The following is a 71893-nucleotide window of genomic DNA, read 5'->3' as shown; positions in this document are numbered from 1 at the left end:
CCCACCTCTCTGGGGTACTTTCGTATTGATTGACCTTTTTTCCCGTCCTGTTAATGGTAACATACTTTCTTTTCACATTCACTCAGTGTCATCTGCTTTTTTACTTTCCAAATTATTGGTTTTAGCCTTTGCTGTGACCTTCTGCAAAGTGGTATCCGAAGTCTGGGGCTTGTGTTCTCATCAGGAACCAGAGGCAGGCTTCATTAATTTGGTGACAGCTTTCTATTGACTAAGGTAGGGCTGCGATCTCAATAGCCAAAGCCTGACGGCAGGGCAAGGACAAGTCTTGCAGGGGGGGAAAATGCAGCTCTGCTCGGTTCTAGGCTGCTGCTAACTGTGTGTGATACAGAGCAAGTCATATAACCTCTCTCTGCCTGTGCTTTATGAGATCCAAAGTAAAATTATACCTTTTTCCACATTAGAAAGTGATACAAGTAAAGAAAGAAATATATAAATGCTCAGTTAATGTTATTACATTCAGACTATTTGCTTCAAAGGAATTACTCTGTATAGGAAAGTTATTTTTAAACACTCCATTTCAGTTGTTGCAAATGTTCTCTTGCACATCCAATTAAAAACCATGTTTTATGTAATTTATAACTTAAAAAATTGATTTCAGCTATGAGTCTTTCATGTTTAGTATTTTAGTATTAGGTATGAGACTTTGGAAGCGAGTCATAGGTAAGCCGTAGAATTAGTAATTGTAGTTTGTGGGGGATTGTGGAGTTTTTGTGATGCACAGAGAAAGCTTCAGCAAACTTGAAGAAGAATAGCTCTGCAAGTGCATCTGTTACGAGGCAGAATATATTAAAAGTAAACAGTGGTGGTAGCACTATCTCTGCGGGAAATATCTTTGAGCTCCTAATCTCAATTATTAATTTAAATTGTGGCACAGTTTGCACTTAGAGAAAACAGATAAACAGGTAAAGTTTGAAAGAGTCTTACTCTGAGCCAAATCAGCCACGGTCCCCAGGGATGCTGGGTGGCACCCGCGGGGTCCAGCCCAGCCCCGGTCGAGTTCGTCCCTGGTTGCCGTCTGGTTGATCGGGGCGTTTGCAGGACACCCATAGGTGACAGGCGCAGGCAGGGGGTGAGTCACCTCCCAGGGCCAGTGAAGGGAATCAGAAATAGATGTGTTTCGTAGCAGAAATAAAGGGATTTACGGTGCTGCAAAGGTGGTGCGGGTTCCTGATCAGAACCAGGTTCATGGCCATTAACACTGTTCAAGTCCCTCTTCCGCGAGGCGCTGGTGTGGCTTGCGCTCACCTCCTGCTGACAGCTCCTTGAAACCTGAAGTCTCTCAGCAGCAGAAGACGGCTTCTCTTGAACGCGCCCCGCTCTGCTGCTGCCCGCGTTCCGTCGGCAGGCCGAGGAGGAGCGGGTGCGTGCCAGCGCATCGGCTGCAGGGTGCCCGTGTTCGCCATCCCTCCTCTGTCCTCGGAGGCTTTTGAAAAATGGGGAGGGCAGCTCAGGTGGAGAGTGCCTCAGGTGCCCGCCGAGTTAACCCTGCCAAGCCTGACCGATGGATAAAAATATCCAGAGAAGTGTCTAAATGTTTGATCCTGAGCTCTGAGGACAACCCCGGGGCTTTGGGCTCCGTCAAGACACCGGGTCTAAAGCCCTTCTGCAGAACCGCAGCCTTTCCTCATCGTTCCCGTGCCTCTGCTTGCACAAGCCTTAGCACACGGTGATACAGGACAATCGCTGAGTGATGTAAGTGACACAACACCGTGATAAGGCTATCTTATACTGCTTCTGAACTGTCTGAGGAGCTGAACCAGCATTACCCTGTGTTGCAAGCACAATACAACGCGCCGTTAGCCCAGGGCTCTGGAGAGGTCCCAAACTGCCAAGGAGATGGACAAACAGCTCTCTGGCACGTGACCGAAATACTGCAGGTAGAAAGCAAAAATGTAATATAGCACCATTTTGAGGCAGTAATGTTCTCATATTTCATCATTTCGAGATATCTCAAAATCTGTTGTCAGTCAAGACCAGCTTGCCAGGGTTCCTGTTTTAAACATCACACAAATATTTTTGTCACCTCTTCCATCAACTTAACAAAAAAAAAATCACAAGACTTTCAGTTTATCCTTTCCTGCCTGATCTTTTTTCCAGGCTAAACAAAGAAAATGTCTCATCTAGATGCCAGGCTGTACTTCATTTTGACTTTATCTCTCTCAGTGCAGAGCCTTCTCCTCCCTCTGCAATCCCCAGTTCAGCAGTGCAACTGAAATGACAGCTCCATCTTTCTCCTTCCCCACCTTCTATTTATTACAGAAGATGCGGAGACCTCTGCCACATGGGGGGGAAAGTGAAAAAGGTAATTGTGAGAGGAACACAGCTTATTTTTCTCCTTGGTTTGAGCACTTACTTTTTTTTCTTGTTGTTTGTATAAATTATACATCCTTGCCCATCCACTTTGCACCTCCAGCGTTGCTTGTGCATCCTGATGATAAAAATAGCTGACTAACTCTGGTTGATAAAAGATCTGAAAAAAAAGTGTCAGTGGGAGTGTGACTGCCCTATTTTTTTGGTTAATTAAAATGCGAATGTTTCCTCCATCGCCAGCCCGCCGTGATTGTGTTTCTTTTCTTCCCAGATACCGAACTTGCAGCGTTCCATGCATTTGTCTTGGAGCAGGGACCCCTACCCACGTAAGACCCAAGGTCGCTGCTTGCAGAGCCACCGAGCTGGGGCCGGGCTGGCAGGAGCGGGGGGTCCCTGTCCCACCCGGCTCCCAGCAGGCGCACGGGGACCTGTCCAGGAGGGTCTGAGCATCTCGAGGAGGGAGCTCCACCGCCTCCCCGGGCAGCACGCCCCGGTGCCCGGCCATCCTCACGGCAAAAAGGTGTTTTTTTGTGTTCGGACAGACTTCCCTGTCTTTAATTCACACTGTGCAGAGTGGTACCTTACTCACCACGTAGCCCTTTGATTTACGGGGGGTAGGATGTTTCTCAGTGCTAGTACAGCTGGCCAAAACTGCTCTATAGTTATAATACTGACACTAAAAATGAAATCTGGGGTCCGATCCCAAATCAGCTCACCTCCCTGGTCAGCAGAGCGGCTGGGGAGCCTGAGTTAAACTGATCCTAAGATAATCCAGCACTTGATGGTCTGTTGCAAAAACTATTACAGATTTGCTGTCATATTAGCTAACTCTACTTTTCATTTCCAGCATCTTGCGATGCAGATGGTCTTTCAACTCTGGTTGCATCTAAATGGGAACCCAGGTGGCTGAAAATCAGCTCAGTTCACAGAGAGGCTTTGAACCTGACAATAAGCCTGGCGTGCTGTCAATGCTCTGGGCCACCCTGGGACTACATCAGATTTGAGACCGATACACATATGCACTGTTACTGTTTCAGCAGTTTTTAATAGGTCTGGACCAATCTGGCATTTTTTGGGCCTTTTTTCCTGAAAGTAAACAAAAAAAGAAAAAGAAGGTAGGTATTGCTTAATAAGCAATAGTCCTTTTTGTAAAATAAAAAGTGAATAGTGAAAAGTAGCACTGGGAACTCAGGCAAAGCTGCGTGAAGCTGAAAGTACCCGTTCATTTAAGGCCCAGACCCAGCGTATCACAGGTCAGACTTCAGCATGTTTCAGTAATGGGATGGACGTTTACATGGACAATAAAAATGTTCAGTCACAGAGACATGAGTAATAAAGTAATAAAAAGAAATAAAGCCCAAGACTTTCAAAAGAAATTGAAAAATCTGTGTTTCAAGTGAGAAACCTGTTTCTGGGTAACAGGATTGTAAAGAGTTTTAAGGTTTTCTTAAATTATTCTCCATCTGTATCCGCGCCTTCCTCCAAAACAGCAGGTATTAGTCTTGCTGGAGGCAGCTTGGGTTAGAAAATACTCCCAGCCTCATCAGCAATGGAGTTTCTGGTATCTGCAGTCTTGGATGCGCAGAGGCACAAGTGTTTCACAGACCGTTTGGACAGAGGCAACCCTTCCCCTTGGTTTCCTCTTGGCTTGCCCATTCCCACCTTGGTACCTTACTGGTGCCTGCGGTTTCACCCCAGTTTAGCAGAAGGAGACGTAGCCTTTCTGCTCGTGTGGGGATGAGACTCTTGTCTTCTGCGTACATTCAGTCAGCAGCTTCAGATGAGTCATCTCCTTACAGCAAACTGCGACGCTATTAGCAACATTTATAAAGCCTAACAGGAATCATTGGTCTTCACAGTTCCTGGGGAGGAGGAAAATTAATCGTATTTTTGCTTGTGGGACAACAGGACAAAGCATCTTATGAGACTGAATATTATAGGACTGCAAAGTGTTGGTGTTAGGGCAATATTACAGTGCAGACTTTCACACTCAGCTTTAATGGCGGCGTCAATTGAAGCATCACTGTTAAATGATATGATCAGGTCCCTTATACAACTCGTTTTGAGGAAAATTGCAAGTTTCAACCGGGGGACTAGCAAAAATAATGAAATAGCTTAACTGGAAATCTAGAAAATGCACGTTATGAACAGGCTCGAAGAAATGCTATCAAATTTTTGAAAATGTGTAGTTTTATCAGAACGGAAAATCTTCATCTATCATTTACATCTCAGAGCAGAAGTGGGGGTTTTGTGTCTCGGGCTTTCGGGCCGGCACAGATGGGTTCAGCTGGCTGCTGGGTCCGCAGTCTGGAAGAAACGTCTCTGTGGTATAATAGTGTGAACTTCAGAGGTTTTTCCTCTCAATCTGCCGGACAGCCAGCGTAATTCTTGAATTGGCGTCAAGAGGCTGTAGCCCAGGTGACCTGCTGGAGCAATCCTTCTGGGCGTTCAGGAGATGTCTGTTTAAAAACTCTCCTTTCTTTTACTGTTAATTCCTTCATGCTTTTCTATTTCAGGTACATCTTCTGAAAAAGAGTAAGAAATTTCAATCTTGAGAAGGATTTGCAAGGTAGAGGTTTCTGTAGTTGTATGTGTTCACTACTCGTGTACATTAAGGTCTTGCTGAGATGATAAAAAGGAAGGTCCCGGGCAGGTGGTTACAGTGGGGAAGCCAAAACGCCCAGAAGATGGAAAGCAGCTGTGGTCTGCGAGTAACGGTGATCCAGAATAACACGCCAGTTATTTCTAGTTGGAAGCAGTCAGAAGAATCATTTTATGTACTGATACTTTCTTACACCTGCTGTGAAGTGCAGGTACCAGGTACCAGGTGCCCTGGCACAGTGCCTCAAATTCCTCCAAAGGAAAAGAATGAAAGGATTTCGAAGTGTGCTTGTGGCGTGGCTTAACCCCAGACGGCAGCCAAGCCCCACCCAGCCGCTCGCTCCCTCCCCGGTGGGGTGGGGGAGAGCATCGGAAGTGAGAACACTTGTGAGTTGAGGTAAGAACAAGTTAATAACTGAAATAAAATGAAATAATGATAATAATAATAACTTGTAATGAAAAGGAAGACAACAAAAGGGAGAAATAAAACCCAAGAAAGACAAGCGATGCAAATGAAAAACCATTGCTCACCACGAACTGACCGATGCCCAGCCTGTCCCCGAGCCAGGGTTCCCCCCAGTTTATATGCCAACCATGGCGTCCTGTGGTGTGGGATGTCCCTGTGGTCACTGGGGGCAGCTGTCCCGGCCGTGTCCCCTCCCAGCCCCCTGTGCCCCCAGCCTGCTCGCTGCTGGGGCGGGGGGGAGGCAGAAAAGGCCTTGACTGTGCGCAAGCACTGCTCAGCAGGAGCTGACACATCCCTGCGTTATCAACATTATTCTCATCCTAAATCCAAAGCACAGCACTGTAGCAGCTATCAGGAAGAAAATTAACTATCCCAGGTGAAACCAGGACAGCTTGGAAAACTTGAAGAAATGCTAAATTTCAACTAATTAGAAAAAACAACCTCTCTAGTGGACCTGGGTTCAGAGCCTCCTTCCTTTATGATTGTGGAGGTGGTTTGCTTTTATTTAGAGAAGTTCAGTTGATTAGACATTTTACTACACAATATAATAATTATGCAAATAAATGCGTAGTACCTATGTTTCACTTAATGTCATTTTCTTCTGCATATGTTCAATTTTTCATTTCTTTCATATTCTGAAACTAAATATTTTGAAAGAAAACAAAGACTTTATAGAAAGAAGATAACACTGAGCACCCTTCTACCAAGATGTGCTAAATCAGAATTTTAAAAGTTGTCTTTATTCTCCAGTTTGTTATATGACAAAACCTCCTCTTTGCTTCTGTCCCAGGGGAACAGACATGCATTCAACTAAGGTTTTATTCCTAGTAGCTCCAGATCCATATATTATAAGGATTCTTAGAATAATGAGGAAAGACTCTTACATCCTCAGAAAAAGACAATATAGCAGTGAAAAAATGGCCATAGAAAATTTGTCAGAAGGGCAATTTCCAGCTAAGGAGAACATATATTAATCTCTGCTCTAAAAGTTAAGTGTTTTGTTGCTGGTTGCTCATTGTTCAGTGTTTCATGTCCTTAGGTTGCCATCAATTTAAGTCCTATGCATTTGAAAAACTAAGGAGAAACCCAGTAAGTTTATAAATGTCAGGAATTTAGGGTCATGAAACAAGTAAGTCCAATTATTCCTGTTCTTAGATCTCCCCCATAGGCACATGGACATTTTTCAGAACAAGGACATGGCTTTAAAAGAGACCCAGCTAATTTACAACAGAGAAAAAAATCAGGTCTCCAGAAAGCCTCAAAGATGGCTGTGCTTCCTCTGAACGACCCATGTACAGAAGCTGGTTATTCTTAATATTTGTTTATACCTCGGTAGCACTTGTTCGGATTTTGGGACTGTCAACTTCTAGGTGCTTCACGAACACAGAAGAGAAATGGCATTTTGAACAAAATAGTTCAAAAGTTATTGTGGTTCTCTTTTGGAAGCTTGACCATTTTAATAATCTATGTATTTACCCATATGGGGTTTCTATCCGATGGAAAAAAGTAAGCCCTAACTTCAACAATGACTGCACAGGAAGAAAACTCCTCATTTCTCCTCCTCCTCTACTTAAATAATTTATCCAGTCCCTCCCTGAGTCATTGTTTCATGAGACCCAGTCTCTCAGGTACGTAACAGCAATATAATCTTATACTTATGAGGGACCAAGTCTGTTTATTCAAATTCTAAACTCATTCCTCTCATAAGCAAGGAACGTTTGGACAAAAACTCATTCCTAGAAATCATTTCCTATGAGAAAGTATTTGTTTAAACCCGGAGACTTAACCAAGCCAAGCATGGTTATGACTGATTTGGACTAATGTTAGTTTTCAAAGTTGAGAAGCATTTTGAGACTAATCCTCATAGTATTTACTCTGCATCTCTTAAGGCCGTCTACCCTGGGGAGGGCTTAACCCTGCAAGAATTTGTGGAATACTATGAGAATAATTCTCCTTTTCACACTTTCCTTAATAACCCAGGCAGTGATGCAGAAGAGCAGGATTATTCTAGACAGTTCCCAAGAAAATGCTTGTACATGCTAATGAGGAGAAAAAGCAAGCGCCAGCGTTGTTCAGGCTAGAGACAAGAATCCCAAGGAGAGACATGGGAAGTCTTTAATTATGTAAGAGCATATTGCAAAGAACAAAGCATTAAGCTGTTATCCGTGTCCACTCAGGGCAGAGCAAAAACGGATAGTCTTAAATTACAGCGAAGGAGGATTCTTTAGTTATTAATAAATGTTTTCCGCTGTATTTAAGAGTGCCAGGGCACTGGAACAGCCTGCCCTTGGAGGCTGTGGTCTGCATCCTTGCTCTGAGAGGAGGCTGGAAAACATCTGTGGGGAACGGTTCAGATCTATATGATCCCCCTGAAGGTATGGCACGATTTAAGGGATTGAGAGTCCCTTTCGGTCCCTTGTCCTGCTAATATCTGACTTTTATTTCTCTTATATTTTAGTTGTATGTTTAGTAATTAAACGTGACCTGAGATTAAAAGATCCTTAGGTCGTGTAAGTATTAATTAATGAAGATTCGGGACAATCCTGTGAGACCACTATTCCCATTTTACAGATGAGGAAACTAAATAAGGCAGACAAAGTGCTCAGTGATGCACACAGAGGCTGTGGTTGCAATCGAGCCCAGGAGTGCTGACTCCTCTGCTTTTCCCTTCCCTACAACCAGACACATTTATTTTCCTGTTACTACCTCTGCAAAATAGTCCCTTACTTGCTGTCCAGAAAGGGCTTTCTCCTCTTTAGAGTGATAGAGTGATCTGAAATCTGGGCAGTGCTCATCTCTGAAGCCAAGGAGTAAATGAATCTGGTGGGAAGGGTGAGGCTAAGCACACAGGGGAGCAATGGATAATTTCCTGTGAAACACAGCAAAAGGAAAAAACTAATGAAAAGACCAGAAAAAAGGCAGTATTACTGTTGTTAGTGGGGTGGCCTTTCGAGTGTGATCTTTTTGTGTCTTCGAAAATTTGTATGCGTTTCAGGCATGAGAACAGCCTATTAATAACAGTAATAAAATACGAACTTTTCCAGATATTGGGTTTGCATACGTCCTCTTGCCTTTAACTCATATTTTTCACTGAGTTGCCTTCTTTCTTGAAAGTATTCCCATGAGGTAAATCGGTGGTTTATATCTCCCTAGGAACAACTGCCTCAGAAGTCAACAGTCTTTGTCCACTTGATGTTTGAGCCACGCATGAAAATAACAATAAAAAAACGACTATGAAGGGAATTATTTTGTAAAATGCCTTGTTTCAGTCAGATTAAGACTAATTTTTCGTTGTTCATTGGTCTTCTGTCCAACTCCTATCACCCCGCTTCCTCACCTTCAGGAAACCTACACCAAGAGTATATGCACGGAGCTTTAAGCTCCATTTCACTAATTATCAGTTCTTTCAACACTGGAGTCAGCTTGGATTACTCTGCATGATTGTTCAGTCCTCTTAGTAAAACACTTGATTATATTTTGTTTACAGGTAAAATGGCAAGATTTAAGCCCTGAATCTTAAAAATTTGGTGAGGGCATTAGGTACTGAAATAATAACAACAACATCCAGGCATAGCAAGCGCCTGTTGACCTCTGTAGACTTAAATTGCTCCAAAAGGTGACCAGGCAGAATTTTCTGATGATGGTTCAGCTCTGCAGCGGGTGGTTTGCGTTCGTGCAGAAACGCATCCCCAGTGCCCGTCCTGGAGGAGTGACAAATCCTCGGTCTCTGAGCAAGAGGGTCGCTGCCCTGCCTGCTGGCTGCCTTCCCCTATCTTCCATCTTCACATCAGTTTATGAATCGAAGATAAGTAACAACATCTCACTAAACTGCTTTGAGAATGTAATCCCTCCACCTCCAAGGGGAAGCCCCAGCATTACGTTCCTACGTCCCCCAAAGGGGTCTGTGCCAGATCCCATCTCTGGTGCTGTTTCCAGATCCCACAGCAGGAAAATGTTCTTCCACCACACCTGAATCAAGAAAACAGCTCTTATAAATATAGCTTGTAAACATTTGGATGGTTAATTAAAAGAAAATGAAGCATTTGGGTCTAGACCCCCAAATCCCAGACAAAGCAATTTGCAGGTTGTGGAGTGGCTGAGCTTGGAAGGCATCGGGGCTCTCGCCGCTTTGCTCCGTGCTTCTTGTTTCTAATTTGCCCAGCCCCGGGATGAAAAGCCAACTAAGCAAAACTGTCTGTTCATTCTTCATAAAGGCTTTCTTCCACTTTTCACAATACAGTGATTTCCTCAGTGGATGCTAAACGGCCATCACTTCAAGTGCCCGATTTCTTACACTTTCCAGCAGAGCTGTGAGTAAGAAAGTGGAAAACCAACAGTAAAAGGCATCAGTGCACAAGGCTTACCACCAGTGCCTCATTCTGGAAGCTCAGGAGAGCAGAATCTCAGCTAATGCAGCTGGAGAACTTCTTAGAGGGAAAGAAATAACGTCAGTATGCTTTAGCTAGCTGTTGGAGGGAATGGACTTGAAAAGTGAATGGAAAAAAAGGTGGAAAAATAACTCTGCAGTTTTTACAAATATGCTATTTCAGAAGGACAAAACACAATAAGTGGGCTGAGACATGAAATGGCAGTGCATTCACAGTTTCTTATGTTCCGGTTTGGAGTACAACAAATTCAGCATTTCAAACAGTGACATCAACAAATAATGAGAGAAAAAGTTTCTTTTGGGAGAAACTGCTGAGTTCTCAGATCCGAGGACTGGTCCATCCTGTCATGGGCAAAACACATTCCTGATGCATTTGAAGAAAGCATTGAAAATCCCAGGGCAGAGGCAGCAAGAGCCTTGGCTGTATCTGACTGCCGAGATGAGCAGGGGGGCTGAGGGCTCAGCCGTCAGGCTGCGATGTGAATCTGCGGGACAGCTACATTCAGGGTCTGCTGGAGATAGGAAAGGTTTGGCCATTTATTGTTAAATTGTCTGATGGGACAGGTGATTATTTTTTATCTCAAGCATTATGAACTATTAAAACTGTGAACTGTGACCATAGATGGTCTCAGATTATCTCCTCTACCCATACGTGTATTTGCAACCCAGCATTAAGCAACTCCAGAGCCATTATTAGCACTTGTCAGTAATTGATTTTATGGCTGCACGGAGCAGGGGGATGCTCTTCAGCCATCGACAGGGTTCGTGGAGCCATGGATCACAGGCTTTCCAGGAAAAGGTTGCCAATGGCTGCTCTTTGTTAGTGCTTTGGGACTCCTGAAGGGTTTTCCAGAAAGGAGTAATAACACATTCAGCTGGTGTCACGATGGGATGAATAAGGTGCTACCCAGCATGGAAAGGAGCTACCGGCACATCTTACGGGAGAATTTACGGGACCTGAAAACCTTGTGCTCTTTGAGCGGTCTCGAAAGAGGCATTAGTGGATGCTGGTGAGTGCCAGGATGGATGAAAGGGCCATATTACACTCCCCACCAATTATTATAAATGAGAAAATAAACCAGGGAAATTGTTGAGTGGGCAAATAACGAGAAAGTCAAGTGACTAATGCGATTGCCATGTCCCTCCAGGTAATTACTTCTGATCTCTGTGAAATAAATGGTGTAATATAGAATTTCACCACCCCTTCCTCTCCAGGGAGCAGAGCTGACTGCACCGGGCTTCCCTCCCGGGCAGCTGAGAGCATTTAGGTCCCCAGCTTAGGATGTTGTTCACAAAGAAGGAAAAAAAAGAGTCATACGAGGAGATGTCAGTACCTGGCACGTGCTGACAAATGCTAAATCAATTCGTTCTCTACCTACAAAGCTGTTGTTAAGTAATTGAATGTTTTTTTACCTCTTTATGCCTAAGTTTCCATTTGTGTGAGAGGGAGAATAGCAACTTACCTGTCATGCAAATATAATATATCCCATGTGCTTCAGAAAATCTTAAATTCTTGGAAGATCAGAGCTATATAAATATATAAACATGCAAATTATGCAGGTCAGAAGGCATGCCTGATAAGTATTCCTAAGAATCCTCCATCTCTTTTCACAAATAACGTGCTCATTTTTTCCCCAACTGGAAAAGAACAAGTTTTGCTTCTTTTTTGGTCTTGCATGTGAGCTCATTACCTGGTTCCTCAACTGTCCCAAACAGCTTAGCATGTGCCATGGACGGGGGTTATGTCAGGGCCAAGGAAAATGGTATGCCATTTTTCCTAAAGGCTCTGTTATCCCATTCTCTGTAATAGCTCTAGGCTGTCACCTTGCTTCCAAGTTAAAGGTTAATCAGTAAAGAAAGGGGGTGATGTCATTGTCACCGTTGAATGGCAACACACCTAAGCAGGTCTACCTCTGAATGGCAACAGCCGCACTAAGCTGTTGTTAGCAGGAGTGCAAATTACAGTGATTTGCATTTAAACTATGCCGCATGCTTTTGCAAAGGTTTTGAAAATTACACCGATCTTTCCCTGCACTATAAATTCAAACCAATATCTTAAACAGGATTTGTTAATCCCCTGCCCCGAGCCGCCGTGTCAGTCACGCCTGTGCCCTGCCTGGAAGCCCTTGGCTTTTGGAGATGGAGACTGGGCATTTTGGGGCCCCGGTTGCTCCCCGCTGGGCAGCCTCCCGCACTGTCCCTGTCCCTGGCGGTGCCGATGTGATCGACAGCCCATCCTTTGGGAATGGCACCCACGGCTCTTCTCCCATTGAAAGCCCCGGTGCGGCAGCTGCCCACGCTCCAGTGCCTGGGAGCTCCTCCTGCCCCGGCACGTTGAACAGCAGCCAAGGCCACGAAGGGGAGCACTGGAAAATTGTCCTTTCCCAGAGCTGTCATTGCTCTCCATCTTCTTCTGAAGGAAAAAGAAAACGATTCATTCACCGTTTGACCTTGAGGGCTCAACTCTGCAACCAGAAACTCATGGCTGGGAGAGACTCCACTGCTCCCTGGTAGCTCGGCGATGTCTCTCTCTCCTGCACAGCTCTTAGCCTACCTGTCTTTTCTTCCAGTAATGCTTTCCTTCTCCTTTTAAAGCAAATCTTGAGTCTGTATTATGAGCCCAGAGCAGGGGGGTGGCCTGCCTGCAGCTCTTCCCACGAGCTCCAGGAGACAAAGAGGTTGTGGTACAAGGTGAAGGAGCTTGGCGTGCCTTCTTCCCCGGACACCTCCGCATGCATCCTTCTTTTCCTGGGCTGTAACAAACAGTTATATGGCCTCTTTCATACCCCTTAACAAAGTAAGCAAGGCAAAAGGAAGCAGTTGGCACATGTACCTCTAAACAACCTGTAAAACTGCTGAATTCAGTGGATTAATTGGACGTGCTCTAGCCATCACAGATCACAATGGAGGGAATACGCATAGCACAGTTTATGCAGAAACTGCTTTAACTAAACTCAGCAAAAGCCTTTGGTTAGTGCAGCAGAGACCTGGTTACAAAAACGGCTGCAGCCGTATCGAGCCGAACCCTGTTGCTCGTCCCCAAATAGCCTTCTTTCATGTGGCATCATACATTCATTGACTCTAAATTGAATATCCAGCTTGAGAATTAACTCATAGCTGTGTAAAATTATCTCTGAGATCCCACTGAGACCTTGATATCACGAGGGACATGGCATTGGGAGATAAATGTGAGTCAATGGGACCTCTGTTCAGTTAATCTTGTGTTCCTGTACCCAAGTAAAAGGGCCCGGACAGGCCATTCGGCTGCATTTCCCCCATCCTTGCCTCCTCTGACTTGGCCATCAACCAAACTAGAAATCAATCCACACGCTTTATCTATTAAAAGCAAAATTATAGTAGTGACACACGTCAAAGTCATAACCTCTCACAACACCTCTAGAATCTCTAACATGTGTGAGGTGATGATCTAATGTTACTGGAAGATTAATTTTATTTTATTAAAATAACAATTAATTATATCAGATCACTTTGTCAAAGTGGTTAGACTGTACTGAAGTGGCTGTCTGTACTGAAGTATTTGGATCTTAATTTGATATTTCATTCCCTACTTCAGACAGGAATATTACTAGTGGGACATGTTATGAAAAAAGATAAATTTGTACTAAACCATGGTACCTACTTAAAACCTCTTTATCCCTGTCCTGTTCTTTTCCTGAAAAGCTGAGTATGAGTTTTGCTGCTTGCAGGTAGAGAAGAAAATGCTGTTTCTCTCATCTCTTCTACCTTGTACATCCCAGCTGGTGCTCTCTAGATTTGGGGTGAGGAAGGATCAGAGAAATGCAATTTGGAAACCAAGTTAAGCACAAGCATCCAACGGAGCTTGATGATGCTCTTCACGGGCAGGAGAAGCCAAGGGCGGGAGCCCTCCGGTCAGCCTGGGCAGGGGCCAAGGGCGGCCTCTCCCGCCGTGCGTTCCTGCTTCGGGCAGGGGCTTGCGGCTCAGCCGCAGTCTTGGCACGCCGCCGTCCCTGCGCAAGCACTGGGGCGAGTACGTCCCACTGCTCACACCTTGTGAACCTTCTGCTATTTTAGACTTTTCCGCTTTTTGGCTAAGGCTTTTTTTCCCCAGATTTTAAATATAGCTTTTCCATTTCTTGCTGGCAGCGTTGTGAATCATGATTCATTGCTGGCATTGCTTTAACAGGACTAATGCTGTCGCCGCCCTCCGGAGCCCAGTTTTCTCTTCCTTTCCCTCTTTCTCGCACACACAGACGCCTGCCCACCCCAAACCCTGCCCACAAAAGCTCTGGGGAAAGCGATGCAGTTTTAGGGCTGCTGGCACAGTGCACTTTAGGGTTGTCCCGTTCTGCCTGGTCAGCAGCTGCTTTTCTGCTCCACCTCAGATTTATAAGATCCTCCTTTGACCGTCTGTGAAACAGAGCTAAGGCAAACAGGTTTGTAAAGGATCCAGGTGCTGTCTCACAGTGAGAAATGGGGAACTTTCTGGCACCTTTTAAAATCAGGCTATTCCTAGAAATTTGAAATCATAGCACACAGTGCCGTGGTGTGAAAACAAGTTTAAAACAAATAGCTGGTATGGAAAAAGTTAGCAATTTGTTTACATATACATAGAAGAGGCATCTAGATATATTGCTAGGTTCAGGTGAGGCAGTGTTTTGTCACCTAGATTTAGAGAGTGTCTGGTTACAGTTAGAAGTAATTACTGACATACTCCTTGGATTTAACATACTTTTTTGTATAGGTCTACGAACAGGTAAGAAGTTAAAAAATTCTTGATATACCCTTCATCTGTGCTGCTGATATGCTGTCAATCACATGCTATAAATCTGGTTATTCTCCCAGTATGAGATCTATTCAAGGCCTGTGAATTCCTCAGGCTAAATGTCTTGCTCCAGCTGAATTGTATTTAGAGCAAAATTTAAGGAGGGAGGGCAGAGATGTGGTTAGGCTGTAAGGAGACTTGATTGCATACAGGTGGGCTTTAATAAGGCCTGAGGTTTGGGTGCGGTCTAGAAATAAGTGAGGGTTACCCTTAGGTCAGGACTATCAGGTTGGGGTTAGGTTTGATACAATATAGTGGGATTGAGAAAGCAGCCTTAGTGATTGTGGGTTAAGTCATGAATCGGGTGGAGCTGAAGCCTGTTTGCTCTTCCAGCGGCGCTGGGCAGCGCCGAGGGCCGGGTGACCGGGGCTGCTGGCTGGCACCTGCCCGGGGAGGCTGAGCCAGGTGACGGAGAAGCCTGGTAAGAGCCCTTTCCCTCGAGCACGTCCTTGTCACTGGGAGTCACTGGATGCCGTAAGTATCCGAGTCATTTTTGCTTCTGTAAAAAAGGAGTCCGGGCTGCTGCTCCCTTTTGTTTCTTGACTGATGACTTCCAAACTGTCTGAGCTTGATGTGATGATGAATGTGGAGATACAGAAGTCTCTCTAGGGAGTGGATTTTTAACAAGGCAAGCTTTGTTTCTCTAAAACCCTCTTCCTTTTTAGCGTTCAGCAGCATTCATGTATCACAGCAGTCCACAAGTGTCTAACAACACCACGGAGCTTTAACTTATTTAAAGAGAACCTGTCTGGTAAGCCTTGCACTGAAATTGCAGTCTTTTACCTCATTGCGAGACTAGCGGCTGTTGGAGAACACGGTGCATCAGCCCGATAGGTACCTTGTCAATGGTCCCCCTCCTATGGCTGGTACCTGCTGGGGCGATGCCCGAGAGTAGCCCTTGCTGAGCCGAGCAAAGGGCACTCCGGGCTGCACTAGAGGCTGCTTGTATGTAATTGTGTTGGGATCTTTCTATTAAATAGAGCTTGAGAGGGCTTAGGAAGGCAGCAGTACGTGGGTTGTCGTTTATGTGACCTGCTTGACCCAGGATGCTCTTACAGAGCGTTATTTAAAAACTGGTAACAGATGCAGCAGAACTTCCAGTGTGGTTGGTAAACATGTGTGTCCTCCTTAACCACGCGTGGAGTTAGTGGAGATTTTGTTCTGTAAAGTATAAATCTGAAGGTAGGTTATTTTGCTTCTTTCCTAGGCAAAGGTTTTTTGAAAACTTTGCTTTTGGAGATAGAAAAATTCCAGAATAAATACGTTTCTTCATAACTTGTTTGTACTTAAAATACAGATAAAGACTTTGTGACTGAATCTGATTCTTTGTATATTGGCTTCTCAACAAGCAAATTCCTCTGTCTGTGTCTGAGCAACTGCTGCGGTTAGTTACGGGCCAGTGAGCCCGCTCCACCCGCCGCGGACACGCTCCTCGGCCTCGCTGGCTGCTTCTCAGTTTACCCTTTCAGTATTTGTGCTTTCGTTCCTCTTTCACAGCTTTGATGCTTTTTACTGTATTGAATTACACTTGCTTGCCTCTTGTAAAATGTGCTTCAAATATGTTATGTCAGGATTAAACTGCTAAAATTTTGAGTGTGAAATGTCACCATCAGCTAACAGTGGTGTAGCGCAATGTACAAAATACTTGAGATCCCTGTCTGCTACCTGAGCAGCAATTTCTGCTGGGGAACTTTTTCTATGGACACTCAGAGACTTTGTGCTTTATGGCTTCTCTGTTCCCTGCCAGTAAAACTGGGACAAGGTCTACGCAGGCTGTGGTGGGCGAGAAAGCTATTTAATTGTTCATCAAGAATGCTTTAAGCTCAGGAATGAAAGTCTTCTCTTCCTTCAGCTGTGTTTAAGGGCTTGCACTTCATCTTATCTTCAAGCCTGATTAAATCACAAAACAAGAAATCGAGCAAGCTGGTATGTATCTAACACACTTGTATCTAATGAAAAAACCTGAGCCATTGGAAGCAATCTAAAGGAAAGGTTTTGAAGAATGATTCTTTCCCTTTCCTCTCCCTGTGATGGTTATTTTAATATTGGCAGCTTAAGTGCTAAATGCAGAGTGCTGATCTAACCCTTATCCCACAGATATCTGAGACTGAAGTTCAAACAACGTTAATTTGAACAGGCTGGATTTCAGCAAGACATTGCTATTGATTGTTATCCTCTGCAAGTAATGCATTTTAGATGATGGGGAATTTTGTTCTGTGTTTGCTTTGAAAAACATGTTGAATCTTCCAGCAATTTAAATTCACTCAACTGTTATACAGAGCTTCTTTCTGTTGAGGCCCAGTGAAGTCAACTGAGAAATTCCCACTGCTGTGATCTCTCTATGTATTGCTTTCTTCTGGGTGGAAGAGGAAGGGCTAGACAGATTTGGCTGAACTGTATCACCAATACTGACCGTAGTTATAGAATAAAAGGAGAAACCCCACAATTTTCATGTAAGCTGCTGTAATTAACAGCATCAAAATCTCGAGCGGTGCCAGGAGCAGGTACACCCAGCTGACAGCCCTTTCCCTCCTGCGAGCTAGAAGGCATCGCTCTTGTTCCTCCGACTAGGAGCATGTGCTGATGGAGACAACACAAAGCGCAAGGTTTGCTCAGTGTTGGTGCTGATGAAAAGTTTGAAGTGAGAACAGTCACGTTGCTTAAGAAAACTGAAGGTAATCCTTGAAATGAGGCATTTTACACACGGAGAAATAAGCATTAGCAGCCAGTTTCTCAGGCGAGTCTGTGATTGTCGGTGAGGCTATACTGAATCAGCCAAGGATTTGGTGCTCTGTTTCTGGGGTTTCTTTCAAAAAAGAGTTTTAATTTTCAGTCTGTTCTTCCACTAATGGATTTATTTTTGTCTTGGGCAGATAAATGATCAACCTGTTAAGTCAGACAGTCTGAAACATTCTGGCATTTACCCGTGTACAGGAAATACTCCAGTTACTGAGAAGCACAGCAGTGTTTTGGTATTGCCCATCTCCTCCTCAGGCATTTTTGCCTGAAAAGCTCTGTTTTTCTCAGTAGCAGCACTGCAGTTTGTTTCAGCAGTTATAGGAGACGGGCTGAACCAGGAGTAGCAGTAGCACCTCTGGGTGCTGTTTGAACGCTGTATTGAAAATTGTTTCCTGTAGACTATGTAGAAGAACAAATTTGTTTAGCTTTTCAGACGGCAATTCAAATCTAAATAGCGTATCCCCATTCCAACCTTCCACGGCGCAGGGGCTCCGCTGTCCTCAGAGGCTGACCTGAATTACTGAGGCTGTATCTTAGTGTGATCCTCCAGAAGCACATCGGCCTTGGGAGTCCCCTTGATACCCTTCTTTCTTTAGTGTCAGGGAGGAGCACCCACACACCCCCCCAAGCAGATAAAACTGTGGTATTTTCTAAAGAAATGGTCTTGTTTGTGCTTCAAGGAGAGGCCTCGTGAAGATGAGGCTGCTATCAAGGACAAGGAGGCTTCTAAGGTCATCTCTACAGCATCCCTTCTGCCTCCCTCGTGTTCACTGGGTTTGTGCTAGGGAAACTTTTGGATGGATCGAAGCTGCTAAGTGTAATGCTTAAACTGCAGAAGCCCTTCAGGCAGCTGGGCTGCCGCGGTGGGGCAGGGACCTGGCCAGGGGCTTTGGTGCGGGTGTTTTGTGTTGATTAAACACCGGAGCATCTGATGGTGCTCTAAAGCAGTGGCTGTGCAACCTCCTTTGATTGTTGTTCTTATAATGAAGTAAGTATAAACTATCAGCTTGTAAAACTCAGAAAAAGAAAACAGATGGGTCTAATTATGCAGAACTTCTGGAAAATATTGAATAATATAGATTCTGTGGACTGGGTTATGCTGTATAGCAATTGAAATTTAGCTCAGTGTAGCTGAACCAAAAATGATTATTATAGATTGGAAAAGGGAGCAGTCTTTTATCCTGCTGGCAAAAGGAGAAAGATTAATACAAACATTTTCACAAAAGGCACTTTTAACTAGTTTTCATCCAAGATCATCCTAATTGGAATTACTAGCCAACAAATAACTTTTGAATTGTAAGTGGTGACGGGCAAATATGAATTCAGGATGTATATTAATGAGGTGACTCCTCTTACATGATTTGAAAGGACAAACCTCTTTGTTTTGGTTTTGCAAGGACAAGGATGTTCATCTCGGGGCTTTCTTTATGGCTGAGCAAGATGTGACAAACACACGACCTCTTCATCATTTTTGTGTTCTCCACAATTGCCGTAGTTTCTCCCTCATTCTCAAGGCAGTGCTTTCAGGTATCAGGAAATTAAATGGTCTGTAGTCACTCAGCAGTGCAAAGTCAGAAGCAGAATATTTATAACTTGCTTAGCCTGAAATTTACTTCATCCTTATTGAAGACTGAGCACCAGATTGAAGCAGCAAGAACTATAATACATAGTTGTATTAATGAAGGCTCCTAAGAGAATTGCAACACCTCCAAGCACTTAAGAAGAATTAGTTAGGAAAAAATTAGGAGAAAAGCTTCAAGAACAGTGAATAGAAAAGTGAGAAACTGAGACAGACTTTTGTGGAGAGGATCAGTGGGAGACTGGGCAAACTTGATCCATAGAGTGAAAAAACAACCCAAACCAAACTAATTTGAGTGTCTCTGCCATGGAACTGGGCAAAATGCCTGCTGAGATAAAATGTGGCTTGCCTAGATGAAGACCCAGGTCCTCTGGCTTTGATACCCCCTGACCTGCAGCTGCTGGCTGAGAAGCCAGCTCACCTGCTGCCTTTGTTAGTAGTTAAGGAACGAAGCGTCTGTCTGGTGGCAACGCATGCTCTTGTGGGGTCACGGCATGCAAAGGGGGTGATGCTGCTTGGAGAAGGTTAGGAGCTGGGAAGGGCCGGGAGCTTGCTCCGTGCTGGAGCTGCTGGTGAGGAGTGATGGGCAGACCCTTTTTCGCACCCCAGCCTGGGGCAGGGGTGCTGGGAGAAAGCAAGGTTATTGCTGCCTGTGCTGGAGCTCCTGCCATGAAGCCTACCACGCAAAGTAAAATGCTGTATGGTCCCGTTGTGAGCCTCTGCATGGCTGCAAGCCTTCTACAAAGCCTTGGCGTATTTCAGAAATACTCCTGCGTGTGTTTCAGCACCAAGAGCAATATCTCGTTGATGTCGCTTTGCCGCTTGCAGTGGCTTCTCTATTCCTCGTCTTCTGTCTCCCGGGCAGGCATCCACTCAAGCCTTATTTTGTACATAACAAAGTTCACTCGGCTTTTTTGAGGCACATCTATTTGAAAGCACTTAGGGCAAGTTTTCCCTGTGCAGTGACTGCAGAAGTACATTATTTCAAGAATTAAAAACAAAACAGTTTGATAAAATAGCTGGTTTTTTGCTTAGAGACAAAACTTTTATTGCAGCAAATGGAAATAAAATCAATATACATGGAAATGACTTGCATTTTGGGACCCTGGGTATTGTTGATTTAATACTATTTATTTAACGGCTTGGCAAATGTGTGGTTTGTCTGTCTCTATAGACTTTGAAGAAAACGGTAATGTTTTATAGTAAACAGTACAAAATTCAAGCGAAAGCATCTTAATCAACTCCTATAAAAATTAAATGAGAGAGTGAACATGTCATAAGCTGAAGTCATATTTTATCATGCTAGTCATATTAATGGTGTAGCTTCTTTTGTGATGGCTTCATTAATATTCAAGAGGGTTTTAGCGCAGAAGTGTGCCATTCTTCTTGGGGTTTCCCTTGCTCCTTTTCTCCATCCAAAATTCAAACCTTCTCCAGCCCCTTAGAAAAAGTAGATTATTTTCAAAGCTTCCTTTTAATGTAAGCACATGTGACATCTCAGTATTATCCTGAATTTCAGCATTATCCTGGATGCTTCCTTTACAATTTTGCTACAGTTTGTAATAAAACTACTATTTCCCAATATTTGTGAAAAACTTGGATGACTCAATCCAGTACGTAATGCCACCTAAGGCTGTGGCCACCTGGCCTGGTTTGGGTACAGACCTACTTTAAGAAGCATTCGGGCTGGTGAAAAAAGCTATTAAATGGGTGTAGCTCAGCTGGCTGTTTGAATGGCACATCCTTGCCCCATGGGTTAAGAGCCTTCTCCGAGGGCATGGTTTGAAGCGGTGGGGTTTAAAAGGCAGTGAGCTAGGATTTGGTAGACTAAGTGAGTCTCTAGACCTGGTGGCCTGTAAGATCAGAGTAGGGAGGCCCTTCTGAGGATGCCCCTGTGTTGTGGAAAGGGTCCTTATGGCTTCTGCTGTCTGGCAATACTCTGAAAAGCAACTTTTAAGGGATTGCCAGGAACGAAGGTTTAAGTCCTCCTTTTAGACTGAGGAGGCAGGTTGGTAGCTCACAGCTTCTGAGTATGGATGTCTTTTCGCAAAATGTAAAATAAGTCTGAATAATATCTTCTTTCATATATTTGTTTTATAAAAGCCAAAAAAGTGTACTGGAAGGTTAAGTATCTGTCTTCAGACAAGAAATACCTAACAAGAAATTTGTTAGATGAAGGTCTCTCTAGCTTGGTAATCAAAGCAGTGGCTTCCTCATGAAAAGTGTCAAGTGCTGGGGGCAAAACCAGGAACTTTGGTACAGAGTTTCTGTGCAAGAAACACAAGTGTCAGGTTTTTCTCCTTCTCTTGCACGCCAGTACTTCTTAACTGCTCAGCACAATGTTTTATCATTGTCCTCTCATCGCTGTTTCTTCTGCAGCAGTAAGTGGTTTAGCACGTGGCTGCTGGGGTTTCTTGCAGAGCTGTGTTCCTGGATGGGTACCCTGGAGCTGGAAAGTGGGGAGGTCTTCCCAGTGAGGACATGGCTTTACTGTAACCCACGTTCGTAGCCCCTCTGCTGAACGGAGCTGGGAGGAGGGCAGTGCCTGCTGCTGAGAAATAAATACTGGGTTGCTTGATGCTGCTTTCCCAAATGTGGTCTGTTCAGTTGAAACTCTTAAATAATTGACTATTTTAAAGTATTTCAATGAAAAGTCCCCAAATTCAGTGACAGATGGTCAGTCACACCTTGAATGAGATGATTATTGTAACAGCCAACACAGACCTCTGAATAATGCTTTTCCCACTGACTCCTGTGTTGCCTATCTAGGTCACGCTGAAAATAGTCTAATAGCTAAAAGGTATGTGAAGCATCTGCCAAATCTTGTAATCTGTCTCAGCTCTCCTAAATAAATACACTTGAACACTGAGACAGCAAAGAAAGTGGATGAAAGCAAGTGTTCAGAGTCAGATCTCTTTTTGTAGGAGTGAAGATTTCTTTATAAACTGTCCCCTCTTGAATCTCCTTCCTCTTTAGCAGAAAAAGCAAAAACCAACAACCAAAAAACCCCAAACTACGGGCAACTTCTAGACCTCTTTACCTCTCCTCCAGGAAATTTTTCAACTCCTTCTCCCTTGCCAATAGCTGAGAACAAATGATTGTAGAGAGGTTTACTTTTTTTTTTAATGCTGTGTCATGAGATGATGTTGATGGTCCTGTTGTCAAAGGCACTAAAGCAGACTACAGCGGGTAGTAAAGAGAGGATGTAAAATTCTATAGTAAAGAGAGGATGTAAAATTCATTTACCGTACCAACACAAATTGTGACTCACCTCAGACTCATGAGCTGTGAGGTTAGAAGTGCTGAATACCTTCTGTATTCTGATTTCATTTGTAAATCCTCTCTTTATTGCAATTTGCTGAAGCCCTGAAGACAGCCTCTTCATTAACTCTTTTAAATAGGATATTAGAATGTCAAAGTCAATCATAAAGCTGACAGTTGCAAAGACAACCACGTCCTTATAAAACACACCCAGAAAGAACTGATCCCCGCAGCCTCGGATCAGTCCCATCAGTGCTGCGTGTCCTCTGCTCCCTCTGCACCTGGGGTTGCTGGTGTCTGTTTATGCCTGACAGCATATCTGGTGAGTTATAAAGCAGCCCCCAGTCTTTTGGCAAAAATCGTGTTCAAAGATCAAAGTAGATCTTTGCACTGGTGTAAAATTCTGGAGTTTCTGGAATGTGATGCTACCCAGAGGTGCAGTCCCTTTCCAGGTCATAGCTACACTCATGTGACGAAAGCAAGTGTGGAGGTGATGGCTTGAGTTGCATGCCCTTGCGACACATCCATTTAAACTGCTTTACCATGTGGGTGACATTAAGAGCTCCTTTTGCCGCACATCCATAGCCCTTGGGCTTTTCCAATATTACCGAAGAGAAGTGTCACAAAGCAGGTGCATATCTAAAATCTGCTTCTTTTGAGTAATTTGGAAAAGAAATTTACACCATTGTAATTTCCCTTTGTGTTTATGGCTGTGCTGTCAACACAAGGACAGGCAATGCTCAGTTCAAGGCGGTGACATTTAGACTAAGTTCCAGTGGCCTTTTGGGTTCAGAACGTCCCTTTCTCGTTGGCTGGGAAGGGTTGTGTGTTTTGCAAGGCCGGCTCTCCCCGGGCGCAGCGCTGTGCCGCAGTGACGCGGCTGGAGCGGTGCCCGTCTGCCTGGGTGCCGGCGGGGTGAGCAAGGCAAGCGCAGTCCTGGGGCTGCAGGGCGAAGCCCGCTGGCACCGTGCTGCCCTGCGCTCGTCGCAGTGCTGATGTGCTTCTGCATCTCAAAACTGGAAACTCCCAAGTGCTGCTGGCTGATAGCATCAGTTATTTTTAGTACTAGCTAGGAGTTTTGAGCAGAGTCTGAATTTTAAATTCAATCCTTGCTTGGTTTTGTGCTCTGTAATGTCCCATATGGTTTGGATTAGCTGAGGCTATGGTGGGAGAAGGTAGACACCAGGCCTCGAACTGCGAGAGAAACTGTTTTGTTGAACTTGCTGCTGGAGGTGGTTGAATATCTTCCAAGACTGAAATGAGAGACAAAGGTAATAGCATCCCTGTTTCTTGAAAAGACTGAGTCAGCTCCTATCAGTCTGAAGAGAGCATCGACTGCAGCATTCCTTGTTTTTTTGCAGTTACTCAGCTGTCTTTGTCAGGGATAATTTTTGTTGAGTGGTTCAGATTTTTATACCCTACCACATGCTATCCTGTAATTCCTGTTCTTCAGGGAACCTGTGCTAAATTATGTATAAACACCCACACAAGCTGTGTAGCAGCCAGCATTACTATTTCATTTGCACAGAGAGGTTCTGTGAATGAAATTTTGGGGGTGAATTCTGGTGCATTTAACTGACATGTAACAAGAATTACCTTTACAACCATGTACTAGTCAATAAAGTGCATATAAACTTCTGTCCATTTCTAATAACTTGTGTAATGAATGACATCAAGGAGACAGAAATGGCACTTGGCAGCTCTGAATGAGCGTGTCCCTTCTACTTCTCCTTTGCTTTTATTTCCTTCTGTATTTACCTCTTTATTGCCTCAGCCTAAACTTCTTCAGTGCCGTGGGGAAGGAATGGGCAGTGTGCAACAGCCATTAGCTGAGTTTAATGAATAAGTTTTCAGATGGTGGCAGTATAAGACATTAAATAGAATGGCCTCTTCTGCTGGGAGATCCCTGCCTCTCTCCACTGGCCTCTCACAACCATGCAGAATGATTTCTCCAACTCCTCACTCTTCAAACTAAGCAGTGGGAGCTACTGGAGAAAACACAGTGCTCCATCCCTCCTGCAAAGCCTGACTTACCTGAGCATGGGGTAAGAATAGGTGTTAAAAGTCCTGAACTATGGGTAAGGGCAAGATCATGCCTGTAGCAAGAAAACAGGATTTAATATGCTTGGATTGCAGGATTAGTGCTACATATTCCTGAATGCAAATCAGGATTTGTATTACAACTTTATTTCTATGCTACTTTTATGGAGCTTACTTAAGTGTTTTCCTTAAGCTCCCCCTTTATTTCAATTTCTAATTTACAAATTATTAAACATTTGCCTTTTTGCTTTTATTCATCAGACACAAATGGCTGTTTGTTTCAACATTTGCACGTAGCAGCTGCACAGCGTCCCCCTCACCTCCCTGAAATATTGTCCAGGTCCACAAAAAGGACTCGGGAGTCACAACCCTGGACAACGGGCAGAGCGACCTGCCAGCGCCAAAGCCTTGCAGGGTGCAAAGGAGGAGCTGGGTGTCTCTGAAGCACAAAACTCAGTGTCTGAAGGGAGGGGAGAAAGTATGAAATACTGTTTTTCCCCAAATGGCAGACAGTTATGTCTGGACTACAAGGATATAGGTTTTTCCAAAGGAAATTCGTTCTGGTCTCATTAAGGTGGCCTACATCAAGCATTTCTCATGAAAACAGCCTGAGGAAGATGCTGAGTGCCGGAAGGTCTTGCCCATGATGTGGGGGAACTTAGATCCAAAGTAGATTTGAATTGAGGAAAGACCTACAGAAATGCAATAACCACTGGCTGTGTTTCGCAGCGAGAGGACTCAGACACCTCCTGCAGAAGCCCTTTTGCTTTATGAAGCCTTATTATATACTCGCTGGGGCACAGGGAGAGACTGTATGATGTTGCCTCTTCAAGCTTGGGTGGCTCAGCTGGTGGGAAATGAGGATCCTGAGCCAAAAAAACATGTCATAAATTCAAAAGTGAGCTGATCTTTGGGGAATGAGAATGTGGACCCAGGGACCTGGGATGGTCCTGACCCCTGGGATGCGGAGTCCAGTGCTTTTGCTCTGGACACAATGAATGCATCGTGTGGAGTGGGACAACCGCAAGTAGAACTGATACCACTGGTTTAAGTTTTCTGTAGAGCTAATACACTAATGCAAGCCAAGGTTTCCTCCTCTGCCAGGCACTAGATGCTAACAGGGAATACTGGCTTTCTTCTCTTTCCCCTTCAGTGAAAACGAAAGCAAAAGCAGGTGTTTTCTTGGTCCAGCCTTCTGAATAAGTCTTAAATTCATTATATATATTTTTTCCCCACACGTTTTACATATGTGTAGCTACTAAATTAATCCAGCAAACTAGGAGCACAGACCACAACCAACGAAATGCCTACAAAACTGCAGCTGCAAATCTCTGCCTGTAAAATGAACAGGTCCTGAGCCCCTCTTGAGTAAAAATTCCCCCTTCAAAATAGGGCATACCATTGACGAGGCGGTGTGCTGACCATTGCGGGAAGATACTTAAACACTGCCTCCTGATATGAATGTGTAGTGTGAGCACTCCATGAAGGACGGCCCAGGCTTGTTGTCCCAAGCTTCCTTCCCAGCGGGAGGATGGAAGTTGCGTGGTTTTCCTTGGGAGAGCGATGCTCTGGCCCTGGGTTTGGTAGGTCTGGTATCTGCTGCTGAAACTCCTGCTGATCTTACAGGCAGGAGCCTGATACCAGCTGCACTTCAGAGAAATGGACTATTTAGAAGCAGTTATTTCCCCTTTGTTGCATTAAATCATAAGACCGATGTGGAAATGTCAAAGGTGCTGTCTCTGGGCGTTTTCCTTGCTCTGTCTTTTAGGCATCTTCTAAAGCTCTGAACTAGAGCATGGCTAACTTTAAGGTTACGACTATTCCCCTTGAAACAGATAGCACAGCCCGAGAAGGAAAAGTCAGCATGTGTGAAAATACTTTCAGGATGGGAAGATAATGGCCCTATTTTTTTTTTTTTTTCCAAAATTATGGGAGTCCTGGTGTATCACAGTGAAGCTAAAGGAGCAGATATATGTGGTCATAACAAAAAAATGAATAAGGAGTTAAGTGAGCATAAAGGCAAAACCTTTGGGTTACTTAGCAGAAGTTCTCAGCAAATCGATGCAGCCCTTGTTAGGCTGCAGCGAAGCACCACGGTGACCTTCAGGGCTGCGCTCCCGTTGCGAGCTAGGAACTTCTGAGTGATCGCCTGTGTTGCCTGCCCACTGCCAGAGTATTTTTGGCTTTTAGTTTTGTCTCAATCACTGAAAGGTCAATAAACTGCTCATTTATTTTAAGAGCTAACGGTTCATTGAGCTGACAAATCTTGCATCTCTCAGTGCTGCAACATAATAGGACTTCATCTGCTTTGATATTTCAGGTACTCTTGCAGATCTGGATTTGTAGCTCTAGAAGTAAAACTGAGAAGTTAATAACCTGTTAAGGGTAGTTTAACCCTTTTTCCCTGCATTTCCTTATTTTTCCAAATTGGTGTGTTTCTAGAGCTCCAGTAGCTGTCCTGTTTCAGGCAAACTCTGTAACTCCTTTCAATAGAGTTGATTCACAACCATTTCTTCAAAAATTCATCTTTTATGATTGTCGTGTGAGCAAAACCCAAATCACTGCAACTGTACTGTTATATTTGGATAGTTTGGTCTGAAGAATGAAGAAAGGGATGGTGTTAATTAATTAAAAAAAAAAAAAGCAAAGATCTGTCTTAATTTAGAATCCTACCTGAATAAGGCAATGGCCCTGGAGTTTCTTCAGGTCATAAGGGATTCACTTCTTGGGGGGGTGGGGAACAACCCAACCCAAACGACAGGTGTAGTATGAAAATAACGCACGAACAGGGAGGGACACTGAAGAAGCCCATCCTGTCCAAGCATGTTGAGATAGCTTCCTTGCTCTGGTGAATGAAGAATACACAGGGGCCACGGTCTGGGTAACGGTTGCCCTAACCAGGGTTGCATCACTTGTTTAAAACTGTATTTCTCTTAAATTGCCTAGTTAAGTCATTGAAAGGGAATGTCACAGGATATCTACTTACAGGTTGTGCAGAACCCAGACACTGAAAGGAGCACAACTGATGGACCTCTTGGCTCTGAGCAGTTACTGAACCATCTGGAGCCAATGTGGCTGCTGTTTAAAAACAAAAAAATGCAAAATTAGATGGTCAGTGCTGCCTAATTTAAAACACATCTAATTTTCCCACTGGTTTTTTGGAGTTTAAATGCCAGTGAACATATTGAGAAGTGCAGAGATGTTAAAAAAAATTAAGATGTCTTTAAACTTGCAGCAAAAATAACTTGCTGAGATGTATTACTAAAGATCATTGATTCATTAAAAGAGATCTAGAACGGAAATTTCAGCTTTGCACAGTGAAAAATAAGAGGAAAAAGTGGTCAGGAGTACTACAAAGTCTGTGGAGGGAGCTGTTATCTGGGGATAAGGATGGGAAATTAAATGGAAGACAGCCTTGGACTTTTTACTGTGGCTCTTAAAAATGGACTTCTCAACTGGTGGATCGATTTCCAGGGTGACGTAGAAACTCACTGCCCTTACCTTCACACTAGGTAACAAGATGGATTTAAGAAAAAGTTAGAGTACTTGAGTTAAGATGCTTCATTTAGGGGTTAAAAATACCCAAAGAGATCAAAACAACAAGAGTTAACAGAAGAGTTACACAAAGAATGTCTCTTTAAAGGTTTAACTTAATATACTTCAGAGCAAACTCCAAGGACCGGAAAGTATATGGAAAACAAATCTAACTTTAAAATAGCAAAGGTAAACCAATAAAGCTGATCCTATCGAACAATTTCAATTGAGGAATGAAATGCAGAGCCAGTTTAACTGATGTAGTTCTGAACACATGAAAAAAGCATGTTGATTAAATATATAACCAGCACTGGATCAGACAGAGGTAGAATCACTGGGATTTCCAATAACCTTAAGGAATTTCAGGAATATTTTTTTGAAGGAGACAAAAGGGTGGAACTTTGCCTCTGGAGTACCGCCCATCTGACCGTCAGGAACCACTTTCTCACTGTGAGGTTACTGAGCGCTGGCACCGGTTACCCAGGGAGCTTGGGGGGTCTCCATCCTTGGAGATACTTGAAAGTCATCTGGACGTGGTCCTGGGCAGCCTGCTCTGCGTGGCCTTGCTTGGGCAGGGGTGGGACCAGATGGACCCCAGAGGTCCCTGCCAGCCTCAATCGGTCTATGATTCTGTAGGTCTTGTTGGCTTCAGTTACAGGCAATCAGCACCTCCTTTATTTATATCAGATGCTTCTCAGAAGATCTAAGAAAAGCAATAGATCCTTTTAAGGAGGAAACTGCATAAGACAAGTCTCATACAAAGCTTCTTTCAGCTTCCAGCTAGGAAATTGGTTATAGGAATGAATGTTATTAACAAATGCTTTTTCTACAACTTCTGAGGTTTGCCTTTGAGCTTTGCTACTTGTCCTTAAGACTCTTAATGTAAACAATGGAAGTGTATTGGCATGAGGACATACCTATGACGCTGCCAGAGCTTCCTCCTGTTCCCCTCGCCTTGCTATGGCACTATGGTTTCCCCATCGCTCCTCATCTGGGTTTTTTCCTGATGGGGCACTGTGTGGGAGCTCAGGACCTGCTGTATGGCTGGCATGGTTCTAGTGCACCTAGTGTGACGCCGTGGCTTCCCACGGCGACAGCATGCCCCAGGGGAAGAATGCCTTCCCCATTAGATTATTTTATGAAAATGTTCCTAGTCTTTTTTGTGTGGTAGTCATGGATAAGTACAACCGTGAAGACCAGGCACTCAAATATTGGTGTAGTGTAGCATAAACTCAGATAAGGGATGCATTGTTCCAAGTTTAATGGCTCTAACCTGAGTCTATCTAAATATAATGATCTTCCGCTTAAATGGAAATGAAATGGAGCTAACCTCCCACCCCGGCAATTCCATAAGCAGGAAAAGAGGGATATATTCATTAAAACGCCAAGGAAAAAATACAAACTATTCTTAGACAAAAATATTTGAATAAGGCTTTGTATCGAGTGGTGCTTCACTATACAGGTTCTCGTCATTGCCTCTTGGCTGGCGGGCATGGCGGTTGAACTTCATTTCAAGATGAACCTGTCTCTGGCAGTCACAGGCTTGCTAAAAGGTGACAATTTTTTGGGTAAGTTTGTGCAGAAAAAAGAAAAAAAGTGAAATGACTAGTCAACTATAAATAGTCCAAAGCTACAAACTTCCTTAAGAGGTGTATCAGATATTGGCACCATTATGAGGAAACTTATTCTTAGGAAACTACGTAAGCACATTTTAAACTTTTTTTCTAATACGGATGACTAAGCTTACTCCAGGTTATCCCCTGACTAGCTCTAAATGATGGCAGACACTTCTTTCCATCTTTTCCAACGGGAAGATACCTTTACTTATGTGAAGAAAACATGAAAGACAGGAGGGAAAGATTGTACTTTTGCACTTCTTTCCAAGAACTTCAATTACCCGTCTTTGTAACAGATGCATTGGCAGTTATGCTTACACAGCCACGTTAATCAGCAGGGAAGAAAGGGAGATTTTAAACCTGATACAGATTTTTTTTTTTTTGAACTAAGCTTGTTTGGCTTTTGCATTAGTAAGGTATGTAAATAGAGATTATTACAGGATTTAATTATTTCTGTGTAGTAGGTGTCTCCAAAGGAACACAATTTGACAGTTTTGTTTCACAATATGGAATACTGTGAATTTAAGGAAACGATAGGAGAAAAAAATGGCCTGAGAAGCTCATGCCAATTGACTTTTTTCAAGGCAACCTAAAAATGCTCCTCCTTTATCAGGCTGTATTTAGAGGGGATCCGATTATGTACATTTTGAATGGAAAGGAGTCTCTTTTCCACAGTTTAATTCTTGAAATCAACTCAGTTCTGTCTATGCTGTTGCAATACACTGATTTTTGCAGGATGTGTATTTGTTCCAGATGAGAGCATACGGTATGTATGGTCTTCCCAGCTTGCTTCATCTCAGCACAAAGTATTGCCTTCCCCCACAGCTCTTTATTAGGGTTCTGCTTTATATTCATCACAGTATATTAATTTATAGCATCTTTCTACTTTTTTCCCCTGCCAAGACCCTTATTAGGTGCACGTATAATGAAGGGTGAAGATCACCAAAATATGCTGCCCGATAGCCAGGGGCGGGCCCTGATGTCCCATCTCCCAGATTTGTAACCTCTCCAGTTAATTTGCAAGCTGTGCAATGTGTGCGTACACGAGGCACGCTGCTGCGAGGGGTGTCGTACCAATATTAACTGAAACTCGCTGCTTCGGAATACTAAAATCAGATGAATAATTATGAAGGTCAAAAGAGGTGGGAAGGAGCAGAGTTGTGTTTAGAGCAAGTAAGACGAAGCCAATAACACTGAAACCTGATAGGTCTGGGCCAAGGCTGCTATAAATTAATCATTGCCTGCTAACTTGCTGGAGGTCTGTGCGGCTGAATGCTCTCTTTAAAGGCTGTAAAGGATGTATTGCCCAGCTCTGGACCCGTCTTTTATTTAGGTACCAGTAAAGCCATTGAGGTCAACAGCAGGAGATCAGCTGGAGAGGAGCTTTGCTAGGTCATTTGGTGGTAATGAGCACTGCAGGATGGCGAGGGCCTCTGCATTTAACTTCATTTTGGTATCCACGTTTGGCTTTTGCTGTAGCCCCATGGGAGACAACCCGACCAAGCGCCAGGGAGCTCGGGGACTGGGTGTGTTGCTGCATGCTTATCTCTAGAAGGTGGGGTGCTTTCAGGTACTTTGTGCTGCTCTAGCTAACGTTTACTCCTCTTGGCACCTGTTTTCTCTGAGATGCCGTAACCTGAGCGTATGCTGGAGGTCTGAATCCATAGACCCTTTCATGCACTAAGGAAAGCCAGGAAGAAAAGAGAGAGACGGAGCTGCCAGGGTGCAGCAAGCTGCAGCCCCGGGAGAAATGTGGGACTCCAGCCCCTCCGCAAGCTTCCTTGGTGGAGATGCGTCTCCACTGATGAAACCGCTTGTGAACGTGCAAGGAAGCAGGAGATGCAATACTGACCTTCATTCACAGCAAACCTGTGGCCAATTTAGTTGCGTTTCTGTTCTCTAGATGTTATTAAATCTGCATCCTGAAACACCACCAAACACGCTTTGTGGTACCAATTGCCCTCTTTTTCAGTAACAACTTGTAGAAAACCTGACCCTTAAGCTTTCATAGTTGGCATTAAACTGCTGAATGGAGGAAAAGATTTTCTTGGTTTAAAAGAAAAAAGTGAAATTTCCCTGTTTGCCTTTGGAAGGTGATGCTTGCAGCAGGAGGAGCAATTTCCTGCCTCCACCATGCTGACTGCTGTTTCAAAATTTGCCCTTTTCAAAATCCATCTAAATCTCACATTTTTTTCTAGGCTTACCTTAAGTACTGATTCTAACCTAGTTCTAGCCACGCTATATTTGTTTTACTTGTGTGAACTACTACTTTTACAAGTTTTTTTTATAGATACGTTCTGTGCTTTGTTATCTAAGCACAAGCCAATCTTAAGCATTTATACAAGTCCTTAAAAATACCAAAAGTCAGACTGAAGAATAAGCCAAGAACTGATCAATCTGTTATGCCAGTTAAAAATAAAAATAAAAAAAATGTGGAGAGGAGATGAACAAAGCAGCATGGGAAATACTGCGATTTAGGGATGTGCTTTTCTGAAAAAAATAACTTACTTGTACAGGTAGCCTATTTTACAGAGCCTGGAGAACTATTAGCATGAAAAACAAAGGATCATTATTTAACAAATGGAACTAATTTGACAAGGTAGGATTGGGACCCAATTGCCTTACGGTGTTCAAATGGCTTCCATCGCTGACAGATGTGCAAATGGGAGCAGAGGTTGCTATTGCTTTAGTGCTGGAGGATTTTAGGCCGGTGGGAGCTCTGAACAGATGTTCAGGGCCAAAGCTTTCCTTCCTGCCTGGAGATGGAGGGTGGTCCGTGCAGCACGGGGCATCCTCGGAGGAAGGCGTTCAGGTCTGCAAGGTTAGCACAGCTGCTTGGCGCTAAAATTGCTGCTTTGTGCAGCACGCAGTGTAGGTTATGTGAATGTAGGTACAGAACAAAAGGAGGGGAAAAAGGCAGAAGGTTTGAGAAGTAGTAAAAAGGTTGATCACATCGCTCGGAGGAGAAACAAGTGAAACCAGCACAAGTGGAAGGAGCAGGACTGAGAGGAGATGGAGCTGAGCTCACTGAGGAGGAGGAAATGGAGACACTGAGCAGGCTGGAAATAAGGGGAGATTGAGAAATGGAGGTTCCAGATGGAGGTAACACTGGTTTATTGGTGTGAGGGAAACAGGGCAGTACGGCTTTCCGTTCTGAAGGCCGTGCACTTGCATCAGCCAGAGTTACATGGGCCGGGAAACTTGGGCTGTGAGTACTGATGCTGGGGCGATGGGGACTGGGTACTTCTGGCCAGCGACCTGCCCTTTGCTTGAGGGAGATAAGTCTTTACCTGAGCTGAGGGAAAAGATATAGAACTGTACTTCATTTCTAGTTATAAGAAGCTAAGACCATAATAGGCCATAATAAGGAGGTTTGGGTGATAAATCGGAAGATAAGTATTCACGAAAATTAAGTTAAAATATTAAGGAGTGGGAGGAGTTAGTTTTGTGTTTCCAAGCTGAAGCGTTGGTCTTCCCTGGCCGTAGCTTGCACCGTAACAGCTCCAGGCTGCTCTGCTTGCCACTGCGGGGACGCCTTCAGGGCGTGTTGTGCCTTGGAGAAGTGACATGTCCCCATGTCCTCTGCAGATGTCCTTGATGCTGAAGGGGCAAAAGGCTGTTTCCTCTGCTAAAGGCATTGCTCTTGTCCACTTTTCTGCAGGATTCAGACCTTTTCTGCTGCTGGAGCAGAAAAAAGAGCTGTTTTACCGCAGGAGCAGGCTTTATAGTCTTGGATAAAGGAGCACCAGACCACAGAGGACTGAGAAGTCATAGCTCTTGCAATGTTAGTGCCAGGTGACATGCTGCCACTAGGAGACTGTCAAAAGTAAGAGAGAGGGCACTTCAGAAAGTAGTTCAGCCTTTAAGTAGATTTCTTCTTCAACCCATGCCCGGAGGGCTTTGCTCAGGCAAACTGCGATGAACAAAGCCCTCAGGGCTGGTTGAAGGGCAGGTGAAGCGCACTTACTGCCTAACCTCTGCTCTTTCAAGTTGTCTTATGTGTAGGAAAATGGTCACATTGCAAATGCAAAATAAGTATTTATCAGACTACGTACTTAAAAACAAAGATTTAAATTTTTTTATCTCAGGTCAGAAAGGAAGTAATTCCTTCAAATAGAAAATAATCCCATGAATAAAACCAAAAATCAGAAGACACCCTAGCTTATGACAGAAATGTTGGGCATAGATGAAGAGCTAATAGAGAATTTACCATTAGCTTTTCATTGGTATTATGATTTTTTTTTTTTCCTAGCACCTTGTCTAATTTTGAGTCCAGATTGACTCTGGCTTTTCAGCTCTCCCCTTCCCTCTCCAGATCTTGCTTTATTTTTGAAGGAGGAATCCCACAATTTAGGCACATGTAAAGGCACAAGCCATTGCTGTGGCAAGGATGGTGGTGGTAGCACCAGTAGCCTCACTGGTGCTCACTGGGGTGTGTGCTGTACCTGATGGTCATGGTGCATGACCATGCTTTTGAAGCAAATCCCGTTCCTCCTGCCGTTTGCTTTGCAGAGCAGGGTTCACGTTGCAGGGCAGCATTGGAGAGCTTGAGCTGGGTGCCCTTTGGGTGAAGCTCACCCAGAAGAAGCTGTCTGAGTGCTAATGGGTGTTCAGCCCCTGGGAGCGGGTCAGAGCTGGAAAGGTGTGTGGTGGGACACTGGTGCTCCTTGTTGGCTCAGTAGACCCCCTCCTGCCTTGCTGTGCTGTCTCTTACCGTAGATATCACCACTGCTCTTCCCCATGCCTCCCTTCCCTTAAAGGGCTATGTGAGCACATATTTTACATCATTGGATAAATAACCAGGACTGCACTTTGGACCAAAAAGGACCCTTTATTTCCTTTGCTTCTGGCTGCATTTCTGTTCTGTTTCTAAGGAAACGGGAGGGTTGGCAAAGGCTACAAGAAATCCCGGCCGTCGCCGTTTCACAGCTCTGGTTTTGTTTCTGCTGATGCGATGTTTGTTTCTGTAGGACCTCACTAGCAATGTACAGCTCTGGCTGGGAGCTGGGAGGGCCATTTAACAGGCGGCAGGATCCGTCCTGCCCTGGGAAGCATCTGTGCAGAGCTCCTCAGCTTCGGCTGTGATGGGGGACAGCTTGGGGTCTGAGACATCAACGAGCTCCAAAATCCTGTGTGTCTTTGGTGTTGTGGTAACAGGATTGGAAAATACGTTGTCAAAGCTCTGGAAAAATGCCCTTTTTAAAATAAGAGCTGTCCTCTTGCAAAGCTTAATGTTGCCAAAATGGTGATGTTAGTTTAATCCAACAGGTCTTCTACTTTAACTTTCAAATGGTACTGTCTCGGTTTGAGCCCCAGCCTGCTCACCTAAATGTCCTTTTCCCCACTAGATTAGCAATTCTAAGTGGAAATGGGAATTTAAAAGTACCACTGCTTATTCTAATACCCGATTTTTTCAAACACTGAAGAGCTGGATGACCAAATCAGATGCCCATGGCAGAGTTCGCATCCAATCTGATTACAGTTTACGTAGAAACTGAGTCATATGCAGAACTGAAATAATACTTTGAGTTATATGAGCCTTCTCTTTGCACCTTGCTAGAAGCTGTTGTTGAAAAACAGAGAAAACACCATAACGGATAGCTTTTCACTAATATTCATTTTCCTCTTTTGCACAGTATAATTTCCTCTAAAACTACGGATTTTTTTTTCCCCCGAAATATATTCACAAAATCTACAGCCATAAAAAGACCGTGATAGCGCAGCTGAAGAACTTCACGACTGCTCATTTCTGTGGAACAGAGAACTAGGGGCCTTGGTTAATGAAAGAGAAAATATAGCAGTGTGAATTAGCTGCTCTGCTGCTTGCGCTGCCTGAGAGCGTGAGCTTCAGTGTTGGCGGGGGCCCGAAGGCAGCTGACAGAACAAACACCGTGACTGACCTCCAGCCTGCAAAACAAACAAAAAAAAGCTTTGCAGTGTACATGATGTTTGGATTTGCTAGAACAAAGCAATTTCAGTAAACTTGTATTTGAGTTGTTGATTGGAAGACGGATGGCTGGGAGATCCAATATGAGAAAATGTTTTAAAGAGCTTCACGTACCACCTTTAATTCTTTGGGACTCTTTATGCCAGGCATATTGGGTGTGATGCATGATATTCTCATGACATTCCCTTTATTCCAAGAGGCCAGCTGACCTTTACTCCCCTTCTCCTGAGTACTTGGTGGAATTAATTGTCTTAAATCAGTTTATAAGTTCATTTGAAGTTTCCAAGCGCATTCAGAACTCAGGTGTATGGAAGTAAACAAATGAAGCCAATAAAACCAAATTCTGGAGAAAAGAGAAAATTATTTGTGCAATTAAACTTTCTTTCTGAGTACAGTTAACAGATAATAAATGATTTGTTGTTGTAGATTTAGATGTCAGCTAATCTGTTTTTCCTCCTCAGTTTTCCCTAGCTAAGCATGTGTTACACGCTCTTTCTGCAGGCTGATACAGCCTCATTTTTACTTGCTTGTAAGATACGTTTGCAAGGTGGAGACCTCTGATGGGTCTCTGGTGCTCTGCCTGTAATCCGCCGCTCCGTCCCGGGGAGGCAGGCCCAGGGAGGCTCTCGCCCTTGCCCCGCTGCTGGCAGGGCAGAGCCGGAGCAGCTGGTGACCTGTGGCTCCTGGCCACTCGCAGTCCGCTCCTGCTGGGGACTCTGCGGTCGAAGTCCAGCCTTCCTGACAGCTAAAGAGGGGTCAGGCTTTGTAAACAGATCTTAAACGTATGTGTGCCTGCTCAGGGAGGCACGGGGAGATTAATTTGATGATTCAGCAGATCCTTTTCCAGATGCTTCTGTGGTAGCGTATCCGAGACCTGTGTACGCACATGTACGTCGGCCTCCCTCGTTCTTGTGACTGTGTCCTCCAGTATGACTCTGCTGTGCGTTGGGAACCTTACTGCTTAACACCTAGAAACCTTCACGCTAAGGCTCATGGTCTAAGCCGGCAAAACCTGTTAATTATAATATAAGATATAATATCGTAACTCCTCTTGTGGTTGATTCAAACAATTATAACAACTGAACGTTTTATGCTTCTATTATCAGAGGAATGTTTTTAAACCATGCAATTAAACCGTAGCTGCCAGGTAATCAGAAAAGCATTCCAATAAAGAGCTGCTTTGGTATCAAGACACAGATATAAAGGAATAAAAACAGCTGCTTAGAATTTTTTTTTATTAATCTTGGATCTGTTCTCTGGATCATTTATTCTTCTTAATAACCGCTACTTTGATTAGAAAGGTTACTTGCTACTTTGGCTTAGTAATGCACTGGTGGATGGCACTTACAGGGTATAAATTAGATACAGTATTATCCTCTTCTCTAGTGAGTCTATGGTTGTTTTTGTTTGTTTCACTGTTTGTTTTTACTAGATCTCTCTGTCCTGTTTGTTCTTTAGTGACTAATGCTGAAATTGGGAACCTTTGCTCCTGGTGTCCGTGTACAGCTGTTGGTTGGAATCTGCTGGTTCTGAATACAAATGGTCACTAACCACTTAGTCATTGGTTTGCATGTGCAGACATTGATTTCCATATTAATGTAATGTTGATGTACTAGAGTAAGCTATGGATTTTTGATGATTGATTTAAGTTGTAATTATTCAGAACAGAAGATAGGATGTGTGGCTAGAAAATGCAGATTGTTTTTGCATGTAATTTCTTGAGTCATATTGTCAGGTGCTTTTATGAAGATACTCTCAGGAAATGAGTCAAATACAAAGATAAGCTGTACTTAGGGAATGCCTAATTAACTGCAATCATAATATTTGGTCTAAATATTGAAGGAACCCTCATTAAAGGAATGCAGAGGCTGTTTTTTAGGGTGGCTTGGCTTCAGGAAAGCCAAATCTGTTAGAATAAGAAGTTTTCTCCAAGAGCTTTGATTACACTTCCAAAGTATTTAAAAACAAAACAGTGCTTGTGCACCAGCTAAACCGATGATTATAGCACCAAAATGGCAAATGGTTCAACCTGTGGCATGTTCCGGGGGTGTAAAGGTGCCTTAACACCTCAGTGAAGTGGGTGGTGAGATTTTGCTTCCGACTCTAACTTCCAAACCTCTGTTCTCCAAAACAATGTCTGAGCCAAGCTTTCATTTTTTTTTTTTTTTTTTTTCCCTTGTTGCCTGTCCAGATTTCATTGCACAGTGGTAAAACTGAAAACAAGGGTGCTGGACACCTCCTCTGCTGAGAGGGAGCGGGCACTGGCTGCTGCCCGCTCCCCCAAACCAGGCAGCTCCAGCCGCCCGTGCTGGGGCCGAGGGGCTGCGCCTCTCTCTGCAGGCTCCATTTCCAGCTTTGATCTCTGACATTATTAGGAAAATACTCTTCGTTATATATTTGTTCAGTGCCAAGAGGAACAGCATTCCCGCCCCGACGGGCATTTCAAAAATACTTTCAGTGCTTCTGTAAAACAAATATTTTTATTGCTGCTCATAATATCCCTCAAAACACCTGGTTGTAGACAATATCTGCTCCCTCAAAGTAATAACACAATTTTGGTTTTAGCTTTTTAAGATGAAGAAATCTTTGTGGAATATCTGCTCAAAACAAGTGCAGTCTGCAGCAGTCACGGGCTGAAGCACCACCGTGTTCCCTTTCCTAGAAGGCTGCTGGGGAGCTCTTCAGGTTGCTTGCCTTGGTAGGGTTTTTCTTCCCAAAGACGGAAGAACAAGATCTGAATTTTGAGTTGGTTTTTAAACCTACCTGGCATAACCAAAATAAAGAATGATCACACTTCGCAGACACTTCCTAAACAGATATCTTCAAGTGGGTTTTGTTGTCTGAGCATCTTATCCCCCGCGTGCCAATCTGCTGGGAGGGCACTTTTGCTGGTTCAGGTGGAGGATGGTCCTAGGAGGAGCGTTTCGTGTTGGTGTTCCCTGACTGCTGCTCTTAATGACCAGTGTGGCTGTGGAGCAGCTTGTAGGCATGTCTGACTTGTTCAAGCCAGACTGGTGTGAGCTGGCCTCTACGCAAAATCTGTAAAAGCCCATGCCACTGTGATAACCAGCCTCGGAGAGTGCCTGGGCTAGGCTCTAACATGTCCCCCAAACTTGTGATTTGATCTGGTTCATCGCTGGCCAACTTGCTTGAATTTAACCTCAACCTGCAATGGACTGTAGAGGCACATCTGAAGGCCTTTTTCATCCATTTGGTCTACAGAAATACAATGAGAGGAGGCTCTGCCCAACAGATTGAGAGACCATTTGTGTGCATTGGAAAACAGCTCGTAAACGTCTGGTGATTACAAGATATCCTACTTAGGAAAAAAAACACTTGATTTTCTATTCTGAATGTTCATCGGTGTTTTACAAAATCTGGGAGGTCTCGGTATTTATAACATACTTGACTGAAAATTCACTGCTACTTCATACTCGGTCCCTCACCAGTGGATAAACCATTTCGCTTCAGGAGAGACCTGGAAATTCCTCCTACGTCCCACAGTCCTGCTGCAGCAGGACCTACCCAGGCGTGGTGAGGTGCTGTGCAGGATGTACTTTAATTAGAAGGTCATTCCATTAATGGCTTAAGGTGTTCTCCACAGAACTATGAATAACTGGTATGCAAAGTGTTTTTTCTGGGGACAGTTGTTAACGATTTTCATGGGCTTCAGATAGGGAAGATAATTATATTAGGATAATGTATTGGCTTCCTGGCTAATCACGGGCAATTTGCCATGGTTTTAATAACTATGACTTGTCTTTTCAGACCCAATGAAGTAACGTAGGGGCACAGATAAGAACTTTATCTAGTTATTCCATATATCCCATGCCTATTATCTCCTTTGTGGCAAGATCTGTGTAATGTGAAGTATTATAGCTTGAACAGAAGATTCCATGAAGTTATTAGAATTAATTTCCATAAACAGCTTTGTACTGAGCTTTTTGGGGAAAAAATCCTGGAAGAACACGAGCAAAATATTTTCTGGTCCAGGTTTCAACCTACATTTCTGAGTGGTCCAGTAATCATAATTTTCTGCTTCCACTTGTGGGTGCTGTAAAGAGGGTTGTATGCATTCACATGAGACACACAGCTGTTCCTTATTCCATTGATCTTACAGGCAGTATCACACGAACACACATGGAGAGACAAAATTTTTCCTGGTTATGTCTTAACATGACTGGTCTGCAGTAAGGTAGATGAAGAAAAGACAAGGAAATGGTGAGAAGAAATAAGAATTATTAAAAAAAAAAAAAATCCTCAAACATGGAGATGAGACATCTTTGCTTAGCACTAAAGCTACCTAAAAGCCTAAGCTTGGTTTTTAAATGCCATTGGGTAACAGCTAGGAGATACCAAAAATTAAAATATTTATAGCTTCCTGTTGATGTTATTTTCCTTTTAACAAACTTACTTGTGTCCCCTCACTTGTGCTCAGCGCTGGGCCCCTCACCCCAAGGCGGCCATGGAGGGGCTGGAGCGTGGCCAGAGCAGGGCAGCGAGGCTGGGGCAGGGGCTGGAGCCCAAGGCTGGGGAGGAGCGGCTGGGGGAGCTGGGGGGGCTCAGCCTGGAGAAGAGGAGGCTGAGGGGAGCCCTCATCGCTCTCTGCAACTGCCTGAAAGGAGGCTGGAGCCGGGGGGGTCGGTCTCTTCTCCCCAGGAACAAGCGATGGGACGAGAGGGAACGGCCTCAAGCTGCGCCAGGGCAGGTTTGGGTTGGGTATTGGGAAAAACTTCTTCCCCCAAAGGGCTGTCAGGCCCTGGCCCAGGCTGCCCAGGGCAGGGGCTGAGTCCCCATCCCTGGGGGGGATTTAAAAGCCGAGGAGATGTGGTGCTTGGGGACATGGTTTAGTGGTGGGCTTGGCAGTGCTGGGTTATCGGTTGGACTTGATGATCTTAAAGGTCTTTTCCAACCTTAACGATTCCATGAAACTATAGATATGCTAAATGATTTTATGTGTTAATTATGATGCTTTGTATGGAAAGGACACTCTCCATTCAAGACTAGAATATTTTGGAAACACTCAAATGAAACTGACATTTTCTGCATAAGCTCAATAGAGAGAAGGAATGAGATGGCTGCAACGTGCATACGTGACATGCCTGTCTGCAGTCAAAAATCCTCAAAGATGAGGAGACCTTGCTCAGACTGGAGAAGTCTGGGCAACAGACACCCCAAAGAACAAGAAACCACACACTGTATTAAAATGACCTGGTGTAATTAAAAAAAAAATTCTATTATTTTAGTTTGATAATCAGTATTTTATGGATTAAGAACTGGTGAAAAGGGGAGAAATCTTGGTTTTTCTGTGAAACTGGTTTTCAAATTCTAATTCTAAGCTTAAAACCAGCCAGTTTGTGGAGTATGAAACCATTTAGCACGTCCTCCTCGCTGTCCTCCAAAAAGCCATCACTTCATCAGCCTCTTATGAATTTGTAGCCGTGATTTGCGGAGCGCAAGGCAGTAGGTGGAGATGGGAACTGTGGAGTGGGGTCCGTCGAGCAGGCTCTGCTCCCGCCTCCCACCCGGCTGGCAGAGGATGGCACCGGCCGCGTGCCCTTCGCCTCCCTTGGGTTAATGTAGGGTTGTGCTTGCTGCCGGCCCCGCGGGTTCCCCTGTACCATGGGCGAAACTGCTATTTGCTTTGAATATCCAAACACGAAACCAAAAGGTAATTTTGCTTTCTCAAATAACACAGATACTCTCACACCAGTCCTTACTTTCTCTTTAACTGCAGTGAAGAAATGACATTCAGTACAGACAAAATGCAGTAAATAAAATACATATCTAACTGTTCCACAGCTCCTAACTCAGAATAAATCACAGGTCATTACCTTTCCCTGTTGAGTTACAATAGTCTTAACAGCCCTACAACATATTATTGTTAGCCAGTTATTCTCTTAGCTCTTGTAATTACCCGTAGCTTTTGCTGATGCTTGCAAGAACACTTGCCCCCGTGCTTTCAGCAGAAGCTTTTCCTCTGCAGCGTGAGAGGGCCGTTTCCTGGGTTTTTTCACTTTTTCTGTCGTCTTCTTGTTGCAGTCTAGTGTGTATGAGCTAAAACCAGTACGAGCCACCGTGGTCTATGCCAAATGACACAGAGTGACCTGCTTAGGCACCGCGCCGTAACCGGTGCATCGCACCAGCCGTTACCGAGCCCGTGTCTTGGGGGCGTTTCCTGCCCATGGGGGTAATGGATGTGCACCCCCTCTGTTCACAGCAAAGCAGGGGCTGTGCGGTCTGTGCAGGACGGGCTTTCGTGCCTTTTTCATGACACAGCGTGTGAAATATTCAATTTTGGGAGAGCAGGTTTAGGTGCGCTGGGCCCGCTCCCCTGGCAGCTCTGGCTGCTCCCGGCGTGGGGAGCGTGGTTATGCACTTCAGATGGATGGTGGTGTGTCCCATGGGAAGGATTATACGGCGTGGAGAATGGGGGAGGGTCGGACTAGGAAACTTGTGCCGTTTGCTTTACTGCACGTGGCACCAATGGGATCAGGATTAGTCCCTTTCTCCAACAGGCAGGCATAGATTTTGAGCTAATAGAAAGCAATACCTTCCAGAAATGGATTAAATATGGAAAACAAAGGGGCAAAGTTAATTGAAAAGGAATGTGACAAATGAGCTTTATAATGAGTTAGAAAGGCTTTCTCACTTGCTATAAACAGAAAATAGAAGAAAAAAATTATAATATGCATTTTTCCAATCATGAGATGTAAAACACAATTCTGCAAATACCTAAGGAAAAACAGTGTCAGTTTTGGATTAGTGGGTAATGATACAGTTGTTAATAAAAGCGTGCTTTGTGTGGCTGCACATCAGATTTTCAGCAAAATATTCCTGCAGGTATTTTTATGCATATTAACATGGAAGAAAACACAGAAAATTTTTTTTTTGCATTTTTTCATAAGAACCCATTTTGTCCAGTAATGTTCAGTGGATATTTCTATGAGGGACAACTATAATTATTTTGAATGCTACCACTGAAAAGCCACTAACAGGCTAAATTTGCATATGATACAGTACCCACTAGAAGTAATTTTGCATTTACTGAGCAGACAATCAGGTGATTCTTGTGCTAAGCCAAACCAATGCCAGGAGAATGAACTTTTAAGTAATACTAAGACTGTGAATAACGTGCTAGTTATAGCCTCTGCGTCTGGTATCCTTTCAGTTCAAGTTGTGTGCAAATACAGAGGCTATAATAATTCCTGAAGAATTATTTTTGTACAGTTTGTTCCAGCTTATAGGTTGGCTAATTTTTAATCCTAGAACAGCTGTGGGTGACTATGAATTTTCCCAAACAGATTTTTCAAATTGGAGCTTAAAAAATGCACTGCACGTAAGTCTAGTTTGCATATTTCTTTGAATAATCTAGTAAGCCGCTTAATTATACATACATACAGATAACGTATCTAAATATAGAAGCACTCCTCTGGAGGTTTATCTTGGGAAACTTGCAAAATGCGAGAGGCCACTGAAAACAGTTACTCCTTATCTGAGGATCTGCCCTGGAAATGATAAAATCTTCCCACTTCAAAAGCAGGGCCTTTGAAGCTTCCAGGAATACACCCGTGAGCGGTGGTTCTTGCGGGAGTTCAGCCCCTCCCCATGTCAGACCAGAGGAAAATCCCGTTACTCCACCCCCTTGATGGGACTCGCATGGACCATTTTCTCGGTTTTTGGGCACTGGAGCAGATTGTGGGGGACGAGCACTCCCCGGCACTGCGGCCTCGCTCCCCTATCCCATCCCAGCTCCATCCCCACTCCCACTCCCTGCTCAAACCTTTTTTCCTTCTTTCTGTGCACAAAGGCGCAGTAAGAAAAGGGTACGTTATTTCACATGGCCAAGGTTTCTGTCATTGTCTATCCCAGCTAGCTTGTCATTTATGTCTGTGGCTTTACAAAATTCACCAGTTGGAAAGGTGGGAGCCTAAACTTTGTTTAACGTTAACTGTCCTTGTATCTCCCGTGCTTTGAAACCTTAAATCCACCTTTTTGGAATGAAAAATAGCACTTTGACTTCCCCCAGTTTGCATTCTGTAACTTGAAGTCCCCATTCATCTCGCATTTCTGTTCTGAAATGACACAGGGTAAGTGCTGAGATGTCAGGAATAATTGCTTTTTTTGTTAATGTGTGCCTAGCTCTGTTGTTGAGTAACTAAAAATTAAAATTCAGGCTTGCTTAGAGCACGGAGCTTCCAACTATCACAAAAAAACTCATTAAACTTGCATGCTACCAATTGAAACAGGTTTTGGCAGAGAATCGGAATTCCACATAAGTCTATTTTTTTTCCGCTCCCCAAGTGTTAAAATTTATATGCAGTTTTACATTAGTGTGGAAGATGCCACTAGCAATATTGATGTGAGAAGCCAACCGGGAAGCGGGTTCTGCTGGTAACAGGGGTGAGTGGGCAGCCATTACATTACATGTAATAAAATGTTGGCTTAGTGTGTAATTTAAAATGAATGAATCAGAGTCACCATTCAGAGTCAAACCTTCTGGTTTGGTTTGGTTTGATTTGACCTTTCAAAACCAGCTCTCCAGTTCTTAACCCAACATGCGTTTTGTTCCCAGCATAGAGAGACAGCATTTTTTTTTTCCTGATGAGCAAAATATGCCCTTAAATAAAGATTTCAAGTTTTCAAATGTAACTGTAGTCCTGTCAATTTAAAAGCAAATTGGGAACTGCTTACTTTGAGAACATAAATTCACATTAGGCATTCTGGTATCTCTGTGGGTGTATTACTTGCTTTATAGACTGCAGGTATGACTCAATCTCTTGTTTTCTGGTTCAGACAGTTTTATGTGACCCTACTGCAGGCTTGCAACTATCAAAATGATTAGTAGCAAACAAGGAACAAATCTACCAAAATTAAGGCTTTTCAAAGATCACCTTCTAGTAAATCTAGAAATATATCAGATATACTTCTCATAATACAGACTCTTTTCTAGACCATATTGCTCAAATGAAGTGTCTGAGCTAGACAACAGTTCATAGTTGGTTTCTCTGGGACACGTGTTTGGATGTCCTTCCTCGATTTTTATTCCATATCTTATATTTTTAGACCTCTCCTCCCTGTGATACTCTTCTGAGCTGTCACAGAGTGACGCCTGACCCCTGCAATTCTGGTCAGTGCTTCTGAAAAAAATCAAACGTTGTTGTACTTTTGCTCTCTCTTTGGTATGGACTTAGCGATAAGTATTTTTAGCAATAACTGAAAATAAGTTTTATAATTCATCAGCATCTCAGACTGCAAAACCATTCTTCCTCCTGTCCATCATCTTTGGGCATGAGTAAGCCCGAGAATCAGGGCATGCCTTTCCTCTCCTATTTCAAATCCCGTAACCGAATCCTCCTGTCAAGAAGATTTAATGGGGAGCTTGTAGCTTGTAAACTGTAAGGCCACAGTTGAGGGAAATTTCTTATATCCATAAAATCTCAGTATATCATTGTTATAGAGAGATTTCTGCTTAAAGCAACTTCTTCTGTCGATCACACCGCGTTGTACCAGCGCTCTGTTGGATCCAGCATTGCCCCTTGTAGCCTGGGGAGAGGCACCAGCTCCTCTCCCTCCTCTGGTCCCTGGGGAGGTGGGGAATGGCCCAGGCGGTATCGGATCATGCGGCCCTTTCGGGATGAGGACCACAGGCTCAGGCCAGCATCACCTGGAGGCGGTGGAGCCCGGGTTTGTTACAGAGCACAATTTTCTCTGTCAAACTATGTGGAACAGCTGCTCGATCTGGGTGGTGAAAGCACAGCAACTAATGAGAAATGTGGCGTAAAATAAAAAAAAGAGAAGTCAGTCCCATTACTGGGTCAGGTCCTAGCCCGAGTAAATCCATTATCCTCGGTGAACTGCATCGATCTGCACCTGCTCGGGATGCGGCTTCCTGCGGCTTTATTGGTTTCTTCTCCTCTTGATGATATTGGATTCTCCTCCTTAGGATGAGATTCAGATGGTTGTATCCCACAGATGCCTGGAAATGCAACATAAGTCAGCCCAGTCCTTTGAAGGAGGCAGTATGTGTAAAATTATTTATTGAGAGTAAAACATCGACACACTACAAACAAATCTGTTAATCTACAAATCAAGCGAACTCTGAGAATTAGCTGCTTTATTATAAAATGAGGTATTTAGCCATTTCCTATTTACAAATAATTAGGGAAACAAATTGCTTCTTAATCAGTTCAACTGCAAGTAGTTTTCAAAGTAATTTTTTTTGCTATCAGATCCTGAAGCATGTGAATTTTTCACTTATTCCCTCTCCCACCTTGTGTAAGACCTTTTATTTCCTGGGTGCTCTCTAGAAAGGAATGAGGTTGTATCAGCTCTGATACCAGCTGCAGACAAAGCCCCAGGACTCTTCCCTCGGTTCATCCTCCTTCGCTCTGACTCATCGTTGTGCAGGTTTGCTGAGGATTTATTTTGATATATCAGGTTTTTTTGAAGGATGTGGGTTGTCTATTTTACAGGCGGTGAACGTTAACATAGCAATTAGCAGTCTCATGAGTTAGAAGTATATAGAGAAGTATATAGTGACTTTGAGTATTAAGTCCAAGTAAATAATTGGCAGGAAAGGTCCTTCCTGGCCAGGAGAGGAGGCTGAGGTGGAGCTTGGCTCTGCAGGCTGGGCTCCAGCGGCGTTGGAGTTACCCTGAGAAGCATTTTCCAGAGATGACGTGTGCATGGTGTCCCCTTCCTCAAGCAGGGGAGACGGGCAGCACCGCTCGCAGTCCCTCCCGTGCCCGGTTAGCTGTGCAGGGGCATCCCAACGGGGTACGGGCTGCAGCAGCTGCTTTGCCTTTCCCTACATCTCGCTGTCTCTCTCTCTTTTAGACTCTGTATGGACTTTGAATGGCAAAAAGCAGCATGACTGGATTTCCCACCTAGGAGAAGAGTCACATACTGTAAAAGGAGAGGACAAATAGTAGGATATCAAGTTTTTGCAAAGCAGCACTTGGGTGGGTTTTGATAAAGGCAAGGTTTTCCCCTGAAGGGCTCACCTGCCTGCTTGCTAACAGCTAAACGGGGAGGTGGCTTTGTGTCAAAGTCACCCTGGAGCAGTGAGGGGACAGAGGTGGTGCAAAGTGGGATAAAACTTGCAAGCGAGAAGGCGTGCAGTTTTGGGTTCACTCTCACAGAGAGCGATCGGCGAGGTGTGTGCACGTGAGGGAGCGAGACGCCCGGGCTCACGTACCCTCTGCAGGATTCCCTGTAGAGGTTCCCATCCCAAGTTGCTCTTGGCTGCAGAGTGGCTGCTGTGCTTTTAATTGATGGCACGGAGGAACTGAAGAAGCAGAATCCATGGCGAGGATCTGAATGAATGGCCTGTGGTTTAGTAGTGGTTTCGGCAGCATCAGAGGAGAGCTGGTTCTTCAGTGTAAAGAGTTATTCCTTTAAGTACAAAAGCGGTTGAAATCAGCTGTCGCTGTTTCTGATCCATTCTTGCCTACAGGAAAAGGAAAAAAAGAATTTCTTAGGCAGTAAAAAATGACATGAGGAAAATTACCATTTCTGGTATGGTTGATCTAATTTCCTACTAGAAAAAGGATCAGAACAGAGATAAAACGCACACCGACAGGGTACATGCAGTCTTGCCTGGGGGTAATCTGTTCAGCTGTTTTATCATACTGCAGCACACGAGAGCTGGATAACATTGTACAAATGGGATGATTTCTTCAAGAATATAAGTGCTGTAATTTAGAAGTTGAAAAATGGCAAGTTTGAAGAGCATGTAGCGCTAGTACTAGTCACAGGCGCATTTCAGCCTGGAGATTTGGTGTATTTGGTGGGGAGCGTGAGCCGAGCGTTAACGCTCACCCGCAGCTGGTGCCGGTGGTGCGATGGGGCAACGACTGACGTGTTTCTAGTTTGCGCCCTTCCTTGCGACGCTCGCGAATACAGAGCTGCTAATAGTTATAACTATGGTAGGCTGAGTTTCTGCCCTAACAGACAAATGCAATTTACATCAAGTAAAGACAAATGACACACTTTGGGCGTTAATATGTATGAATCACACCCACATCTTGCTGTGTCTACCTTTTAAAATTAAAGTTGTGTTCGTGTTGTAATACTGAAGTTGCACTTAGTGTTTGAAATCTTTCTGTTTAAAGCTCATCCATCTTCACTGAGGCAAGTAGGGGTTTATAATGAGAGTTTTGGCTTGCGTTTTGAAAGAATGCAAATTTGTGAAAGGTCACTAATGAAATTGCATATAAAAAGTACAAAGGTGATAAAAACCTGTTGAAAAAATCATGCTAACGAGAATAAAATTGAGCTAAATTTGTTGATTTCTATGCAAAATTCTCAGTATTTTTGTACGCATACTACAAGATTTTCATTGATGTGTTAGACGTGACAGAGAGATCTCTTCTGGTATCAAGCCTCTTCCCTGAAGTAGTTGATTCCAGGATTTGACAGATCACTTATGAATAGGGTTACTGTGCATTGGGTGCCTGGACATCTCTCGGAAAGGGCACGGCCTCCAGGGGCCGGCGGCCCACCTGTGAGCACCAGGAGGCTGCCCACCCATTCCCTGTTCTCCCAGGTGCCTGACTCTCCCTGTATCTATCTGCTCTTCATCCTGACCCCTGAAACATCGCAGGTGGAGCTGTGTGCCTGTAGCTCCCAGTGAGTTTATTCTTGGTTTCTGGACTCGGAATCCACTCCGTTAGCCCCAAAAGGTATTTTTCAATTGAGTTTATTAATTTACAGAGGTAACCATATGAGTTGGAATGATCAAATAGTGCCTGCCAATGACCCAGTGATGAATTATTTCTCAAAGTTTGCCCTTGAAATTTCCTTTTGGTGCCTTACAGTCAGAACTGTCTTTGAATGCCAGTTACTTTAGAAGGAGCTAATAAGTAAACCCACCCATTATCGATGCAACATATGGTCTGCTAAGTCCCAACGCTGGGAGAACTCATGCATCAACTTTTGTTCTTATTTTTTTAAAATATGTTTGAACCTTTCGTAGAGACATGGGGAATAAGGAGAACTGCAAAAGCAGACTCCCCCTGCAGCTTTAGCCATCTTCTGAAATTAGTCTTTGTTTTGGTTTTGCCCCTCTCTTGTCTTTTAATAAAATGTTTTGACTTTGTAATGTGCTTTCCTTTGGACAAATGCTTGATATTCAGTGGTGCTTTGACTTCTACTGGAGACATGTCAGAAAATCAGAAATCAGCCGCAGTTACTGCGGTGTCACAATGTATGAGCATCTCCCTCCCGTGTCCCCGGTTGATAGTTCAGTGTATATTTAAACTTTCATCAACATAAAATCAGCATGATAAATTTGTAATAATCTGCATGTCATTAGCACATTTTAATTGTCAGGGCTTTGTGAACAAAAGGCTTCTGAGCACAGACATATTTCAGCACGGTATTTACTGTGAATATCCATAAATATTGGACCTTAATTTAAGATTGTGCTAAAGGGTTGATTTTTTTTTTTTTTTTTTTAAATGACAGATAATCCTCTAATGCTTCACCTAAGCAGGAGCAGAGTACAGTAATAGAAGGCTGTGGTATGAAAGCTCTCTCTTTCTCTCTGTTTTTCCTCTCTTGGCGGTTACTCTCGGTGGTCCACATGTCTGCAGGGGATGTGTGGGCCCCTGGCGCAAAGCTCCCCTGGGACTGCTCCTGCCTGCTCCTGCCTGCTCCCCGCTGCTGGGGCTGAGCGGGAGGTTGCCGGCAGCTACTTTGGCTGCGTTGAAAGAGAAGGATGGGCTGGCCGGGATAGTCCCAGGAGCAACCCTTACCTTTCACTTTTTTTTTTTTTTTGTCTGGACAGAGACACAAATTTCTGTTTTTATTTTTCCAAAGTAAAATGCTGTTAGGAGCCCATTATGTTATGACAAACAACCCTCTGAAATCTGGAAGCATTCATCTATTTAAAAAATGCTTTATAAAAGTTATTTTTTCACCTTTTGTACCTCTCAGCCAGATCAAGAATATACACACGAAACAGCTCAGTGAAATCAGAAGTAATGCGGTTGTTAATTACATGGATGTTTTTATACCACAATACATTTAGTTGTATAGATCAAACATTTATTGAATGTCTATAATGGACAGAAATAAAATTTGATTTAAAATACCTAGGTTTACAAGTGAAAAAGTTGGAGGAATCTCATACTCTGGGCTATTATTTTGGGTTTTTTTTCTCTGCTGCTTTCTAGAACAATTTGTAAAGTCATGTCTAATATAGAACTGAGAAAAAAATAAATGGCAAAGCAAATCGGGGGTTTCTTGGCTGATGTCAGTAGAAGGTAAAGCTTTCATGGTGTCAGGAGGCTGTGACGTCATCTCAACTGCTCTTAAAAAATCTGCACTTTCTTTTCCATATCGATAGTGGGAATCAAACCCAAAAAGTTTTGCCTTATAACTCAAGACCCTTTCCAGTAAATGCTTTGTCCCACAGCTCTGTGTTTCTCAAGCAGTACTTTTGCTACTTTGTCTAGCTGTGTATTTCTCCTTTCTGCGCAGCTTTTTGGTGTTTCCATCTTTTTTATTTTGCAAAGCTAATGCACAGAAGTGCATTGGAAGGCGTTTGCAGGCGGAGGCACCAGTCGGAGCCCTCAGCCTCCGCCTGCTGCACTGGGGAAAGCACTTGTCTCCTGCTGCACAGCCCCTGCTCCGTCTGTCCAGGCAAGCCTTCCTCTGACAAGTGACCTTTATTGGCTTGCCCGTCAATATACAAACAGGCATTTAATTCCCCCTTATTTATCCTGAACGAATGGCCTGCTTTCAGCTCATTGGCATTCATTCATTATCTAGGATCAGCCTGTTGATTTCAGTGAGATAAAACACTACAAATCTGTGAGGAACTGTAATTTTGAAGATGGTGTTTTTAGGGTCAATGATCAAGTCCTGCTTCTGCTTCTTCGCATGGCAACATCAGGAGATAGACTCAGGGGTGACAGCAGAAGCAAAGCAACAGTAAGAAGAGAGGGTTTATTTGGGGTTGTTGTTCACTATTGCTGTAAGATATGGGACATGGACAAGTGTGAGAGCTGCCTGACCAAATCCCCTTCCCACTTGGCCGGTTTTCTCAGTCCTCAACAGCGGGCAGAGTTAGGATGGGGGTGGAAGCTCAGAGGATTAAACCTTATCTTGGAGGAGAGTATCCCACCTGAGATCAGGCTGCAGCTTTTGTGATCTCGTGTGAATGTAAAACCAGATGCAGCTTCCAGCAGACATAAGGACAAGGCTTATTACCTTTGTCATGGAATCATGGAATCGTTAAGGTTGGAAAAGACCCTTAAGATCATCGAGTCCAACCGATAACCCAGTGCTGCCAAGCCCACCACTAAACCATGTCCCCAAGCACCACACCTCCTCGGCTTTTAAATCCCTCCAGGGATGAGGACTCAGCCCCTGCCCTGGGCAGCCTGGGCCAGGGCCTGACAGCCCTTTGGGGGAAGAAGTTTTTCCCAATACCCAACCCAAACCTGCCCTGGCGCAGCTTGAGGCCGTTCCCTCTCGTCCCATCGCTTGTTCCTGGGGAGAAGAGACCGACCCCCCCGGCTCCAGCCTCCTTTCAGGCAGTTGCAGAGAGCGATGAGGGCTCCCCTCAGCCTCCTCTTCTCCAGGCTGAGCCCTCCCAGCTCCCTCAGCCGCTCCTTGTAAGACTTATGCTCTAGACTCTTCACCAACTTTGCTGCCCTTCTATTATGGACACGCTCCAGCATTTGTCAGGGCTATATGTAAACAAAAACCCCATAATGGCTATCTTTTCACAAATTTCTGCAGCATCTCATTTTTCCATACTTTTCTCTCTCTGAAAGCCTCATTAGGACCTCAACTTTCCACAGCATTCAGAGCAGAGAGAAAGTGTAAGAAATGAAGTCCGCTGCCTGTTAGCGTTGCCTGCCAGAGGGCTGACCTTGCCGGTGTCCTCTGGGTGAGCGGGGCTACTGCCTCCAGAGCTCTGCATCCGCGCTGGCAGAGGCAGGGGTGCAGAGGCTTGGCACCTCGGCCTTCACATGGGGAGTATAAACATTGAATTTGGTGCTAATTCAGGATCAGACTGGTTGAGTATCACGAAGTTCCCTAATGGAGATACTTTCTGAAAATTCAGCGAGTGAGGCCAGGAGCATACATCTTAAATAAGATTAAACTCGTTATTTATCTTACAGATGCAAATGTGAAGTATATTATCTAACTTAGACTCTGAATTTTAAATCTCTCATGTCTGACATTTAAGTATATGTCCTCTCCCTTTTTGAGCCTACATTATTCTCATATCATAGATTTATGACAAAAAGACATCTCTTATATACTTGATAGCTGCTTTGCATATTATGCTATTGAAAGTTGGACTAGATGAATAGATTTAATAAGAAGCTGAATGTATCACCATAAAGGAGCCAAGTTATGACAGCTGAAAAGCACAGTAAAATTGGAAGAGTGTGGTGAGATGGGGCTTATCATCTGCTAAAGATGGATTGGAAATGGAGTTGTAGACACACACATGCAGGCACACACACATGCACCAACTCCCCCTGCTTTTCTGGAGAGCAAGGCACCCAAACTGTAATCATCACAGCAGCTGGTACTTTCCCTTGATAATATTGACTATTTGATTGGAAAGCAGCTCTTTGTTTTCAGTTAGGAAAAAGAAAGAAATTAATCCGGTCAACAGTAAAGCATATTGAAAAGCTGACACCGTGCTTTAAGATTTGGGCTTATGGGATGTTTAAAGCTTGATTATTCCTTCCCAAAGCTTCAGGATGATATTGACATTGAACAGAAACGGTGTGGCCAGCAGGAGCAGGGCAGGGATCGTCCCCCTGTGCTGGGCACTGGTGAGGCCGCCCCTCGAATGCTGTGCTCAGCGCTGGGCCCCTCACCCCAAGGCGGCCATGGAGGGGCTGGAGCGTGGCCAGAGCAGGGCAGCGAGGCTGGGGCAGGGGCTGGAGCCCAAGGCTGGGGAGGAGCGGCTGGGGGAGCTGGGGGGGCTCAGCCTGGAGAAGAGGAGGCTGAGGGGAGCCCTCATCGCTCTCTGCAACTGCCTGAAAGGAGGCTGGAGCCGGGGGGGTCGGTCTCTTCTCCCCAGGAACAAGCGATGGGACGAGAGGGAACGGCCTCAAGCTGCGCCAGGGCAGGTTTGGGTTGGATATTGGGAAAAACTTCTTCCCCCAAAGGGCTGTCAGGCCCTGGCCCAGGCTGCCCAGGGCAGGGGCTGAGTCCCCATCCCTGGGGGGATTTAAAAGAAGGGTAGATATGGTGCTCGGGGACATGGTTTAGTGGTGGGCTTGGCAGTGCTGGGTTATCGGTTGGACTTGATGATCTTAAAGGTCTTTTCCAACCTAAAAAATTCTATGATTCTATGAATTCATTGCCCATTGACTTCAAGGAAAAGAGGGTAGGTCCCCAAGAGACATCCAGCGTTTTATCTAATTAATGATCAATATTTTATTAAAAATGTAAGTAAATTTAATGAAAATAAATACAGCTGGTACTTGGATAACAAAAAAGTTCAATTAATTAATTGCTATTGCAAGGTGTGGATCTTGAATTACCAAAGTACGTCAGCGCTCCCGTGTTTTGTATTAGTACTTGATTTGTACTGATTTCAGCATTTACATAAAATCTGGCAGGTGATTAATTCCCTTTCTGAGTGGGCCCTTCTGCACAGCTGGAAACAGAGTTCAGCCACCAGGGACAAGGATGAGCTGTGGTGTAGCTGGAACCATCCTCACCGACGCAAGAGCAGTTCCTGACACCCCACCTGGGGCCAAGAGATGCCTTGAGTGTTGTTCCTGCTTTGCTCTCCAAATATAAACCCAGTGAAATTATATAATGGTTTAGACTGGCCCAACATGAAATCTGTTTAGTTTTCTTGCAGAAACAAAACAACAAACGTTGTATTTTTTTCTCTTTTGCAGCATTTTAAGAAGAGGCAAATCAATGAAAGGGAAATTCTAAACTTAAGAACCATTTAAAAAAAAAAAAAACCAACAAAACCCCTGCAGCTTTCCCATGCTTATTTCTTATTAATCCATTTGTTAATCAATTGTTGACCCTTAACCAAGGTGTGTTTTTTATATCTGCGTTCAAACATTTCCTCTGCCTGAGGTCCATGAATGCATTTCTTGTACGTCATCTCTGTGCATCCTCCAGAAAGGGGGAGTTTGTGGGGAATTTGCTGCCACAGAGAGTGTGGGGGGTTGTTACAGCACTTATGCAGGGATGGGACACTCCATTTCCCGCCCCAGCAAATATTCAAGTATAGGTCTTCAAAGATAATAGCTCAAATCAATCAAAGCTCACCTGGATTTTCTTTATGCAAAGGTGAGTCTATGTGGTAAAGGTGCTTTGCCTCTCCCTCTCCATGGTGCAGAGCCTGGAGGGTGGTGGGTTATGTGCACAAATGTCCCTGTGTTTTCCTGAGCTCTGTGGATTTTTCCTAACAAGAAAACCAGGAATTTTTCTGTTTCCATCTTTGTGAATCAGCAAGGTCGGGTTTTATTTTCATCTTGTATATTCAGGAAAGAGGCACATGGTGCTGCGCCTGGAGCATCTGGATTTCACCAACCTGATCGTTGATTTGGTTCCACTTGCACAACTTGCCATGGAAGAAGAGCATATGGCCATTTTCTTCCTCATTATCCACTTGGTCCAGGTTGGATCCGCTAGGATTCTTTAGTTTTTCTACAGGCAGAAAGAAAAGATGCTATGGCAGAGAGAGGTGGCAGCCAGCGGGATGTGATGGAGATTACGCTCGCGTGCATAGAGGAATTCTCCTTAGTGCTTCGCTGTCATTTTTCCCCTCAAAATCAGAGATGACAGATGCTGTTCCTTAAATAGTATTTGTTTTATCTGCACACTTGTTTTGTTGAAAGCAATCAAGCTGAGAGGTTTGTAAGAGTGTGTTTTGGCACGGTTTGCTGGGGCTCTCCGTGTGCCTCTCGGGGAGGCATTGCGATGTGCACGGGAAAGCTGGCTCAGGGAGATTTTTCCTCATGCAATAACATTTAATTCCTAGCGTGGGCACCACGCTGTGCTGAACACAGAAATTGCTCTAAAGCCAGACTCGGGTGACAGTGTGCTGCAAGGTGATTGTGCACTTTTCGACTTTACACCAGTTTGACTTTTTGCTGGAAAAGTAATAATTTAAAGAATTTGAAGAGTATAATGCAGGCGGTGAGGAATTTTGAACTGCCCGTGTTGTGAATGATTATAGGTTCACGCTCAGTTCACGCATTCTTGGGGTATTTCTTTGATGTCAATGGAATTGCAAGGACATAAAACTGCTGTGACAGGAGACTGAAGCCCTTTGTAAAAATGAGTGATCCTGACGGAGTAACTGGTACATCTGGGTGAAAATCCTATCCAGCTTGGTCTGTTTCCTTTTCCCTTTAGAATATAATTAGAAGTAGTTTTCTGTCATGACAAAAATTGAAGGTTTCAGGCAGTATCTTGTTCTGGTGGGGATTAAAACCCCAACCTTTTTATGCCACCTGGAAAATGAGGAAGGAGTAGTTTTAGTTTGCGTGGTGGGAGAGATGGATGGTGATGGGCAGCTGCACACCCACACTGTGCTGACAGTGGGATGTACCACGTGGAGCAGCGCCTGGAAAACGGTGGGATATCACAGAAAAAAGGCCTTTAAGATCTCGGTCCCGTGGAGCTGCTGACAGACAGGTGAAAGCACGGACTCAGAGCTGGTCTCCGCTCTGCAGAGTCTGGTCAGAAATCCTACCCTGGGTTTGAGAACCATTTTCCAGCAAAAGCTTCACTGAGCCGATGTGTTTCTACGATAATTTTTTACTTTGAGGAATAAGCATTTTCTGATGGAAAAAGCACTTTGTGGGAAAATTCTTGATGAGAAATACTTTGCAGTGTTTGAGAAATGCTTTGCATCAATTGCTCCCTTAGAGCTCCCATTCCTAGCCAGCTGGTCTCCGTTGTCAGTATTCAGCCGTTCCTTTGAAACAGTATATGACATTTTCAAAGATAAAAAGAAAATTTTACCCATTTGTAATTTAAGTGAGAGCTGAACAATGTATTATGTCACAAGTGATGACATATGCAAATGAGGGTTTATACCTGAGCCTTTGTAGAGTGATGTTTGCTCCATTTTTGCTAATGGCTATGCTATTAAAACACCCCTAAATGTAGGGGGTGGGGGCCAGGGGAGCCCCCAACCACCCACGTCTCCTCCGGGTGTGAAATGTTGGGTGCTCTTTCCTGGGCTCCACTTTCTGCCTGCTGTGGGATTTGGAGGGGAGGAGGTGGTTTCATGGTCCTGGAGGAGCTGCCTGGGGCCGGCTGGGTCCCATTGATGGCTCTGGCCACGGGCAAAGGGGTTACTGAGGGGACGCAAACTGAGGCCACTCAGCTTTTTGGAGCAGTGTCAGCAAAATTTTAACATAATCTTTGTTGTGAGCATAGCAACGCAGCCTACCGTGCACAGGCAGGAATAGAGGATGGCAGTAGCTTAAAATCTGTGCGTGGTAGGGGGAAGTGCTAATAAAACAGAATCATTTTACTAAAGAATGTTTTCCAACTAAATCTCTGTTATGTGGAAAAAAACTGTTCCCTATTGAAGCTTGCTTGTAGTCATGAGTTGGGGCTTAAGGATTTTTAACCTTTTTGTCACATCACTCCAGCATGCAATGAAAATCTCACCCCAGAGGCAAAACCAGCATTGCATTAAGGTGAGCGTATTAATCCTGAGAACTAACGAGTTCCCGAGGACTACAACGCGGTGGCATCTGCTCAGCAAACCAATTTAAATTCTTCCTGTTTTTTGATGGGTGTGAGACCAGGATCACCAACTCGCCTGCTGGGAGAGGAAAGCGGAATGACAGTCCTTACATTAAATCAAATCCCACTTGATGATTGCACATTTTGATTAGAAAAACCCAACCAGCGCTACCGTAAGCTGCTTTCCAGTCATGAGATCGTACACTTAAGACATAATTTTACAATGAGTAGATGTTTCATTTACATGAAAGCCAAACAACTCAAATCCAACCCCTGGTCTTTATGTTTAATTAACATTACAAGAGGCGCCTTGGAGTTCACGATGGAGCCGGCCGGAGCGAGGGGAGCGTGCTGCAGCTGCATTCCCAACGAGCAAGCCACAGAGCGCTCCTGCGGCAGAGGCGAGCAGTAAATACCTTTCTGTGACAGGTGGGTGGCTGTCTTCAACTCAGAATAGGCAAATGCAGACGAAAACCTTACTTTTTGTGCCTGTGGCAATCCCAGTAAAATGAAATGATGTATTCCCATCATAAATATTATTGTTTCAAAGCTATTTCTGCTTTAGGGCTACGTCATTTTGCTTCCCCTTCCCACTGGAGTCCATTATAGATAACCTTATTTGTGTAGGTATTTTTGGTTTCCTAGCAGTAAAGCACCTCGAGAATAAAAGGAACAAACGAGCAAAACGAGCAGAAGTTCAAAACGAAGGCGGCACTCTGACGGGAAGCTAAGCTGCTCTGACTGCTTAGCATTCATGCTATTTATTCCCTCAGTTTGCTGTGGTGGCTGCCTAAGAGTTCCTGAATCGTGGAATTAGTCAAATGGTTCTTGAAAGTTGGTTATTGCATTTTAATGGCCTTCTACCTTTGTTTACCATAAGAGTTCTCCTGTGTAAGATGCTGGCTGAAGGATACACGCACATCCAGGTGAAATCAGATTCATATGTAAATGCTGATGTTCTCCGGAGGGTTTGGGGAAATATCATGCAGTATTACACAACCCGGGATGCACAATGCTGCAAAAGGGGCAAATGCTACCGTAGCTGCGAAAGCAGAGACAGCTTCCCAGCCAGCGATAAGAGGATTAGGGAAAACATCAACAACTTTGAAAATCTGAGATTACAGAAATCTTGGACTCTCAAAGATAGCACGGGATCCAACTGGAGGCCTAAAAATACTCCTGCTTACTGTGCCGCACAACGCAGCAAACAGCTTTCATGCCACGCTGCTTGTATCAGCTCTCGGTTATTTGAACAGCTTGGGCTTACAGGCTGCGTCAGGGCGTCCAGAAATCGGTACGTACGTAAAGCCCGAGCAAGGGCTTGGCCTGCCCTCCCTGCAGCGAGGCGAGGAGGGCTGGAGCCTGCAAACGCTGCTGGAGGGCAGCCCCTCCCGGTCGGGGCTTCAAGCCCAGCTTTGTCCAGCAAAGTTTCTGCTGCACTGCTGAGGGTGCAGGCAGAAGCTTCAGGGGGTTCGATTTGCACACTTCAATGCCAAATGCTTTTGTTCCTATCCAAAAACATACTGAAAATTTTCCATTAGAAGTCTCAGCTTAAAAATCCTCCATTGAAATATGGAGCCACTTTATTTTGGGGCATTACTTCCTTTCTGACAAGAGCTTCTCTAATAAATGATAAACAAAACCCTGCCACTTAAATCTCTTAAGAAATTTGTATTTAATTAGAGGTGCTTTTGGGATTCCTTATTGTTCAGCTGTGCGAGTGCATTAAGTCATTTGCACTATTTTGTTGTACTTATGATACAACAAATAAGATGACCTATAAAATATCCATTCTATCTGCAAATATTATATGTGACAGGCTGTGTTCAGGAGAAGTAATGAGATGTAGTTAGAGGGGAAAAAAGCCTCATTCAGAAGCGAAGCCATAAACTTTTTAACAGGCTTTAATAAAACATAATGCTAGCTTCTCACTGCACCTATCCCTCTTAAAACTGTTAAATCTCTATGGGCAGTTTAGCATTTGTCTAAGGGATCGTCTGAGCCTTCACAGTACCCCCACAAATGTGCAAAGAATCACCAATTCCAGCAATTTGCTGCCACGAAAGCTGTTCTCTTCTGACGTTAAGAGCAGGGTGTGCTATTTGGGTAGGACACAGAGGTGTCGAGGCAGTGGGAAGAGGAGCAATTTGTGCGGAGGAGCTTGCTCAGGGCGGTGGTGCTGGGAGCCGGAGGAAAAGGCGGGCAGGGGTGCCTGGCCATGCCCCCGTGCTCCCCGTCCTGCCCGCAGCCACCCTCAGCCGCCTGCACCAATTCCTCCTCTTCCTCCCGTGTCCATAGCAGGCAGGAGAAGCCAGAACCGGCAAAGCAAGGGCCAAGGGAAGGGCAGGCTCACCTGTGGCACCTCCCTTGTGAAACACAGCATGGGGGGGTGATAGAGTTCCCCTGAATTTGATGGGTTTGTCTAAACTTGCTCCCTGCGCTGCTCTGTAATTGTTTATCCAAACAGTATTGGTTTAAATAATCTCCTTTTCAGAGCTCAGGCTGACTGTGTTCCTGTAACCCTTGCATTACAAAATATTTCAGTGTTTCTACATGAGTGTATAAATCCTACTCCTGAAATTAATCTGGGAAACTTTTCCTTTGAACTTTAGGAGTACAGACAGAAGATAAATATCTTCCTATACCTGAGCATTGTGAGAGAGAGTTTTCTTCTCCTTCCTTCACCCCCTTCTTCTCTCCTGCAAAACTACCTCTCCCAAACACCAGTTTTATCCTGTGAATCCCGGCTGGTCTATTGGCATTGCCGGGACCTTCTGCACGGCAGCCGTGCTGTGGGCAGGGAGGCTGCAGCTCCCAGCCCGGGCTCCGGCCCGCTCCTCTTGCCGTTCCCTGCCTGCACGGGCAGTTTCCTCGGCAGCCGTGAACGGGCTGAGTTTTGCTGGCTTGGGGAAACTTGTCTGTTGTGTTCTTGATTTGCTGCCTTTCTTCTGTGGAAGAGGGGTTCGGTTGCCTGACTTTTTTATAATTGTATAGTTCAATATAAGCAGTTTCTAAAAGCTTTGTCCATGCTTTTGCGTCTTGCTGCCTAATTTATGCTCCTTTGGAGTCACTCCAGAAGCCAACATGCCCTGTCAGGCACCGGCGTTTTGGCACAAGGTTTTGCAAGGGTATAAATCAGTGGCAAAGTGCCCTTGGAAGATGCTTCACTGTCTTCTCCAATGCAGTAAGAGCTCGGTTTGAGATGGATGTTTTATATGAGGAAATACGCTGAAACCCCAGGAAAGCTGGCATTTAATATCCTGCTTAGTTTTCCCAACGGTTTTCTGATGGATTTATGAATTCACCCCTTATAATATGGCAGTGAATACCAAGGCAGTGATCTGCAGTGAATTGTCAATGCTCAGTTCTGGCCTGTCCTCAGATGACCGAAATAGCTTGAACTTCTCCTGTACACCTGGCTCTCGCGCCGGAGAGGCTGCCCGTCTGCCTGGGTAATGAGAACGCGGCAAGTGTGACCTCACCTCGGATTTGAACTTTAAGCCGTGTTTTTGAAAGGCCTGTGTGTTTTGAAGTTATATGTTATTCTCTAAAAATTGCAGGATACTGACATGGTTTCTCTTGCCTCCCAGTAACTGAAAACAACACAATTTACTACATTATGCTCTGCGGTACCCATACAGAAACCAACCGCTTTTGATGACATCTTTTGGAGAGCAATTTAGTGTGCTCTGTGGTTTATTTGTAACGCGGGCAGTGAGCTGCAGTTTTCCGATGAAGTTTGGGGAGCGCAGGCGGTCGTTTGCTCCCCAGGGGGGCTGAGAGACGCGGCGAGGGAGGAGGGTCCCGTCCCCGGTGCTGCCGGTGCCCGCGGCGGGACGGATGGGCTGCAGGGCAGAAACAGCGGCTGCTTCAGAAAATGCCGGTGGGATGAGAGAGCAGCTGTTTGGAGAGAAGCAGCCGTGCCGGAAAGCTGTGCTATTCCGCAGGCCGAGGGCGTCAGATGTGATTTGCCTTTTGGAGGTGATAGTCTGAAGTGAATCATGCAAACTCAATTTCCAGCGTGTAATTTTCAGACTTTGTTAGAGTCCTAAAAGTACAAAGAAAAGGCAGCAGAGGAAGGAGAGTAGTAGAAGATACTGGATCCTAAATTTCAACTGTCTTTATTTACTAAGTTTTTTTCTTGCTGTGGAACAGTTTTCCTCCTGTCTAAATGTCTTCCCAGGTTTCTGAATATTATGACAGATAGTATCATTTGTATTTTCACCTAATCCATCGAATCAGAGCAAATGTTTTTCTCAAATCTTTCTATGGAACAAATCTACATCAAATATTAAACAAGTAAGAAGTACGAAAAGGATCCTGCGCTGGGGTTTCCATGGGAGGGGGGATCCTTGTATGGTACAAACTGTGTTATATGTTTTAATTTCTTCTTTCTGCCACAGAGTTATGGAATCACTGGGACAGTCTGTTTTATGCGGCTGGCCAGATTCAACAATCTATGTGATCCACCTTCCCGTACAATCTAGGACACAAACAGGGGAGGGATCTCAAACTGTGAGCCGGGGCAGGCTGGACGGCTGGGACAGATGGAACGCGGTGTGGGTCCCCGCAGCCAAGTATCAAAACAGATTTCTTGGCTTCTGTTTTAAGTGGCATTAGAAAGTAATAAAGCTGAATATTAATGTTCAAACTGGCTTTAAATATTGAATTTTAACTTTTTTTTCTTCTTTCTGTTTTCACCGTGAAAGAGAAGCTGGGTCATTAGGCAACGAGTTGGCTACAGGAGAGCCCAGACCTGGTGCGTGCCCAGGGACTGCCCTGACCGCAGGGAGCAGGTTGCTCTCTGATTGCTGGTGCGTATTAGAGTATTTGCATGCAAAGTAGAAGGAAGATGGAATCCATGTTGGTATAGCTACATATAAGAGTGGGGTTTTCCATATGGGAATGGGATTTTCAGCCCCAAGCCCCTGCTGGGGACTAGGCAGCGGCTGAACTGCAGGTCCTGCCTCCCCCCAGGTGCCCTACGCAGCCGGGCAGGGCAGGGGCCGGGACCAATCCTCTCCAGTGCTGGAAAGGGCTTGTTCTTTCTGCGATTCGTTCAAAAGGTGCTGATGCTCTGCTGGTCCCTGGGTGCTGCCGGGCGCACGCCGTGGCCTTTGCTGAGGAGTGCCCCCATCGTGGGACGACTCGGCCCAGACAGCTGCCAGGTTCAGGGGCTTGGCAGCCGCCCAGGGGTACAAAACACCATCTCCCTTCAGTTTTAACTGTAGCCAAATGGGATTTTTTTTCCCTTTGTGTAGCAAGTTTGAATTTTCTTTGTGTAGTGTAACAGGAAAGGGAATCAATAAAAATAAATCAGCAACTCAGTCTTCCTTAGGAAAGTCCTTCTCAGGGAAAGTTAAAGAACTTGAAAGAAATAAACCCAATCTAAAACCCAACTTCATTTTTCATTGCTGATTCTACCCAAACAAGCTGCAGGCTAAGCAAGTCACATTTTTTCTCCTTCAAATAAACACATCTCTGTGCTTTCAGCGAGTCTCAATTTTGATGCAACAACCACTTCTCCTTCCCCATAAACAACGCCAGCCCCTCAAAAGAAGTTTGTAGCCTCTGTGTGGATGGCAAAGGATTTCTAAGGTAGCTGCGTGGCTCAGCCAAGGAGCTGACTCAAATAGAGAGTTGCTTTTCAGTTTCCCCAGTTGTCATGCTGGGCTCCATGTGCTGATCAGATCAAATGCTAAAACCTCACCCTGCTTCTATATATAGTTTCCATAGTTCAGCTTTGTGTTCTCTGCATCTCTCTCAACTATTTTGAAACAGCTGTGCAAAATCACACATTCTCTTTCACTTATTTTTTTTTTTAATTTAATTATGAGTTATTGAGATTTAAAGCAGTTGTTATGTCCTGCACATAAAAAAAACACGTAGGGAGCTGAAGCAAAAATGCAGGAGCAACACATTTCAAACCACCTTTAGTAAAACCTGCAAGTCCAAACTTGCCCAGACTGGTGCCCCTGTGCTGGGCACCTAAAAAATGTACAGCGAAAGATATTTGCTCCCCAAAGGAAATAACAAGGGAGAAGGACAAGAGAGAGCTGCGGCCTCTGCTGTGCTGCTGTCTCGAGCAGGACAGCGCATCTGCATGCCTGGTTAGCAAACATCTCCATTGCCAGTAAAATGCTGAAAGAAAATAAAATTGAGATAAATTCTTGAAATACATCATAAAAATTAAGCTGCTTTCTAGGAAGAGCAGTTGTCTTACTGCAAGTCAAGTGACATACTTGAAATGCATGGCTGAGGAGAGTGAGACGAATTATTTCTGTATCATACAGTAACGGGGAATATTTCTGTATCATAGTAAGGGTGTATTGGTTAAAGGTCATGCAGGGTTATTCTAATTTTGCATTATTTACTATCTGAAGACGAGGCAAGAAAATCTAAATGTTCAGGGACTCTTTTTTTTTAAGGTGTCTCCTGCATGCTAAGATTTGTGTTCAGTTGATCTCGCTCAGCATTTAATCTTGTAAGGCGATATTTGATGAAGGAGGGAGGTGTGTATCTCACTGCTGGTACTGGCTTAGAGCTGTCCCCAGTGATCTTCTGTACACACAGACTCAGTAACATCAATAGATCCAGAACGGCCCTAAATAATTTCTTATCCATTTATCCTTCTGGTGAACTGTACCTAGCTAATTCCTCAGCCTCAAAATCTCTCCCACCGTCAGTAATATTGGAAAATCTATTTGTAAGATCTTTCTTTGGGGAAAAATCTCAGAAAATTTTATAGCGGTACTGATCCAGTTTCCCCCAGGAGTACACCTGAAGAGGTCCTTTTTTGCAGGGAAAGCCCCCAAGCAGCCCAGCCCCAGCGCAGGGGCTGTGAGAGCAACCCTGGGGTGGCGCGGGGCAGAGCAAGCGGCTGCTGCAAGCTCCTCCAGTGCACGGTCCTCCACAGCCAGTACTGCAAAACGCTCTGCAAACGATGATGATGTGTTCTGAGTTTCTCTCTTGAAGGAAGAAAGGATTGCCTATGGGGGCAGAAAACGGGCAGCTGCAATATGAGCAGCTGTAATTCGCTTGCCCCAAATGAAGGTGGAGGACGGTGTGGAGGTCTTCGTTACTCATTCCTTCGAAAAGTTTCCTGGCTTTTTTAGTAATTTGCATTTCATAATTGATATTTTTTCATGAGAAAAGATAATAAGAAGTATAATTTTGATCCCCTGGGCAGGTTGCCTTCCTTCTTGCCCGTTGCTGTGCCTGCACGGGAGCACAGGGATCGCTGCCGTACCCAGGAGATGAAGGAGGTTTTTCTCTGCAGGCCAGAGAGGCGGCGGGGGATGTTTTCTTTCTCATTTTGCTCAGGAGGTAGAGATGTGGATGCACAATAACCCGGAGCAGGAATTTTCCTAGCTGTAGTGTGGATCACAAGTCTCTCTCAAAATAGCTTGTATTTGCTCTGCATTCTTAACCTGTGACATTTTAGAAGAAAGTAAGTAAATTTCAGAAGAAAGTAAGTAAATCAGTAAACCCAGGCATCCATGGTTGCACTGAACTATGCTGTTGTGTTTTGAGGCCTAGCTGAAGTTTACAAATGCTAGCTTGTGATCTTTGGATGAAAAATGTCATTTAAGATGAAATTATTATTGTTAGCATTGATGATTTTAACATACAGTGTCCTGCAATAGCAAGCGAAGCCAACATGCTGTTATCCAGAACGACCGCATTTCATCTCCGCTTGGCAATAGCAGAAATGTATATATGAAATGTCATTTGAATTTTTAGGATTTATTAAAGTCAAGTCAAAGAAAAAGACATTGGTTTAGGAATCACTGGAAAACACTGTTCTTAACAGGGAGGAGTGTCCTTGAGCAGCAGATTATACCTTCCCGACAGAATTCATCCGTGGTCAGCCCAGAGAGCTATAAACAGCTTTGATCTAAGACAGGATTTCCAGCGTAGCTCTCGCGTTGCTGGTGAGCCTGGGTGAGAAGGTATATGAGCAAAACACGACAGCTGTCTCCTCCGTTGACCTGGGAGGCACAAGAGCTACACTTGCCAGTTTGGAGGAGGTCTCTCGGCCGCTGTGCAGCTCCCTGGCTCCATGCAGGTTGCTCGGCCACCTCCACCGCTTCTGCACTGGAGCCTCCCTGCGGGGGATGAGCCCTGCAGCCCCTTCCCCGTACCTGGGTGGCGGTCGCTGCCCCGGGTGGACAGTGCGTCTTTGCTTTCCCTAAGTTCCTTTTTCTCTCCCCAAAATGAATATTCTGCTCTGCCTTTCTCAGTGGGGGCCCAGCAGACATAGCACATCTCTCGCTAACAGCGATCGTAATGGATCTGAGCTCTTCTGGGAGCTGAGTTGGCATTTTGCAATATCTATTTTTAATGTTGGCCAAATATAAATAACTCCATTACAATTCCATTTGTGGTAAGAAATGAATGATTTGACTTCGAGTAAATTGAGTCTAAGATGCCTGCTTGGCATTACACTTCATGGTTGTGTAGAGGGAGACTTTCTCTTGCAGTGCTTGCGTTGACAGAAGCTCTCACACTTGTGGGCAAATTAAACTTTTGTGGAAGAGAAATTAGCATTAAACAGCACAGCCGGGGCAAGCTGAATTTGCACTTTTCGTTGGTATCTTTTTTGTTTTGCATACAGGAAGGAAAAGTTTTCCAAAGAATCAATATGAGAAGTTTGATGTCAGTGGAAAAACTTGAATATGGAGCACCCCAGGATACTTATTAATAAAAGTTTAGGTGATTCTCCTAATTTGTATAGTATAAATATTTAAATAATTGCTAGATCTGCAATAATTGCTGGAACTTGACTACCTATGAAAGAAAGATTAAAATGTGAAGCTTTGACCATTGGTAAAATAAAATAACTGAATAAAACCACACTTGCAGGTGGAAGCTTGTGACTCCTGTTCCTGGTCACTTTTGCTGATTTTTAGTTGCTGAGCCGTACCGGGAGCTTCCCGCGCTCCAAGGAACGGTGCAACGCTCAGCAGAGGAAAGTGAGAACGCGAAATCTCTAGAAACAAGAGTTATCATCTTTGCTCTGGGTTGTAAATGAAAATGTCTTTACTCAAATAACAGGAAAACATTTCGGCAGGTATTTGTAAAAATGAATATGTACAGTATGTACGTAGGTACATTTGCATAGACAATAAAGTTAATTTATCTGATGCAGTAACTTAAGGCAGTATCCCCCAAAATGTGCTATGGTGCTCACAGCTCAGTTCCAGATCTTTAATAGTGGAATGCACCTCCCCTGTATACAGAGGTGTTATGGTTCTGGTCATAGCACTTCACTCTCTATATAACAGCGCTGTGCCCTGAAACATTTTTTATTTGTTTGTATGCAGCCCAAACTGACAGAAACCCTCTCCCTCCTTTGTGTCGTGAGGTGCTGCACGATTTCAGAGTCTTTCAGCTTGGTTACCCCTGCAGACAGGGACCCGGAGAAGGTTTTGATGTCTCTGTGAGCACCTGGAGTCAAATGAAATGAATATTGCTGGACACGCTATGGGTACGTTTCTCATAATGCACATGTAATATTACAAGGAGATATTGCTAAGGCTGGAAAATCAAGTCCTTGACATTTGGGAAATGCATTCTTGACTTAACATCTTTCTGTACTTACGATGGTTTACCCTTTAATTACATGGTGACGGATACACTGCCCGTGTTGCTCGCTGCCTGACCCAGCACACCCCTTATGCACACTACTTGCACCCTCCTGTATAGCCATAATGATGAATTTCTTCACAGGATCTCCTGTAGTGCTGTTCCAGCTCATGCTAGAATGCTTCAGAAAGTTAATTAATTTTCTTCCCGACACTCCTGTGAGAGGAGTGGGCATTATCTGCATTTTGTAAATAGAAAATTAAGGTACAGAAAGATTAAGGTCAAAAGCATCTGTTAATTTTGCCAAATCTGACATGCCTTGTAGCTATTTTTTCAGACAACCTGGCACTATTAATTACTTTCATATTTAACTATAGAAATTGTAAAATATACTACTGGAAGGGATATTAAGTCATGCAGTAAATCCCCTTACCCTGGGTAGGATAAAGTCTAGGATATCCAGGTGGGATAAATGCCTAACCCTTAATGATGGAGATTTTATAACGTTCCTAGTTAATCTATTTGAGTGCTTAACTACCCCTTATACTTTGAAAGATTTTTGTAATGTCTGACTTCCACATTCCTTGGTTCAATTTAAACCCATTACATTTTGCTCCTTCCCTGGGGAGCAGGAAAACCAGCTTATTTCAATTTTCTTTGCGTCAGCCCTTTGCACACTTGAAGACTGTTATCATACCTCTCTAATTTTTTTCTCCAGATAAAACAGCCGGCTTCTTCAACTTTCCTCATAGGCAGCGCTTTCCCCAGTTCTGGCTGGTTCTGGTGCTTCCTTTGGATGCTCTTTGGGTGCAACACGTCCTCCTACAACGTACTGCGCCCAACGGGCCGTGCTCCTGGGCTGCTGTTAGCCCCACATGTGCTTTCCAGTGGATGTCTGGGTTTTTGTCTTCGCTTTGTCATCCACCGCGGTCTCCAGAGCCTTTCCTGGAGAATAACATTTTAAAGAGTAATTCCTCTGTAACCTAATCAATTCTGTTGATGGAATTTGTTATACCTCTGTAGGTGCAACACTCTGTGCTTGTCCTTTATGAATTGAACTCTACTTACGCTATTTCCCCTCAATAGGAAGCAACTATTGACTCCAATTGCAACCCAGCACTTCTGCAAGTTGGATCTCAGTGTCTCAAACTGGGTATCTGAAAATGTGAAACATTGGGTTAATAAAAAGGTGGATTTCTGTGAGTGAGTTCCCTGCAGAAGGGAGCTGCTGGAGGGGCAGGAGAGGGCGAACATCTGGTGGTGAAGTGCAAGACTGTATCGTAACGTTCATGCTCCAAGCAACCTCAGTTCTGGCATCACCTTCTTTTTTAAGAGCTTTCCTTTTGTAACATGCATTTTTTCAATGTCACAAATTTTAATCATATTATTACCTGGGCTTTAAGAAGAGCAAACTGATAAAAAAGATTTCCCTTCTGCATCCTTACACAGGCATCCCTTGCATATGGTGAACGAAGCCACAGTTTATTCCCATTTTGAAAGCATTTTTTTTTAAGAAAAGCCATGAAGCCAGCTGCAGGAGAGGAGCAGAAGAGGAAGGGCTCCTACTTTTCCAAAATTCATACACAGAAACTGGTAGAAAAGCACCGCATGTATGGGTAGAAGTATTCTGTGGGTGTTTGTTTGTTTGTTTGTTTCAGTATCCATAGGGACTAATCAGGTGTTTTTATTAGAGTAATTGTTATTATTAAAGGTCTAAGAAATATTTGGAATATTTCCTTCCAACATCACTGAAATTTCCCTTTCTTTGGCCGATACGTTCTTTAATTATTCTGTACAGTGATAAAGGTGGTGTGCCATATATCAGCAACAGAAAAAGCCCCGAGTTTGCTCTCTGTGCCTGTTCCACAGACATAACCCTTAATTCCAACCAGCTTTCACCAACCCCCCGTCCTACCTGGCATAGCCCCTCCGCAGGACACAGCTGCATGCCAGCAGGCTTATTCCAGGGAAATATGGTTTGGAAAGACCGAACGGAGCTGGGCGCTTCAGCCTCCCTGGCACCGGTGCGTGCAGGCAGGCGGCACTGAGTCCTGACACCACGAGGAGCAGTTTGTGCCCCGGGTGATGTCTTCATGCACCAGGAAGGCAGGTAACAGAGGCAGTAAGTTCTGATATTAAAATTTAGAATATAATTTCATCTTTGTTATGTCTTCATTTCCAAACACCACTGGGAAAATATTTTTTAAAAGCTCTTTTCATAGTTGTATTTGGTGGAATTTTGTGATGTTGGGGTTTTTGCATCTTAAAGCCAAGTTATTGCAGAATCGCACAGTGACTGTATCACTAATAGTTCATCCATCTGCAAAGCTTCTTTTAAAGTTCTCTGAAGTGAATGTAAGAAGTAAAATCTGCGCTAAGGGAAATGTAGGCTTTATGCAAATATATTTTACATTCTAGTACCATCCTCACTAATGATTATGACACTATTCTTCTTTCAGGGAAATAAATTCTAACTGATAAATAAAGTTGCTTCCTTTTTCTTCTCATTTGTGGGATTTTTGTTTACAGCCATCGGACTTGCAGTTGTTGTTATGCCATATGCTTTAGTCCTGTCAGAGCTTTTTTAATCTCTTCTAACTTTTGCTGGTCACCAAGTGTATTGTTTTGGTCAAGGGACAGAACGAATGGCTGGTGAGAAGCTAATATAGGACATCAAAACACTGTGTACCAGTAAAGCACAAGCCATGGTGTATTGATGAACAGCTTGGTTAAGGATTCATAGAATCTCAGAATTCAGGTTGGAAAGGACCTTTAAGATGATTGAGTCCAACCATTAACCTGACACTGCCAAGCCCACCACTAAACCATGTCCCCAAGCACCACATCTCCCCGGCTTTTAAATCCCCCCAGGGATGGGGACTCAGCCCCTGCCCTGGGCAGCCTGGGCCAGGGCCTGACAGCCCTTTGGGGGAAGAAGTTTTTCCCAATACCCAACCCAAACCTGCCCTGGCGCAGCTTGAGGCCGTTCCCTCTCGTCCCATCGCTTGTTCCTGGGGAGAAGAGACCGACCCCCCCGGCTCCAGCCTCCTTTCAGGCAGTTGCAGAGAGCGATGAGGGCTCCCCTCAGCCTCCTCTTCTCCAGGCTGAGCCCCCCCAGCTCCCCCAGCCGCTCCTCCCCAGCCTTGGGCTCCAGCCCCTGCCCCAGCCTCGCTGCCCTGCTCTGGCCACGCTCCAGCCCCTCCATGGCCGCCTTGGGGTGAGGGGCCCAGCGCTGAGCACAGCATTCGAGGGGCGGCCTCACCAGTGCCCAGCACAGGGACACCATCACCTCCCTGCTCCTGCTGGCCACACCATTCCTGATGCTGCTTATCTGAAAAATCAATAGCGGAGAGTACTCCAAGGGCTGTACCAGGGTAGGAAGCTTTCTCTTCACATCTTTAACCCAGGCCCCAGGGAGGCAGCAGACTTCCCTAAGAAGTGGGTCTGGGCTGCATATTGGGCCTTCTGTTCCCCTCAGGAAAGAGTCTCCGATGACAATGACCTGCCTTTTTTCCTTTATGGAAGTGGTTTTGACACAGAGCTTTGGCTGACATAACCTCGGCGACACCTCCAAGCTCGATGAACCATCATCCTTGTCGTTGTTCGGTTCCACTTGTGGAGCCTCATACCTATGATGCAAGGGCGCCTGGGAAGGTGGGGTAGTCTCAGAGGAGACATGCCTTCTGCGCAAAGTCTGCATTTAAAACTGATACATGATAGTGAAGAGACTTCTTGCTTCCTAAAAGTAAAGGCGCCAGAAGAAAGTGTCAGGGGGCAAACGGCTGCTGGCTCCGGCTGCGTGGGGTGGGGGCTTGGCCGCCCATGTCGCGGAGACCTTCCCTCTGAAGTCCTTCTGCAGGTGAACTGGAGATTGCGCCTCGCCACTTTGTTCTTCAGAAGTCCTACTAATTTATTTGAGACAATAAAATATACTATGTTATTGTAAGAAAGGAAAATAAAAGATTTTGCATACTAAATTAAGCAGAGCCACACACTTTATCTCAGCCTTTGTTTATGGGAAGGGAAAAGCAGATTAATAGTCAAACGTTTGCTGCCTCTTTTGTGCTAATGCAAAAGCATAAATACTATTTCAATTATTTTAACATATATATATATATTTGTGTTGCCTGCGAAGCTGTGATAAGTGCACATCCAAAGTGACTGAAAGGTTTTTTTCTCATGGTAGGTGGTTAATTATGAGATATATCTGAAAGAGTCAAGGGCAATGAGAGACTGCTGGTGAGCACTAATCGTTAGAAAAACAATAGCTTCGTGGCCCTGGTTTTCTATACCTCACTGCTAAGCACATTGGCATTGTGTAATCTGAAGTACAAAACATAAAACATCTGCTCATAAGATATGGTGATCTTTGCCTGGTGATCTAATATTTTGTCTTTCTAGGAACCTGCCCCCAGCCAATAAAAGCAGCAGTCCTTTACCGGCACACTTTTCTTCTCCTTTCTTGCTAAAGAGTTTTTTTGACATTAACAATTGTACTGGTAGCTGTTTGGAGAAATGAATTTTCTCAAAGAAAGTAATGTTTTGCATGCATCTGCTTTCGACACTGTAAAGAAACTGGAGCTGTAGATCATTTACTTGGTCTAATTCAGAAACAGGCAATCACAAATTGATGTCAATAGTAGCAATTAGCATTAAGAAGTATGCTTTAATAATGTCTCTCCAGAAGACACATGTTCAGATCTGATTTACCATTTATATGCAGATTTTCTGATGTAAATGAATGAAAAGAGATGAAGAAACCTTCCACTCTTCTTTTATACCCCCCCAAACTCTTAAGTGATCTAAATGCAAATACACATAAACACAGAATAACAAGTGCCGAATCTTTGCTTTGTGACACTGCATCGCAAGATAAGCATCAGGATGGTTTGTTTATGGGTTCGGTTTTAATATGTTAGCAGTCAGGAACAAGAGTATAAACACACAGGGGTTTTTTCGAAAACAGGGGTTTTTTCGAAAAAGGGTCGTTTCGAAAACGAAAGGCACTTGTGCCAGGGAGAGCTGCTGCTGCTGGAGCTGGGTTTTCGGAGCTGTGAGACTGAGGGTGTTTCAGAGGAGCTCTGCGAATCAGGGCGAGGAGACTCACCTGTGGCAGCAGGGAGATTCTTTGAAAGAGAAAGGAAGCGAAGTTACTGTTCACCATCATCGCTCCGGGGAATAGCCAAGGCTTTGAGTCATTTTTTCTGACTCAGATAGATGCCTGAGAAGCCATTGAGCGTATCCAGTTTAAAATTGATATTTCTGTGTTTTTTTTTAAATTTCAGTTTAAATTTGATGAGCGCTCACACTGTTTAGGTAAAATACCCTATATATTATGTCCTGATAAACATGATTTGTCTTCCTCGATTCCCTTTTTGTGTTAAGACTGAAAAGATGTAATGCCGGGCTCTACTTCCCAGTCAGGTACCGGAGGTATTGAACACGTCCATCCAACTGAAATGAATCATAACAAATTTCCTGCTCCTGAGCAGCTAGAAAGTTTGTGGGAGGTCAAGAGTAAGTGGCAAAACTTTTGTCCACCTTCAGTTTAGCAATTTTCAGTACTGTATTTACATTTTTAATTCTTTCCATGGTTATTAGTGTCGTGTTGCTCATTGTATTAAACTACTATTTGCCTAAAATAACACCAAAACAACAATGCCAAGGTTACATTGAGAATCTAAAGACAAAGTTAAAGTAATCAGGAATCTGCTGTTTAACTCAAAGACATCTATAGCAATGTCCAAGATAGAAAAACAACGAGAGAGCAACCTGGATAGTGAGCGCACCTTTGGGAATGCACAGGTCAACAGGGACTTCCTTATAAACAGCCTGTTTTAAATGGGTAGGACAAATACGTCAATAAAGCAAAACAATTGCAAAATGAAAAGTGGCCAAAAGTTGCTGCAGGATTTCTGTGAAATCCAATTAGACATTGGAAAGAAAAATGTCATTTTTGCGCAATTAAACCAAGAATACAGATAAATGGAAAACGTTCATTAAAAAATTCTAGTGATTTTTGTTCAAATCTAGTTAAGCTAACTTTAAAACATATTTTCATAATAAAGGCATCAGCCATGGCAAACACGATATTTTACCGTGTCAGCTTCTGCCTGCCCCGGCGTGGGTAGGCTGGTTTGAGAAGCGTGTTACAAATCCGATACCAAAGCCTCTGTTTCCTGACGATTGTCTTTGATCCTGTGATCACGAAGAACAGGACTGACGGTACGAGCAAGTATTACAAGAGGGTAACAACTCTGTTTTAATACATTTTTAATGCTGTAA

At 44.2% G+C, this 71893-nt stretch overlaps 1 long non-coding RNA gene across 2 annotated transcripts; it reads left to right on the top strand.

Moving 5' to 3' along the window:
• The first annotated feature begins 14889 nt into the window (after positions 1-14889).
• On the top strand, positions 14890-68030 carry LOC148054904 (uncharacterized). Of its 2 annotated transcripts, XR_015706624.1 has the most exons (6): positions 14890-15063; positions 56324-56449; positions 60730-60834; positions 64638-64735; positions 65347-65510; positions 66327-68030. It is a non-coding gene; the product is annotated as an uncharacterized LOC148054904 (long non-coding RNA). The 2 variants fall into 2 exon arrangements; XR_015706623.1 differs by lacking the exon at positions 64638-64735.
• The last annotated feature ends 3863 nt before the right edge of the window (positions 68031-71893 follow it).

This window comes from Nipponia nippon, unplaced genomic scaffold, assembly GCF_047370975.1.
Source record: "Nipponia nippon isolate SJK-2023a ecotype South Korea unplaced genomic scaffold, ASM4737097v1 scaffold_3, whole genome shotgun sequence".
Lineage (NCBI taxonomy): Eukaryota > Metazoa > Chordata > Aves > Pelecaniformes > Threskiornithidae > Nipponia > Nipponia nippon.
Note: the sequence above shows the minus strand (reverse complement) of the source record. Positions and strands in the feature narration are given on the sequence as shown.